Source organism: Varanus komodoensis, unplaced genomic scaffold, assembly GCF_004798865.1.
Source record: "Varanus komodoensis strain SLA01 unplaced genomic scaffold, ASM479886v1 scaffold78, whole genome shotgun sequence".
NCBI classification, from domain to species: domain Eukaryota; kingdom Metazoa; phylum Chordata; class Lepidosauria; order Squamata; family Varanidae; genus Varanus; species Varanus komodoensis.
In genome coordinates this window covers 706,192-767,139 of record NW_025336455.1, presented here as the reverse complement: position 1 = coordinate 767,139, position 60,948 = coordinate 706,192, and the positions used below count along the sequence as shown (strand labels likewise).

At 55.9% G+C, this 60,948-nt stretch overlaps 1 protein-coding gene across 2 annotated transcripts; it reads right to left on the bottom strand.

The window, feature by feature from the left end:
- Positions 1-588: 588 nt before the first annotated feature.
- Positions 589-37,843, bottom strand: RHPN1 (rhophilin Rho GTPase binding protein 1). 2 transcript variants are annotated; one of them, XM_044453270.1, is made up of 15 exons: positions 37,631-37,843; positions 24,751-24,869; positions 21,989-22,117; positions 18,158-18,233; positions 17,428-17,505; positions 16,314-16,438; positions 15,429-15,595; positions 15,020-15,207; positions 14,423-14,579; positions 10,911-11,030; positions 8,796-8,990; positions 7,845-7,921; positions 6,209-6,355; positions 5,273-5,431; positions 589-3,799 (listed from the first exon to the last, which is right to left on the bottom strand). In XM_044453270.1, the coding sequence occupies exons 1-15, from the start codon at positions 37,733-37,735 to the stop codon at positions 3,626-3,628; spliced, it is 2,016 nt and encodes a 671-aa protein (XP_044309205.1). In that variant the 5' UTR covers positions 37,736-37,843; the 3' UTR covers positions 589-3,625. The 2 variants fall into 2 exon arrangements, with proteins under 2 accessions (XP_044309205.1, XP_044309204.1); XM_044453269.1 differs by having other exon boundaries at positions 24,751-24,866; positions 37,631-37,840.
- Positions 37,844-60,948: the final 23,105 nt, after the last annotated feature.

Genomic DNA, 60,948 nt, shown 5'->3' with positions numbered 1-60,948 from the left:
TCCTCTCGATTCCTGACCTTGTGATGTCCAGCGCAGTATACGGGCTTTGTGCGGGATCAGACAGACCCCTGCCCCTTCTCACCCACACTGGTGCCCTCGAAGTGCGGGCTGGGGTTGATGGGAATTTTAGCCCAGCACTGGCCGCCTTCCAGCCAGGCGGCGCTCTCCCTTCCACTCCATGCGCCTTTGTAGCATGGCTTCCCAAGCACCAGGCCGAGCCCCGGAGTCTCTTTTCCTGGGGTGGTGGGAGAATCTCTCCCCTGGCCGCCCATGGCCAAATTGGCAACCCAAATATGGCCCCCTTTCCTTCCAGAAATGCCCCCAGCTCAGTTTTTCCTCTTCCGAACACTTTAATGCACAAACCCACTGAACCTGGGGCAATTCCACAGCAGCTGCACCGGGGCCCTAGACGAGTGATCCAGAGCCCCCGTCCTTCCTTTCGGGTCCTTCACCAGCTGCCTTTTGGTGGGAAGGTGCTGTTCTCTCGCCCTGCAAATGCTGAATGGCACCAGGGCCCCCGTCGTGACCGATGCCAGGCTGGCCCTGGCTGCCTGGCCTAGGAGGAAGGATGGAACACACGACACGTGCTCAGAGACACTCTTTATTGCTCTATCAGGCATTAAAAGCAGCTTCTACAGTTGAGTGCAGGTCCAAATCAACAGTCCACATTAAATAGATTAAAAAGAGAAGAAAAACACTCTTTTGCACATCTCGGGTTTCCAAGAAGGTCCTTTGAAGAATCCCTTCCTCATTTCAACCTGGGGGAAGAAACACTTTCCATCTGGGGAACCCACATAAAGCACGTGGGTTGCCAGAAGCCAAGCGAGGCTGTGTGCAAATCATCACACAGCCCCATGCAGGCCCCCTCAATTAAATCCGTGGTGCGGGGTCAGCAGCCCCAGCAATGACAAAACGAGGACATTAAACGGAAAACGGTGAAAGCCCCACTCTGGGGACCAGCAGGAGCAGCCTCGGCTCCAGCCAGCCCCGTGTTCTCAGTCCAGAGGGCAACACCAGCTTTCGAGGGTTTCGGGCAGAAATTTTTCCAGCTTCACCAGGAGAACCTGAGGTTGAGCTGGGAATTGTCTGCTGCCCCGAAATCCACTGGGAGCAGCTGCGGAGTGGGCCACTGGAGTCGAAGGGCCGCCATCTTCCCGGTGAGCTCCTGGAGCCGCCTCTGGAGGGGGCTGAGGACAGCCTGTCCCACACTGGGCCAGGCCACAGGGGCGAAGCTGGCAAGCAGCAGAGCCATGCGGGGAAACGCTCTCAGACAACTCTTTCTGAAGAGGCGCGGAAAAAACACACAACGGTTTGACACTCTCCCACGCTGCACAAACACAGGGGGGCGAGTACTGCCCATGTGGCACTTGCTCAGCTGAAAACAAATGTTTTTTTTAATTAAGTTGCATTAAACTATGTTGACGAGCGGAGCAGGGCTGCTGCGGACGGCCTTTGGGTGAGCGCTCGTTCAGGTCACTGAAAGTCACAGATGGCGGCATATAACATCCAAGTTTACGCTGTAAATTAACTTTCACATTTTAACAGCTAAGGCTCTTTTTAAAACAAACAAACAAATGAACAAGATTCCATGGCTACAGGGGCTGAAAGGACATGCAGCCGCAGACTGGATTACACCTGCTCTCGCAAAAGGCCAGTGATGTGACCAGCAGGACAGTGCGAGTCCTGCACCGACCCAGGCTCTGGTCTGCCGTCAGCACTTGGGTGATGGCCAGTGTCCATTCAGAGCCTGTCTGGTGGACGATGGAACCCCCCACACACTAATCTGGGAGCAAGCCCTGGGGCAGCCTAATGAGATGTTGGAATTGCCTTGTGAGCATCCAAACAGCCTTCTGCTGAGGCGTACAGCTTGGCTGGCTGACTCGAGCAGCCTGCCACCGCTGGCCTGGCTAGGGACGTGTTGCGGCTGGCCTGAGACTCTGGCTGCCTGCAGGCGCATCTGGATGGCGCTGCCTTGTGGCAAATCACTGGACCGGGCTGGCTGCCGGGGCCCGTCTTGCATCCCAGGGCTTCTGGGGGCCTGGCCAGATTTGGCAAGCGGCCAGCAAGCGCTCTGCGGATGCCCCGGGCAGCTCTGTGGCCCTGCTCCCGAGTCTGCCCGTGGTGGTCTGGAGCCCTGTGTGCCACAGAAGAAAAGCAGGATGCAGGGGGCTTCCTCAAAGCTTTGTGCCTGGACACAGCCACAAGGAGACGCCGAGCGGCCTGGAGCAGGGCTGCTCTTGCTCCGCGGAGGCTGCTCCCTCGCGTGGTCCTGGGAGCAGGCGCGGCCTCTGCCGGCCGCCTGGGCGCTCGGTGCCCTCAGCCGGGAAGGCCTGAGCGCCCTCGAAAAGGGGACAGGGCAGCCCTGGCACAGGCCGGGGCTCTTCCCGTCCCGTCCCGTCCTGCCCCGAGCGCTGCAGCAGTGCCACACAGACGAAGGACCCGCAGGCTCCGCTCGCGCGGTGATGGACAAGGCTGCCTGGCCAGCGCATCGGCAGCTGTCTCGGGGAAAGCGCTGCGTATCCGGGGAGAAAAGAGCGGGGCACAGCACGGCTCAGGCGGAGAGGCGACTCCAGGAATGGCGGTCCCTGCCCACCCCCACCCAAGAGCCACTACTCACACCTTTCCAAACTTTCCTGGAAAATAGGTAAGGGCTGAAACACCCCCCCGCCTGCTCCCCCCACCCAGCGCCACAGCTGGATTTGGAGCTGTGCAGGCAGGGCGACAGCCGGTCGTGAGGTCACACCTGGCGCTGGATTGCTGCCTTGCGGGTGTCCGGGACACTCCGATGCGCGTCCTCTTTCCTCTTGGCTCAGCCCCTACGCAAACCCTGAAAGGGCCGTGCGGCATTTCTCGCCCCAAATTGCGGAGGGGGGGGCAAGGGCAAAGCTTAAGGCAGCCTTGGGTGGGGGTCCTGGCTCTGGTCTGGATCCTCAGCTCAGCCACTTAGCTGTGTGGCAGCACGCCCCCCAACGAGGGAGTCAGCCCACTGCGCTCCCCAGAGTTTGCTTCCGAGTAAACCCACCAAGCGCCAGGCTGCTAGCGCTACCCGGCAGCGGCTCCCTGCTGACCCACGGCAGCCCTCTTCTGCGGAGAGCCTGGAACGGCGCTTGCACCCGTCAGCAGCTTCCGCAGAGATCCACGCCCTGGATCTGCTTATTGCCCCTCCAGCCATGTGCCAAAATCCACACGGCCTTCTCGAGCCGGGGGCTCAAAACGGGGGGCTCCAGAGAAGCCGCGATGCCGCAGCAAAGGCAGGCGCCAGCGCTCCCGTCCCCCAAGGCAGCCCCTGCTCGGGGGCGCTTGAAGCACGCTCGAGCGGACGCCCGGGACTCCCCGCACCCGCTGGGCTGCTTAGCCGGCTCCTTGTGGTTTTAGAAATGCCAGGGGGGATTGCTGGGTGCGAGCGACGGCCCAGCTCAGCTCAGCCCCAGCACCCAGCAGCCGCTGCTCAGATGCCCCCAGGAAAGCCACAAGCCCCCCGCACGGCTTCTCGTCTCCAGCATCTGGCACCCAGAGGTAGACTGCCCTGACCGCAGAGGCTCACGCGGGCTGCCAGGTTGGCCTGCCCGTCCTCGTGGCTGCTGGGCCAGCCCGGCGTGGTGCCCGGAGCCGCGGCTGCCTCCGCTCAGGGGGCGAAGGCCGGGCGGGGGGGCCGCTTGCTGCGCTGGCTCTTCCTGCCCCAGGCCAGGAGCGTGGCAGCGGCCCCCTTGCTGCGCAGCAGCGTCTTGCGGCCGTTCTCCCGGCCGCTCTTCAGCAGCCCACCGGGGCCCACAGCCGTGGCCGTGGCCTTCTTGTCGCCCTGCGGGAGAGACAAGGGCCGGTGAGCGAGGAGGGACACCCGGCAAAGATGCCCGCGTGGCGCACCGAACATGCGAAAGGCTGGAACTCGAAACGAGCGGCAGAGCTGTGGCAAACGACGTTGCGAAAGGCGGCCACGAGCGCTGGTCACCTCCACCGAAATAACGCAAGGAGGGAGGAGGCGAAAGGAAGCAGCGCCACTCCTGCGAAGGCCGGCCGGGGCCCCCACAGCCCCCCTCATTCTGTCCTCCCAGCAGCCCTGCGAGGGAGGCCAGGCTGCCCGTCTGCAACTGGCCTCGCATCCCCCAGGGAGCTGCACGGCTGAGCGGGAGTTCTAGTCCGGCGTCCTGACCACCACCGGCCACGGCCTCCTGAAGTGTCTTTTCCCTTCCACTCAGCCGTGAGAAAAGCCGGGCGGGCTCTTTTCATAAGCTGCCCGAGGAAAGTCCACACCCCACGACGTGCCACGGACTGAGCAGCGCCCACGCGTTTGCTCTCTGGCCCTTTTTCTCACCCTTAAAAAGCTGGCGCGTTTTGCTCAGGGGGGCCTCCTTCCAGGGAGGAATTCAAAAGCCCCCGCAGAGACCTCCAAGAAGTTTTCAGCGGTTACCAATTTTGAGTTTTAGAAAGAGAGGCTGGTCAAAAATTTCTGCAGGTCTTTTTGGACACATCCCCTGAAGTCAGTCCTCGTGGGCTGAAATACGGGCTTAAAGATACATTCAGGTTTTTGGGTATCTTGAGACAGTCTCTTTTCCAGTTGGAGTTTCTCCAGGAGCGCTTTTGCAAAAGCTTTAACAGCCCCTGACAAAGAGCACCTCACGGTTTGGCTGCATGAACCGGGGCACAAATAGCCAGCCCGGTAAATCGGCAAGTGCTTTCTGCAAAGAGGCTATCCTTTCCAAGAAGTCCGGCGTGGCCTCCCCGCTTCCCTGGGAAATGGTCTTGCCAGGAGGTGCGGTGGATTGTGCCACGCACGGCGATGGATGCAGCCCCGAGCCGAACAGCGGGGGACAGAGCACGGCTCACAAGCCGCAGCCACTTCCCTCTGCACAGAACCTGGAGGTGTTTCAGCCACAACTGATACAGGCCCAAAGGCACTGTGCGGGACCCAGTGGCCGTGACTGGGGCTGGCCCCAGATCCCACCCGCTAAGGGCCGGGGACTCAGGCCAGGGTGCCTCCCTCTGGATGGGGCCTCCAAGGTCCCAGCCAAGAGCGCACCCTCCACCCAGAGCCAAACGGAGGGGTCTCATGCCCTAAACCGGGGGCAGGAAGAAGCAAGGCTTCCGGGGGCTTCAGACTTCAGTTCCCAGCATCCTTGACCACTGGCCTTGCCGCCTTGGGCCGATGGTGGCTGAAGGCCAAAGCTCCTGGAGAGGGACTTTCTTCCCACTGCCTCTGCTTGACGCAAAGCCCCCTGCAAGGCCGAATGTCTCCCCCTGGCCACCGAGGGCCCTCTGTGCGCGGCCCCCTCACCGTGCTCGACCCTTCGGAGAACTGCAGGGTGACGACGCCGACCTCGGCTCCCTCGTCCCCGGACACCTTCAGCAGCTGCACCACCTGGGCGTGTTTGGACCACCGGCAGTCCTTGCCTCCGACGGAGACGATGTAGTCGCCCTCCTTCAGGCCGGCCTCCTGGAATGCACGAGCGGAGACGAGTTGGAGCCGAGCCGCCCGGCCGACCACCAGGAGGGCCGAGGCTGCAGCGAGCAAGCAGCACGGAGGCGAGGAGGACATGCGGGACGGAGGAAGCTGCCGAAAGGTGAGTCAGGGTAGAACCGACGTGCTTACGCCCGGCACGGCTCACTTGGGGGTCCGTCATCGGCCGCCTGTGGGTCCCACCCCCAGCAGCAGGCAACAGATCCTCCAGCCGTGGATGTCAGGCCATTTGAGCTGCCGGCCCTGAATCTGCCCTCAGGGCCGGCCTCCGTTGCTCTTTGCTTGCTCCGGGTTCTGCGTGCCGCTCTCCTCTGGCAGGCGGGAGCCCTCCGTGACTCAAGGGCCCATGGCCCCCCAGAAAAACTCTACTCCCTCTGCCCCCCCACCTTCATTCACTCACTCGCTCACAGGAGCTGTGCTGTGGGGAAGAAGCCGGCAGGCTGAGGAGAGACCTCGCCGGCTTTCTGCGGCCCGCGGTTCCCCACACTTGTCTGAGGGAAAGACAGAGCCCCCCACTTCATAATTACGTTGCTGCATACCCAAGTTAAGGTGGGCAAAAATCCAGCTGCCCACCCGAGCAAGAACGGCTGTGCGGGCCATGGAGCGAGGCCCAGGGTGGAGAAGAGGAAGCTGCAGAGACCCCCTTTTCCTCGAGTGTCCCTGTGCCACCCCTGGGCGAGGCCTGCTCTGTGTGGGCCCCTTCGCGCTGGCCCTCCACGCAGGCAGCACAGACGGACACGAGCGGGCACTCACCGCGGCGCAGCCTCCGGCGACGACTCCCGCAATGAGGACGGGCGAATCCCCTCGGAGGGTAAACCCGAAGCCGCTCTCTCCTCGGACCAGCTGGACCGTCCGCGGGGGGTGCCACTTGTTCTTGGCAGAGAAGACCGAGAGCGGGCCCTGGGGAGCAGAGGGTGCCTCACCGGAGGGGCTGGGACTGCCCTGTGCCCGGGCCGTCCGCACGGTGCGTGGGACCGTCCAGTCCAGGGGAGCTCGGGTCTTCGCGGGGGACCAGTCCTGGCCACGTACGGAAGCCTCCACGCCTTGCCCTGCCAGCCCCACGTCTGGAGAAGGGCCTGAGCGGGACACCCCCCCCCCCCCAGTGAATCTATCCCTCCAGCCTTATCCTCTTCCCCACCGTGGCTGCGACTGGCGTGCTCGCGGGAACGAGCGGCACAGCCCGTCCCCTGCGCCTCCGACTTGCCCGGGCCACGGGGGTGGGGGGTGAGCCAGATGGGGGGCAAAGAGGAGGGGGCTGTGAGCCAGCCCTGCTTCCTCCAAGGCCTTGGGGCCGGAGCTCGCCCACGAGGTCTCCGGGCTGTGTGAACCGGGCCGCGTGGGCCTCGCAGGCAGCTGGCTCTGGCTTGGCCCGCCACCCCCGTCCCCGGCTGCGCATCCTCCCTGCACGCCCACAGTGGCCGCCATGTGCTCGGGCCCGGCCTTGTCCAAGCCTCGCGGGCACGACGGGCCAGCAGCTCTGGAGGGCTTAGTGTGCGGCTCGTTTAAGAAATCCCGGCCTCCAGCCCCCCTTCGGCCTGGGGGTGCTTCGCGAGCAGGACCAAGGGGGCTTGGAGGCAGCCAGGGAAGGGGAACGGGAGAGGCGGACAGGCGAGACTGCAGGGGGGACACGTGAAGGCAGCCCCCCCACCCTCATCGAGAGAGGGGTGAGCGAGGCCGAAGGCAGGCGCGTTCCTGCCATGCAGATTAAAATAAGCGTCCGAAGGGGCCCGGCAGCGAGCGAGGCCGAAACACTGGTTTGCCAAGTACAGGCATGCTTAGCGAGGACCCCTGAAGATGAGCTGGTACTGCAACTCCCATTATCCCCAGTCATTTTTTTTGGGGGGGGATGCTGTGATCCTTTATGCTGCTACACCGGTTATCCATCACAGGCTCCCCACACTGACAGCCCTCCAGGGTTGTGGACTCCAACTCCCATCATCCGGTGCCATCCGTCCGCCTTTACTGAGGGTAATAGGAACTGCCGCCCGACACCTCTGCTGGGTGCCGGGTCGGGCAACACAGATTGCTGCTGTGCCCCCACTGCCCCCCCGGCCAAGGAAGGCGTTCATGAAACATGGCGGCCGCTGAGGCGACCCTCCCACGCCAGGAACGGGGCTCAGCACGGACCCCGCGGGACCCGTCCCAAGTCCGGCTCACAGGCCAGGCGCGTCGTTCTTTTCTGCTCTGACACCCCCAATTCTCTTGGGGGCCCTGGGGAAGGAGCGCCTTCCAGGCCCCTTCCCCCCCCTTGCGGGTGAGCCCATCCCAGCAAATGGGGAGCTGCAGCAGCCGGGGGAGAGGCAGGACCCGAGGGGTCTCCTCAGCTCTTCCGCCCCGTGGCCCTCCGGGCATGGACAAGCCAGACCTCATCCGGGCCCAGGGTACGTACCAGCCGGTGAAAGATGTCCATGACCTTCACCTTGGAGAAGTTGGGAGATTTGATTTCTGGTCTCTGTTGGGTTTTAGCTGAAAGAGATGAGAAAGGGGGGATTGGGGCCACCTCTGGAAGCCTCCGGGCGCCCGCGATGGCGGCTGAGCCTGCAGGCATGCGTGGCATCTGGGCCTGCCACCCTGGAAAGCTCGGGAGTGTGTGCATGACGCCAGCTGAAATCTGGGAGGCCAACGAGGACAGATGCACGGCGTTCCCGCGACCGCCGTGCATCCTGAAGCAAGCAGGGTAGGAAAGACACACCTGGCCGACCCTTCGTTGGACTGATCTGTGCAGGTTTGCTTGCTGCAAAACTGGATTCTTAAAAAATATGTCCAGAGCCCCAGCTCAGTTCTCTTACAGATCTGAAATGGTTCTGAAGCCTGACATGGGGAAGAAAGGAGCCAATTCCCTGAAAGTCTGGTCAGTAATTTTGCCGAGTGGCGGCGAGAACGTGGCACTTGGTGCAGGGAGAGCTGCCCCTTCCCCAAGCCAAGAGGCGCAAAGCAGACCCCTCATCCCGAGCCGGAAAGTACCACGTCTCCGGCTCTCGTCCTGCTCACCCGCGAGCGTCTGACCCCAAATTCTTCTCTGGAGTGGAAACGAAGACGTCCGTAGTCTGGCAAGCCGAATGGGCAAAAGTGAGGGGTGGGGGGGGCGAGGCCAACTTACGGGGGGCTGGCTAGGCGGGTGGGGGACCCATCAGGCTGGGTGCGGCAGAATTCAGGTGGGCCGGACATCAGTGAGCACGTGATGCGGAGGGAATGCAGATCGGCGTTCTTCCCGAGCCCTCCGGCGCAAGGTGCAGGGAGCGGCCCTTCGCCCCCCGAGATGCCCCATGGGGGAGCCCCTGTGATGCGTGAAGCGAGCGGCAGGGCCCATGGGCGTGCCCCGTCCCCCCCGTGCACTTACGGTGGATATCGGGCGCCTCCACCGCCTCGAAGAAGTCTTCCTCGTGGTCGATCTCCGAGTACTTGCGGAGCGAGCGCTTGTGGGCGAGGCAGAGGACCTCCTGCAGGATGTCCATCTTGCGCAGGATTTTGCACAGGCCGTGGATCCTCATGGCCTCCTCGTGCCGCATGATGGCCTTTTTCAGGTGCGCTTTGCCTGCACAGGCACATCAATACCACCAGCACCATCACCACCCCGTCATCCTCTGCAGAAAGGCCGGAGGACCACCGGGGGGGGTGAACTGCCACCCTCGTTCCCGTGCGAGATCGGCCACGTGGCATCAGCTCGGCCGTGGTCAGCAATGTCACTGCAGGGGCCCCAGGCTCTGCAAAGATGCCCAGCTTCCACCGACGCTGGCCGAGCACCATCGCCTGGCTGGAGCATCGGTTCCGCTGGCTGGGACCCTGGCTGCCCCCTTGGAGAAGCGACTTCGAGGAACTTCCAGCCTAAGCTGGAGGGGCTGCTGCTCGACTGCAGGCTGAACGTGAGTTGGTGTGGCGCGAAGGTCAGGAGGGCGAACGCCACCCTTGGCTGCATAGCCAGAAGTGTGGCTTCTAGATCAAGAGAGGTATTACTACCACTCTACAACTCTGGTGCACCCGCAACTGGAGTACTGTGCTCAGTTTTGGGCTCCTCATTACAGGAAGGATCTAGCCAGGTTAGAGTCATGCAGTGTAGGGCCACAAGGTTGGTGGCCGGTTTGCAGGGGATGAGGCGAGACTGAGGGAACTGGGTCTCTTCAGCCTGGAGAAGAGGAGACTCAGAGGGGATCTGTTGGCGACATGCAGGTATGTGAGGGGGTGTCACATGGAGGTGGAGACAGACCTGTTCTCCCCTGCAGAGGAAGGCAGGACGTACTCCAACGGAGCAAAGCTCAGGGAAGCAAGGTTCAATTTGGATGCCTGGAAGTCCTTCCTGAAAGTCAGGACCCCAAGGGTATGGAATGGGCTTCCTCGGGAGGTGGTTGAGGCCCCATCGGTGAAGGTGTTCAAAGACAGGCTGGACATGCACATGGCGGGCATGTCGTGAGCGGAGCCGGCTGGAGCCGGGGGTCAGACTAGGTGGCCCGGGAGACCCCTTCTGACTCGCTCTGTTTCTAAGTTCTGACGGTGGGCAAAGAAAATATTGACACTGGAAGCTAATAAAGCTGCGTCTGTCCCAGAGGGGCCCCCCCCACATGGAACGGTTTCAAAATGGGCACCAGGGCTGCGTACGGGACCATCGGTCTGACGAGCGCCGGCCATTGCAGTGTGTGATCGCTTGCACGTCACCCTCTGCCCAGGACTGGGAGCGAATGTTTGTACTTTGGGAACTGACTGGACACGGGTGCATTTCCTGAAACTCTTTATCTGCCTTATAAAATCCTGTTTCCAGCAACCCGACAGGCAGGAAACGGTGCCTGGATGCCCAGGGAAGAAGGCCCTCCCCAGCAGGCCTTCTCTCCCCTCTCCGTCCGCTTCAGCCAGCACTGCCGCATTCAAAGCCTCATTTAACGACGAGGGCATTTCGGACTACACTCTCCATCTGCCACCCTGCACCCCGCTACCCTTAATCCCAACAGCAGGGCTGCTGCCCAGACTAGCCGCTGGAGAGGCACCATGGGCATGTATGGAGCAATTATGCAAGCTATGGGGCAGAAAGCCGCCCGGCGGGGCGGGAACCCAGCCTGGACCGGCCGTGCAAAGCCCACTGCTGTCCGGTTCATGGGACGGGCGCCGGGCGCCGAGAACGGCCTCTGCGCTCCTCCAGAAAGGGAGGCTGGCCACCGCCGCACGGCCGATGTTGGCGCAGTGGCTCAGCCCCTTCTCCCCCCGGGGCCGCTTGGCGGAGCCTTTCCGTGGGCTTCCCAAGCCCCCGCAAGGCCTTTGGGGGATGCAGGATGGGGGCAGGACACACGCACAGCTCCTGGGGGGCTGCACTACCCCCAGCCCCGAAAGAGGGATTCTGTCCAGAGCAAAGCGACGGCGGGCCCATCCCACCCCCAGCCAAAGCCCTCCCTCCACCCCAGGCGGCTCCGTGCGGCGCCCCACAGCAGCTCTGGCCCGGGAAAGGCGAGGGTGCTCCACAGGCACCTACCCAGCCGTCTCCGCTCCTCCGGGTCCTGCAGGAGCAGGCGAAGGGCCGGCCCCTCCGGCGCGCTGATGTGCAACTGGAGAAAGGCCTTCTCGTGCTCGGGGGGGTCTGCGCCGGGGGCTGCTGCAGGGAAGAGAGCAGGCAAAGGGTGAGGCGGCAGGAAACGGGGCCGGGCGCCTTAGCGCAAGGCTGGGCCGCCTTCTGTACGAGGGACGGGTGATTCTGCACGTTTGCACAACATCTTGTACCGGATGCACAATTCCGAGGTGTTGCGTCCCTCCCCCTTCAGATCAAGCCCCGGTTCCCTACGATGGGTAAGGTGAGCTGGAGGCAGACCTTCCCCTGGGATGGTGCAGGATTTTCTCCTGCCCCGTTCCTTGGCCTGCATGTGGATCTCCTCCCCCTGGGGGTGCAGAGCCTGTGACTCGGGGCAAAGCTGAGGGTCCAGAAAGGGGGCCGAGGTGAACCTTCTACCAGGGCACGGGGTCCAAGATCAAAAGCTGTGCCAGACTTCTGTGCCAAGGGACTCCAAATTCTGCCCACCCTTCCCGATAGCCTGCCAGTTCCTGGACGGAGAAGGCTGCATGCTGGAAACGGACGGACACGCTCCACCCAGGGATGGACTCAGTCCCGTACGTATTTATCACCCTTTGCTGGATAAAGCCTTCCGTAGGATTAGGCTCCTAATCTTCCTAGGTTAGGATGAAGTTCAGGATTACGGCTGCCCTGAGCACTAGGCAGGGAGATCAAGCAATTACGAAAGGACTCCCAGTTTCCGGAGCACCGTCCAGGCTCGGCAGTTGAGCAGCCCAGCTTCTGCTCCGCTCCAAAAACAACACCTGGGCAGAAGCCGCTGCTGCGAGCCCATTCGGATCGAGAGAGGCCGGGAACTGGCACCCAGTGGCACCACGGGGCGGGATGTCTCCGTCCGTGCCAGTTCTGGGGTGTGCCAGAACGCACGTGCGTATCCACGACCGTCTGGCATGGGCCATTGCTTGGCAGACGGCCGAGCCGGCAAGCAGCCATCTGCCCGTGCAGAGGAAGTGACTCAAGTCCCCGGAGAAGCATCTCCAAGGGGTCTGGTTGGGGGCTGGGCTTGGCGCCCCAGGTCCCGGCCCGTCAACCCCCAGCTGCACCGCCTCGTTCCGAGGCAAGTCAAGCTGACACACGGTTTCCACTTGTGAACTGGGCTGTGATTTGCAGTCATCTTTTAAAAGCTGGGCCATCTGTGCCGGTGCAGACACAGCCTGTTCAGCGTCTGGCTGGACTTTGCACAAGCTGACCTGGCTTAAATATAAATGCACGTGTGAGCTCATCACGAGCGCCCGTAAAAGCGGAATCATAGAATCACAGAATAGTAGAGCTGGAAGGGGCCATGAAGGCCATCTAGTCCACCCCCTGCTGTTGCAGGACAAGTCACACCCTCCCACTCAGAGGGCTGCCCAGTCTCTTTCTGAATGTCTCTGGCATGGGAGAGCCCCCCACCTCTCCAGGCAGCTGGTTCCACTGCCCCATTGCTCTGACAGTGAGGAAGCTCTTCCTGATGTCCAGCCTGAATCTGGGTTGTCGCAACTTGGACTGATTATTCCCCGTCCTGCACTCTGGCGTCAGCAAGAGGAGATCCTGACCTTCCTCTTTGGGGCAGCCTTGGAGGTACTTCTAGAGGGATATCATGCCCCCCCTCAGTCTTCCCTTCTCAAGGCTGAACATGCCCAGTTCTCTCCATCCCTCCCCACAGGGCAGTGTCTCCAAACCCTGCATCATTTCTGTCGCCCTCCGCTGGACCCTTTCTAATTTAGCTGCATCTTCCTGAAATATTGGTGCCCAGAACTGGACACGGTATTCCAGGTGAGGTCTGACCAGTGAGGAGTAAGGGGAACGACTGCTTCTCGAGATTTGGAAGTAGTCCTTCTGTTAATGGAAGTGATGTTCTCCCGCAATTTGGTCTGCTTTCAGGCTGGGAGGGGTCCGGACGTCCGCCCAGTGCAAGTGTGAGGTACAGCTAGTAGGGGGGTGGGGGGGCAAGGCAGGAGCAGGGACTTCCCATCCCTCCTCGGGATCATTTTGCTGAAGACTTTGTTCTCAGCCGCTGTGCCGAGAACAAAGTCTTCCCCGCCCAGGACAGTGGACGCCACGGAGCGCAGTCTGGCCTCCCCCGTGGCTTGCGCTCACTGTGGCGTGGGCACGCTCGCTTCCACGCTTGCGGACTCTGGCCGCGGATCACCGTTTGGCCCTGCCCGGTCGCCGAGGGGCCACCCACGCCAGAACGCTGCTGCGGGGTGTCCCCTAGGCCTGGACGCAACTCTTGGGCGGAGAAGGCTCTGCGCCCTCCGTCCAGATCCTCAAACGGCACCGTGGCGTTTCCCGGCTGCAATGACTCGCCAAGTATCTGGTTAATTTATCCCCTGGATAAAAGCCAGGCAGCTAAATCGGCTTTGGGGGCAATCCGTTTAGACAGGAAGAGGTCCTACCGGAGAGTCAGCGTGGTGGAGAGATTAAGAGCACTGGACTGGGACCCAGGCCATCCGGGTTCAAGTCCCCGCTCAGCCATGGAGCAACTGGGCAACCGGGGGCCAGTCGCAGCCTCTCAGCCCAGCCTACCTCACAGGGTTGTTGTGGAGGGAGGACTGAGAGGGGCTGGAGGAGAAGGATGTGAGCTGCCTTGCCTCTCTTGCAAGGAAAGAGGCGGGATGTACATACAAAGGAGTAAACAGGACTGAGCTAGGCTGGCTGGGGAATCTATAGCTGCCCACTACAGATCAGTCTTTCCATCTAGAATCCAGGCCCGATAGCTGTCCTTCCTGCCCAAGCGGGCAGCGGTTTGCATGACGAACATGCGGCAGCTTGATGTATCCCAATTGCAAAAGGGGTCTCAAAAAAGAAGTGGACTGTGGAATATCCCGACATTCATCCACAGCGCGTCCTGTACTCTGTGGCGAGGACTTGCCACTTCCAGAACCCCCCTCTCTAGACTCAAACGAACATGAAGATGAGGAGCGGGATGCAGCTGATCGGGGCCGTCGACGTCAGTGGACCCAAGCTTTAGTCCACTGAATAATGCTCCTGAACCACATCTAATTTCACAGAGTGAACTAAATTTATAACGGTGGCACCATTCTCATTGCCGCATCTCATTTTGTGGAAAAGCGATTTTGCAAAGCCCCCCTCGTAATTTTGAATTATTCTGATGTGATTTTGTCCCAGAACTGTATCTTGGAAACGGGAGCCAATTCATTCTCAGGCCTTGATTTTCCTTCATTAGTGCCCCGATTCTGGTAAAAGGTAGCTACTTTCACTTCTGAGACTTTTCCCTTGCAGACGAGTGTGACACGCCCGCAAGCATCAGTGGCCAGCTGGGAGGGGAGCCATGCGAAGGTACGCACACCTGTCCAGGCGGCATCAGTCGGGCAGAAGCGCTGCGGGGGCCGTGGGGGGAGGTGCCCCCCTCGAGTGGGGCGGGGCGGGGCGGGGCGGTGGGGAGCCGCCAGGGTAGGCAGGAAGACCGGGCCGCTCACCGGGGTGGTCGCAAAGCGCGATGGCGGCGAAGTAGTGCGAGAGCGCCGTGAAGTGCTCGGCCTTGACGTGCACCATCGTGGTCCACGAGAAGGGGACGTAGTCCTTCACGTGGGGCTGCGTCATGGTCTGGTACACCAAGGAATAGACCTCTTCCACCTGGAGGGACACGCACACGCAGACGCGCTGGCGACGCGGCCACGGGGCTGCGGGAGGCCCTTTGCCGGGCCCTTCCCCAGGCCTCGACCGACCGCGGGGCGTGCAGCCTCTTCCAGCCGACCGCATGCCGGAGAAGCCCTCGGGGGCCCTGTTCCCGCAGAGGGAGGAACCCAAAGCAAAAGGGAGCGAGCCGAAGGTAAAAAGCACGAATAGCGAAACCCACAAACTTCTTTTAGCTTAAAGCTCTGGCTCTCGGTGATGCCGCCACAAGAGGATTTCGCTCCTTTAGAGCAGGGAAAAGGTCGCGCCAATGCCAAGAAACTGCGAAGCGGCCGGTGGGTGGGAGGAGAGGCGGCAGCCCTCTGGCATACCCTCAGGCGGGACTGGGGCCCGGTCCCCCCCGCGCCTCCCGCCTGCCCGCGCGTGCCCGGATGCCCTACCCTGGCTGCCTCCTGCGCGAGCTGCAGGCAGCTGAGGAAGCTGCTCTGGGCGCGGAGCAGGAGGACCTTCTCGAAGACGCACTCCTGGACCTGCGCGATCATCAGCCGCACCAGCATGTTGAGGGAGGCGGTGCTCATGTCCAGGCTGGGGGCGTTGGAGAAGTTCTCCTTCAGGTAGTTGAAGGCTCCTGCGAAGAAGAGCGGCCTCGCTGGCACGGGGAGGACTGAGCCAGGCTGGCTCCGCCGTGCTCCAGGTGGGCAGCGGGCCGGGCCCTGCTCTTCCGGAGGGCCTGCAGCTCTCGCACGAGGCTGTGTGAGCCCCCCACCGCTCCGCCGTGGGCCCACCCCTCAGGATGCTCAGGGGAGCATCGCCGGCTCCTCCCAAAGACACGCTCGACACGCCACGTACCAGCCGCCCTCTGGAAAGCTTCGATGGCACAGTCCAGCCCCTGCAAGGTGGTCCGGTCCTGGCGCGCCCCGATCTGGGTGTGCAGGGCCCCGATGTTGAACAGCACGCTCGCCTTCTCAAAGGCCAGGGCCTGCTGGTGCGAGGGGACCCCTGTGAGGGAGTCGTACCTGGAGGAGGAGGGGACAGAAGGAGCCACGGCCCCGCTCAGGGCCACAGGAGCGACCGGGAGACCCGGAGGCGCCGCGAACGCTTCCTCAGCTAGCCAACGCAGCGGGGAAGGGGCTGGCGTCTGCTCTGCAAGCTCAGGAACCCTTTGGCAAAACAGACCAGTGGCCTGGTGGAATTCGAACTGCTCTCGCCATCGGCCGCGACTGGGGCCGTGGCATCTGGCGTTGCTTTCCGGAGCCATGAGGGGAAAACCGGCTGGAAGGAACAGCGTTGCGTCTATCAGTGACTGCTGACAGGCACGACGTGGGGCGAGGTGTTCAGTGGGGACTGAGACAGAAAAAGAGGCCTAGAACATCTCCCTGTCTTTCCCCCTGCGGCTCCACAGAAAAAGCGGCAGGGAGCACGCCAGCCTGAGAGCGAGACGTGGCCACCTGGGCTCCGTTCAGCCGCCACAGGGCTCTGCAGCACCACCTCTGGGCCACCTGCTCCTGCATCCGATGCTTTAAAATAGCTTTCCGGAGGGGTGCTGCCTACACGGAGGAGAAAAGGCTCTCACGGGTCATCCGGAAGAGTCGAGGCAATCCAGAGCACCTGAGCCATGCCTGGCTTGGGAGCTCGTGCTTCTAGCCCCGTCTCCTCTGCCCGGGACAAACTTCCGAAGAGGTGAGTTTTGGGGGCTCGTCCCCTCCCCTCTGCAAGGTCACAAATGCCACTGACCAGTGAAAGAAGAGGCCGAGGGTCCGAGTGGGAGGGAAGAAACGGTTGTCTATGAAGTACAGCTGGGCGTAATACTCCATGAGCAGCTCCAGGCCGGCTTCATTCCGACTGGGAGTCCGCATGGCCTGTTGGGAAGAGAAGGGGAAGAAGGCAGCCAGCAGGGGCAGGAGGGGAAGCCAGGGCACGGCCGCGGTCCAGGCGCTGCTTTTTCCGCTGGTGTTCCAGCCACGGTGGCCGGAGCCGGAGCCCAGGGCCCCACTCCTGGATCAAACCTCTGCTCGGCCACGCAGCGCGCTGGGTCCTTCGGCCTGAGCTACCGGGCAGAGGGATCACGAGGACGAAACGGGAGAGCCACGTGCTCAAGAGTCAGACTCCCGGGAAGGGAAGAGCGCTACGTATTTCCCTCCTGCACCACTCAGCAGCCAAAGCTCAAATACAAAATATGAATGGGGGGGAGGGATTCTCATGGCTCAGTGGCATGCGGGTCTCCAGTCAACCCTCGGCACCCCCACTTCAAAGAGCAGGTGCTGAGAATGGCCTTTTGTACCCCAGGAAGCTGCTCCGCAGGTGGGGCAGATGAACTGGGCCAGACTAACCCACGCCTGAGCAGGTCCAGGGCTGCTTGCTAGGCAACGCTCTCCGTTCCCCCGATCCAAACGGATCTACTTTATTTATCCAGCTTATCATGGCTGTCGTTTAATCCTGATGGGATGCAGAAGGGTTCGGGGTGCTTCCCACATATAGTCCTGTCCTAATCGGACAGCAGCCCTTTCTGGCAGGACAGGCCTCACATTCCCGTACGGCAGCAAGGCTGAGCCTGAGAAAGCGGCTGGCCAAGGGCCGCTCTGCAGGGGTGGGGACAGAGCCAAGGGCGGCCCTTCCGTGTCATCCGAGGGACAGTCCCAAGCACCGGAGGGATGCTCCACTAGCCACAGGCACAGAGGCTGGTGCCCCCCGTCTCGTAGCCACTGCCCTTCACCGGCACTGCCAGACGAAACGCCGCTTGGATGCGCAGCCCGGCCGAGTCTGTCCAAGACGTGCATCCACAGGATACTGAGAAGGTGCTGGGAACACAGGAATGGTTCCTCAAGAGCACCTGCTTTCTTGCACACACCTGCCGCAGCTCCACCAGGTTGCTGATCTCCGTCTCAAACAAGGCACTGTCTTCGCCATAGTGGTGCCAGATCATCTCCTGGGAGGGAGGGAGGAAGAAAAAGACAGACAGACAGACAGACAGACAGACAGACAGACAGACAGAAGGCTCACTTTTTTCCTGGGTTAACTATGCAGAGCAGGCCCTTTGTGCATAAAAGCATAACGAAGAAACAAGCAAGCACAGAAGAAGCCGGTCTTCCGTTTGTGGGCCTTCTGCCTTCAACCCGTCCTTCCCCCAATTTCTAAGCCATGCAAGGCCCTGGGAAGACACCTGTTTCAAGAACATTTAACCTGCAGAGCAGGTGCAGGGGAACCTGGCCCGGCCTCCGGCTTCCCATGGGACAAGAAGTCCACCAGCAGGACAGGTCAGAGAGAGCACCCCCTGCCCCCCCCCCCCGCCTTGCCTGTTGCTCCCACATTCGAGCAAGAGGTCTGTAAAGCTGCCCCCTTTAACCGGGAGTCCCCGGAGGCATTGCACCACAATGCCCATTACCCAGCCAGTGGGAGCGGAGTCGCCGTCCAGCACAACCGGGGGCAGCTGGTTGGGGGAGGCCACCCCGGCTCCCCAGTCTCGCCAGGCTGCCCCCAAAGCAGGCGGGCCCGCACAGCAGCAAGCCCCCATCCTGAGTGCCTCCCCAGCCCCCTCGGTCCAGAGCTGCCTTGGGAAGGCTGCCCATGACGCGCTTTACCTTCAACGGCGCTGCCCAGTCCAGCTCCTTGGTCTCCTTGAGCCCCAGTGGGATCATGGGGACGCTGATGGAGTCGCTAAACGAGAGAGAGAGAGAGAGCAAGGCTGGGCTGCTTCCGCCTGCCGCCCGGGTCCCCGCTGGTGCTGCTGCGCCCGCAGAGGCCAGTCCGCTTCTCTCCTCTCCTTTCGCTCCTCCAGTGGGACACGCGCTCCGGCCGCCTCCCCATCCGGCGCCCGCATCGTTTCCATCCCGCTCCTGCCACGCTGCAGGGATCTTGGCACAACAAGCTTAAGCAGAGGGCGGGCAAAGCTGGGAGAGGCGAGAGTCGCGTGCGGGGAGAGCGAGCGAGTACTCGGAGGAAAAGTTCCTTCGCGCAACCTGTCCCTAAATCACGGCCGAGGCACTCTCGGGATTCCCCTGGTGCATCCCTCCCAAAGGGCGAGGGATCGGCCCCGATCCCTTCCGGCCATGCAGGCACTCGACCAGGCACACAAGCCCGCAGCCCCGACTTACTCCAGCGCAGTCCTCAGCGAGATCAGAGAGAAACGCTGTCCCACGATCTCCAGCGAGCCGGCAGGGCATGCTGGCAGTTGCGTGATTTTCTCCTGGCTAAAAAGGTGCGCCCTAAAACGCACCGGACAGCGGTGGTGACAAGGGGTGAGGATCCCACCGAAGGCTCACTGGCACGAACGAGCCTCCACGGGAGAAAGTCCCCCGGGTCCCGAGCTCCTTCGTGGCAGTGGCAGCGGCTCCGGCGGAGCGCTGGGTCAGGCCGTGCGTGACCGTGGGCCAGTCCCTGTGAGCAGCTGGGAGCACTGCGTCCCATGCTGAGTCTCTTGCGGAGCGGTGGAACAAAATGCCACAAATAATTGTTTAATGTGCACAACGGCGTCACCAGGGACTGAGCCCCCGTGGGCCGCACATTTCAGGGCATCCTTTCCCGGTTTGGTGCCTTAAGAGACGAGCTGGACGGCAGCTCCCAGCAGCCCCCGGTCAGCATGGCCCCTGGTCAGCAATCCTGGCAGATGCCGCTAAAAGGGCTGGGAGAGTCTCTGCTCACTGGACTGATTTAGCGTCGTTCTGGCTGTACGGATGGGATGCAAAGACAATAAATAAATGCACGAAACTGTCACCAAATATTTGGGATGAGCAGCAAATGCAGGAAGAGTTTTGCACGAAGCACAGGAAACGTACAAGCATCGGTGTGGGGTGATTAATGAAGCGGCAGGGCCGCTGCGGAGCCAGCTCATGATCCGCTCAGAAGGGGAGTTATTTCAGGCTGAAAAGGCTGACGCGGCGTCGGAGGGTGTTCCACCTCTTTCCGCAAGGCTAAAAAGACGGACTTTGCCAAGACATCGCACCAGGCTGCTCGCTGGCAGGATCAGCCTCTTAACAAGATGAAGCTGGGGCAGTAATTCTTTCAAAGCAATTACGATGCTTAAAAAAACAACCCAGACCCGCCTTAAAAATACCACCAGCCGGCAATGAACCATCCAGGTCGCACTGGTGGCCTCGAAGGGACAGGGAGCTAAAGGAAGAGGCAAACCCACATCCCTAGGACTGTGCACAGAAACCATAAAGCCTGAGAAAGCTCACTGCCTATTCGCCTATGGCGAGTAAAAACGGCATCCCTGAGCCAGGAAGGTCCGTCTTATTAAGGAGGCATTTTGTTTAGATAAGAAGCTGGTCTTCAAACAAACAAACAATTCCATCCGTGCCCCGAATAATGAACATGAACGAGTAAAACATGTTGTGAGCCCCTAAACTGAGATATTCTTGTATTCCGGGAGGTCGGAGGCCAAGGGAATGACTCGCTAGAATGCTGCGCTCACATGCCACAAGCGGCATTTGCGCAAAACAAGGGGAAGCCATTTTCAAACGGCTCTGGTATGATCCAGGAAAGCCGGCCAGGCCTTCCTGACGGTTAGGACCCCCAGGGCATGGAAGGGGCTTCCAGGGAAGGTGGTTGCGGTCCCATTGATGAGGGTGTTCAAGGACAGGCTGGACATGCACATGGTGGGCATGTCGTGAGCGGAGCCGGCTGGAGCCGGGGGTCAGACTAGATGGCCCGGAGACCCCTTCTGACTCGCTCTCTTTCTATGTCTCTATGTTACTGCAGTGGGAGGAAGGAGCCTGTGGCCCCGAGAGCTGAATTGCAGTTTGGCCCGCTGAAGACTCGAGCACGGCTGTGCGACCCTCAACTTGCTTACTCAGCGCAACGCCTCGCTGTATGAACCGTGGCTTGTTCCCAGGTGAACGGTGCGAGGCACCGCGGCTGAGCTGCTGTGAGGACCCACAGTTTGTTCTGGGTTCCGGTTACCTTCGGGTCTGATTCCAAGGGCTGCCTTGGATTTCTTTGGGACTTCATGCACCTTCCTGTTCCCTGGACATGACCTAGTCTGTACGTTCCAGAATAAATCTGTGATGTGGACCCCGGCCAGGAAGTTATCTCCGATGGGCGGTGTGTTCCCTTTTCCTAGAGGGGAACACACTCACCAGGCAATGGACAGAGAGGGTCCAGCAGAAGGAAGCTGCTTCATCGGCCCGCGGTATCTCGTTTGGACAGGTGCCCGAGGATGCCGGGACCCTTCAGATACAGTTCAGAACACCTCACGCAGGAAATCAGTGCCGCAAGGATTGCTTGCGCATAATGGCAGGCTGTTGCTGAATCGCGGGTTGCCGTTCTACGTAAGCTTTGTACTATGCTTTAACCATAAACAGCCCAGAAAGAGAATTTATGGTCTGTGGTTGGGTTGTGAAGTCTGGGCTGTTTGTGGCTCACAACCCATATTTAAACCATTTGGCAGAGTCTGGATGTCACAGCAACCCATCCTAACAACTACCTGTCCTCTGAACGAGGTCCAGTTATTGCCATGACTGGTCAAAGCTTCCCGGAGGCCACTGAGGGAGCGTTCTAAGCCAAATCTTGCACCCCTGGCAGAGCTGATGCCCATTACCCCTTCAGGACACAGCGTATGGCGGCCACCCCCAACCTGGTGCTCTCTAGACATGGGAGTCCAACTTGCCTTGCTGGCTGGAGGGGATGGACATTGCGATACGGTCTTAGGGACCACCAAGGCTACAGCTTGGCAAAGGCCGGGCTCAGCCAGGACAGCTGACAGAAGCTGGCACTGCTACCCGCAAAGCGGTTTGTCCTGTAACTTCTGGAAATGCTTTGCAGCGGGGGGGGGGGCTCCGCGGGGAGGGATCAACTTGAAAAGGCCCCCAGATGCTTGGAAGTCATCGCCCCCTGGAGCCAGGGCCAGCTCCTGGTCCTCTCCTCATGCTCTGAGGGGAATATCAGAAGGAAATGTCTATCTGTCCCTTTCTCGACTTATTTTTCATCCAGTCTTTCCACCAGAAAATGGTGCCCATGTTGCCTTGCTACAGAACACGGATTAAAAGCCACGAAGAGGGAACGAGACAGACTGCCCAGTTAAATATATAGATAAAACACAACGGGCGAAGAAATAAGCAGCGCCTGCCGCTGCAAAGCCCCTTCAGGAGCAGAAGCACCGAAATGCCAAGGGCGCACCTGCATAAAGGGGGGATTGGCGGAGGAAAGACGGCCCACGAGGGCCAACCTCGCCTCTCTCAGCAGGGAGTTGTGGAGTCTGGGAGCAAGGCAGCTCCTGGGAGGGCCCTGCCTGGTGACCCCAACAGCGGTGATACCAAGCGAAAGCCCCCCTCCTCCAACCCCGGATTGCCTGAAAATCTCGAAAGGCTCACAAGGGAGAGGCTGGTTCAGGCTGAGGAAGGCAGGGCCTGTGGCCCGGGGCCCAGGGCTGCTCCCGTGTCCCCACCCCAGCTGCAAATAGCTGGCCGCCGTACCTGTCGTTCTGGTACACATCCATGCAGCTGTTCAGCTCCTCCAGTTCCTCCTTCAGCAGCTGCAGGTTGGAGTTGACGTAGCTGAGTTCCAAGACAACGGTCTCCTTCACTTTGTGGTTACTGGTGGCCCTGCAAGCAGAGGGAGGGGATGCCATGCACCGTATTTACTGCATGGGGATGGAGAGGCCCTTTCGTTTACCTTCACAACACCCCTGCTAGGTAGCCAATGGAAGAGGGAATTCCTTGTCCGGAGGAGGAATATGAAATTTTGCAGCCGCAGCCCCAGACTATCTCTTGCATCTGCCACGTCAGGACTAGTTCACACCCCTTGGTTCAAAAGGCCAAGAAGGAAACACATTTCTTCGGTAGCCTGTATGGCTGCAATTACGGGACACAAAGCCAAATGGGAAGCAAGTCCATGCACATGCCGAACCCTAACCCTCATGTAGTGAGTCTTTCGATAAAAATACACAAAACCCAAACCTAACCTTATGCATGTTGGGACAGAAAAGGGCCCCACATCTACCAGCGCATGGGTTAAATCTGAGAAATGTGCAGAGACCTACAGAGCTCTGGTCTCTTCTGAGAAAGAAAGCAAGAAGTAAGGGCTTTGTAAGGCAGCCAGGAGAAAAGGCTCTTCGGCTGGGACTGAGGGAGAGCTTTCGAAGGCCACGACCGGGCCACTTGGCCAGCAGAGTGGGCAAACTGGGAGCCAGAGACCTGTGAGGCGAGCGATCGCAAGAACGAGAACAGTCCAGTCGATCGCCAGTTGCTGCAGCCCACTCCAGGGTGAAACTCTGGGGCAGGGGGGCGGTTGTGGCGGACATGCCAAACGGGCAGCTGCCAGCCGGGCCTCTGGGTGGCCACGTGGCCAGAGCCAAGTGGCTCTGTTATGCTCAGGCTTTCCCCACAATGGGTTGAGCTGCTCACGTTCGGAGGACACAACAAGCAATCGTGGGAGGGAAACCCTGGAACGGCCTGCTGCCTCGCATCGTGGTTCTCAGCCACGGTGAGTCGCCACGGCTGGGTTCAGACGACACGGCAAGCCATCATTGACCACACTCAATCCTTGCTCGAAGTGGAACGCAACAACCCTGGTTATGGAGCTGGGGCTGGCAGGGATGCCTCTTCACCAGGTGGGCAATCGACTGCACCCCCAGCCTCAAATTCACCAGTCGTCCTTTTGGGGTGAGTGGGCCAAGAAGGGCTAGCTGCCTTCCAAAGACCTTCTGGCGGCAACAAGAATGACTAGGATCGGGTTGGTGCGACCGCCTGCTTTTCTGGCCCCCCGTTCGAAGGACCAGCAGGTCAGGATGCATCCCCGCGCCACGGAACGCCTCTCCGTTCAGACAGGTGGGCAATCCTTCGGGAAGGCTCCTGCCACGTGCTGGGCGAACCGGCGCTAGGAGGGAAACATCAGAGCCCGCGCTGTGTTGGGTCAGGCCTATTTTCCTTCCTTGCCAGGACTGCGACCCGATCCTCGGCCCTGGAGACCCCGGGGTGATGCTGGGGATCGTCAGCTCGCAGGTGGGATCACGCACAGTCCCCCCTTCGCCAACCCAAGGGGCCTCCCACCGGCTTGCAACGCCCACTGTGGCTGCCTGAGTTTCCACCTGCCTCCCCCAGCCTGATGCTCTCCGGATGTCTTGGACTACAACTCCCAGCATGCCCCAGCCAGCCCTGAGGTCAGTCCGATGGATCCAGGCACACCCTGCCCTGCCTGGGAGCTTTAGAGAGTTGTGGGCTAAACGCTCGCATGCGGCAGGGCATGTGGCAACCTTGTGCCCGGACGGGCTGCCGGTGGGGCCCCTCAAAGGACACTGTGCGCCCCCCTTCTTGCCGCCCTCCCAGTCAGCTCCACACACAAAACTAGCAGCTCGGCTGGAGCCCTTTCCCTTGACACACTAGCTTTCCACATGCAGGTCTTCAATCGGTGGTCCCCACGCCTGTTCCTGCAGCCTGGAGTCACAGCCCAGAGGCGGGCCTTGCTCCACAAGGACAGCTCCGAAGGGCCGACCCGGAGGCTCCGGTTCCTCACCCTGGAATGCGGGGGGTCGCCTCTGACGCAGACGAGGCCTCAGGAGGGCCCCCGCACCCGGAGGCGGCCAGCGCGGCCGCTGTTTCAGCGCCAGGTGTTTTGCTTCTGGGGCGCCGCTTAGTCACCTCCCGGGGCTGCACAGAATCGCCCCCACGCATTCTTCCGAACCCTGGCAGGACGGCAGGCTGACTGTCCACGCTCCGCCACCTCCGTTCACATCCTTTCAACGATCCTCCGGCTTTCAGCTGCTAATCTGAGGGCTGCAGCTGCCCTGCACCCGCTCTGCTGCCCCCATCGTGCTCACAGTTGCCCCTGCTGGAGTCTCCTGCCACGGGCAAGAGAGAAAGGAGACGCTCCTGGGGTTGTACTACAGGGTGCGTGTGCGCCCCCGCCGAAGCTGGGCGTTTGGTGGCTCCACACCTGCAGGGAACGAAAGCTGCGCCTCGACAAAGGAGCCAGTGCGTCGGCCTGCTCCGTCGCTCTGCCCCATCTCAGGAGAACACCTAGCAAAATTGAGACTGCTTGTGGAATACCCTTGTAACAGATCTCTGCAGCCCTCAATTCTTTTTTTAAAAGTCCTACCGAAGGGCACGGTAGGTATCAAAACTTCCTTTGCTCTCTTCCTCTTTAGGCGCAAAGAGCACCGTTCTAGCTTCCAACACCTTGCAGGTACAGGTGATAACGAACCGAAAATGCGACTGGCTGGCAATGGGTCACCACACACCTGAAGAGGTTTTCTGCTCCGGCTCGCATCCTCATCTCCTTGTTGATCTGCTGGTTAATCCGCGCTCGGCGGTGCTGCAGCCGGCTGCGCTGCGTCTGTGCCCAGGGGTCGCAGCCCTGCTGAAAAAGGTGAGGGGAAAGCGGTCGCTTAGCTTGGCGCTTTTCTCAAGCATGGCTGGCCCGCTTCCTCCGTTGATCTCGGCAGCCCAAAAGGGGCTGGGCAACGTGTGGCTCGGCCCTCCCCTGCAGAACCATCAGTGGGGGACGATGGATCTTGCAATGCAACAACATTCAGCAGGGTGTTTGCGGGAATGAGCGGCTGTTTTGTTTTAAGTACTGGAAAGGCCGGGGTCTAATCTCCCGACATTTGTGCTCTAAGCCTGCAAACGTGGACCTGAGTCAAGCAAAACCCACACGGCCTCGTTGTGATATGGTACTTCTGCAATGTTCAAAAGGTGTCACAGTCAGAATGGCAAGCCCCTCAGAGATCCTACAGTGGATTAGGAAATGCCCTAAATTGGAAACAAACCCACCTTCCTTAAATGAAAGAGTGAATGAAATTATTTTACAGAGCCGATTGCAGCTTTGCAAACAATAGAACAAAACATTGCACCAACATTTCTGTGTTGCAACGGCTGGTTGCAAAAGGAGATTACTGGTTGTGGTGTGGCCCTTGCAGGTAAATAGGTCCAGTAGGTTTTTTTATTCTATGTAATCCTGCAAAGTCTGTTGAACCAGAAGTAACCGTGGGACAACATTGCAAAGCTGTTCTCAAACAACTTGCAACCCTCTTTCAAAGGATTATTTGGAGCCTAATGCCAGACTCCAGAGTATTATTTGGGAGTCCCTCCTATTAGGCAGAATGGCCAGGGCTTCCAAGTTAAATATGCATGAAGAAAAAGCCTGGGCGGTGGGACTGGAAAAGGGAGGGAAGCGGACACTTATTTTTAAGCACCCCTACAGAGGGAGGAGGTTCAAGGTCTCAACGACTCGGGGGGGGGGGGGAGCAACAAAAGCTCTTATTGGTCTCATTGTGCGAAGGAACATTTCCAGTAAATGATGAAACATCTTTCTCAGGATTCCCAGGGAAGCAAAGAAAGGATCCTTTGAGAGTGGTGGGTGAGTCACGGATCAAGGGCGCCCCAGGATGGTGTCCAGATGAGCCCCCCTCCTCCCCCCAGCGAGCACAAAGGGGTAGCTGCAGCCTTAGCAACACAATCGAAGTATGCAGGTCAAAATTCCTTTGGCCAGGAAAGAATCCCACCCCCACGCCGTCCAAAAAACACACAGTTTTGTGATGGGCACGCATTCCTCAGCTACGTACGGCTTGGCTCACTTCTTTGGATTCAAGGCACCCATGAGCCACGGCTAGTCTGAACTGATCTTAGTAAAGGCAGGCTTCAGGCACAAAGGGGCGACCCCGTTTTCCGCCAGGAGCTGGCGTCCACCGCCCTTTGCCGGGTGCCAACACACAATCTGAAGTGGTGCACGCAGGCCCGGTGCAGGGAAGCGGATCGCTCCGTAGCAGGCCGGGACTCGCAGGCCTCCCGCATGGCAACGCGCTCCGGATTCCCCTGGCGCTCGCCTTCCTCGTTGCAGCAACTTAATCAAGGCAGGTGCTTTGCTGCGGAGGGCGAGAACCCCTTGCGGATTCCCACGGGCCTGCGCTTCACGCGAGACATGCCAGAGGCATGTGGGGCTTCGAGGAAGCTGGCCTCCCTTTCACCTCCCCACACCTTGGCCTAACTGAGGAGCAGGCAGGTGCGTGACGAGGCTGCCCAGACACATTAATAATCCAGGCAGAAGCAGGCACCAAACGGACCATTACCGGGAACCACGGCTCGGTTTGCGCAAGAGCCACCGTCTGTGTTAAGGTGGACCTTAACCTGGGAGGAAAACCTGGACGAAGGCAGGGCCTCAGCCCAGAACCCTGGGCCCCCCAGAGCTGGGTTTAAGCAGTCCTTGATGCAATAAGGCGTTTTAATGAAAGGTAGAGCTTTTGCCCATTTTTTGCTTGTGAAAAAAGGGAACCCGTACTTAAGGGAGATGAGGAGGCAGGTCATAGTTTTAGCGTTTTGTCACACTTAAATCCTGCCTGCCCTCCAAGGAGTGCAAGGTGGCACCGTGGTCCTTCTCCTCTCCGTCTTATGCTCACAACCACCCTGTGAGGTAGGCTCAACTGAGTGTCAGTCACTGGGTCAAAGTCACCCAGAGCGATTGTAGTCAAGTGGGGGCGAGCGCATCTCCCAAGTCCCGGTCCCACCATCTGACCACACGGGCTCTCATTGCGGCTCACCAAAACAACCAAAGAAGCGGGATTTTGGCCAAGCAGCAAGCAAGAAATTGCGTAAGAGGGAGGCAGGCCCAGTGGGGAGCTCAAGGGCCGCAGGGGGCCGGTGCGTGAAGGGGTGACCCCAAGATGTCCCAGGCTGGCTGGGCAGAAGACCCAGGTCAAAAGACGGGGAGATTTAGAAAAGCAGAGAGCGCTTAACAGCCTCGCTATTATTAGCTGTTCATACCCCCCACAGTCCACTGGGCTCTCTGGGCGGATTACAGATGCAAAAATACACACAAAACAGCCGTATAATCACACTTAACAAGCAAAGAGCAACAGATACAACAGCCCTCTGACGACCGCGGCCAAGAGTCTCTGCGCCGAAGGGGGCCAGCCCACGAGCGGCCAAACAGGTGATGCCTGCGGAGCCGAGCCGGAAGGAGGCCCCATGATGGGAGGCCCCGATGCTCCGGAGGCAGGCGAGGGGCAGGTGCAGCAGGTGTGGTGTGCGCTGCCCCTTCTCTCCACCTGCTCTCACCGGCGATGGCCAGCAGGGGTGGGGGCCGTGCCGTTCTCAGTGTTGATCAGTCAGTCTTTGGGAAGGCATGTCAACCTTCTGGAATGGGGCCAAGCACTGGGAAAGCACCACACGGCTGGCCCCTGGGAGAAAGGGGGTGCCGCCTGGGGGGGATCCCAGACAGAAGACACCCGTAGAGCAGAGGCTTCCCACCTGTGACCCTGGGGGTTCCTTCCGAGTTCGCTGTGGGTTATTCAAGGAGAGGTGCATCCGTCCTGCCCCGGCCCGAGCCCCGGCATGCGCTGCCAGGAAGTGTGGCAAACACGCCAAAGATCCGAAAAGCACGAGAAGGGATGCGTTTGATCAGAGCAACCATCCAGCTGGTCCAGCGTGCCATCTGGGGAATCCCACCAGCGGTACAGGGGAGCGACCCCTGCCCATGTTCCCCAGCAACTGGGGTGCACAGGCGTGCTGCCCCCGCTGCTGGAGGGCACGTGCAGCCCTCAGGAGCAGTGAGCGAGGATGCCCCTCCTGGAATTCGTCCTTTCAAAGCCCTCCCTGCTGCTGGCCAACACGCCATTCCGTGGAGCAAACCTCGCGGTTTAACCATGACCTGCGTGAAGACTCTGCCTGGAACCCCCACCCATCGGCTTCCTGGAATGCTCTGCAAGAGGAATTGACTGATTCAGCCGTCACGCAAGAAAATTGCAATGTCTGACTTTTCATGTTTTTATTTCATTGTCGACCTGTTAAAGCTCACCATGAAACATTGCCAAATCCACTCCCTACCGCTTGCTCCATACCAGGCAGAGTTCTGTACTCCCCGATGAAGCCTCCCCTTCTTTGCTCTCTCTCTAAGGAAGTTGCTGAGATTGCAGCGGTAAGTGCCCTGGAGGTCTAGCGATGCACACCAGCTGACTTCCCGCCTGTCACAGCCCACGTGCGTCTATCGTGCCACAGGGCTGCTCCGCGCCATGGCTGGGCCACATGTGCCCCCCCCCCACAGTGTACGTGGCCCCTGGTGCTCAGACGAATCAGCAAAATACTGGATGGCAAGAATTAGGAAGGCTCACTCGGGACAAAGGCACTTTGAAAACAAAGTAAAGGGAAGCCTCTGTAGAGTTTACTACTGAATGTTCATAGCAAGTTGGCCTTCCCCCCATTTCTGCTATGGCGTCAGCAGGAGTGTGGCCCGCCAGGGACTGGGGGAAGGGGCTGGCCCCTGGGTAGGCCAAGGTTGCTCATCTCCGATCTGCATGGTGCCCCCAAAGGACTGGGTCCCACAGGGTGTTCTTGGGGGATTTTCCTTCCTTTTCATGCTGGGCGTTCCAGACCACGACAACGGAACGTCGTGAATTGGGTGCCATCGCCGCCTTCGTTTTCCAGCCTTTATCTCTGGAGGCAGGAAAACTCAGGTGTTCTTACACCGTGTTCCCCACGGCAGGCTGTGGGAAGGGGAGCTGTGCTCCAGCACATGCGGACGCCTTTAGAAATTCAAACCACCAGCAGCGCCGGCTTATCGCCCTGCGGCCCCCGTAGACTTACTGAAACGGCTCCTCCGGCCGCGGCTAGAAAGCACCGGGCACTTTTACAGCTCTGCTGCATTTCTCACCCCAGTAATGTGTGCGAGGGGCTGGGAGTGGGGGGATGAGAGCCAGGGCAGGGCAGAGCACCAGGCTCGGGGGCCTCCTGCATCTTCCTGACCCATGTTGTCTTCTTCTGAAAGGGGCAGCTAAGATGATGGTCGATGCTGGGAAGCACAGCTTTTCTGCCAGACCAGGGAACTGGGACCCCCCCCCCCCCCGTCTGCTCCTCTAAGCCCTGAGCCCAAGAGAATTCGGCATCTACTTTCACACGGCTTTTGGCACAAAAAGACAAGGGGGGTCCTGGAAACAGGATGCAGTTGCTCGCCAAAATGTGACCAGGAGTAGTTTTTGAGAGTGTGGAAGGACCGCAAGTTCCATTCAGTTTTGGATCCTGGAACAGATTCCTGGGCTCGGAATTCTTGCATGAGAACTCTGTGTCTTTTGCACCAGATTCCTGCTGATGGATCTAGTATATTTAAAAAAAGGCAATTCCACAAGCTTAAAGTCTGGTCTAAACCAACCCAGTAATAAAGTCTTCCCAAAGGTAGGCAGAGCATTACTGCAAGTTAATGTCATACGGTCTTTTTCCACGCATGACTTCTCGGAAGCAAAGGAAGAGCACGGCACGCCTTTCTCAGGCAAGTCAAGTCACGTTCATTCCATGCGCAACTCCAAAAGCTGTCACAGAACCAAAAGCCTTAGACGGGTCATGGTATGTGAAATCGAAACCATGTCTAAAGCTCCTGCAGAGACTACCTTAACCATCAACCTGGACTCTCCAGATGTGTTGGACTGCAAGTCCCATCAGGGCCAGCTAGCATGGCACCACGGTCACCATGCTGGGGGTGAAGGTTGCAACAGGTTTAGCAAATAACAGAAAGATGAAAGAACATTTGAAAATAAAAATGCACAGTCAGGGCTACATTGCATCTTTACAACCAGTCTTTCAGCAACCATCACTCCGGGATTCCTCCACTTTGCAGCATAAATAAGTCTCATTTGCCTTTGATCATGCGAGTCCAGACATTTCAATTTAAAAAGTCTGTACAACGTCAGCCCTGCAAATTTATGAGGCATTTATGGGCCTTATTAAAGGTACTTGAAAGACACTGAGCACGGAAATGTATTTTTCCTGACATATATGGCTGAAGCGCAGGGCTCAGGTGTCCCTGCACCAAACAGGACATTGCCAAGCGATTTTAGTCTGTCCCCTGTTCTGGGTGGGGAAAATCCAAACTTGGCACAAAGAAACCAGCAAACCAGAGCTCAGGGTTCAGCTGAAAGGAAATTGAAGACTCTTGTGGAACAATGATGACAGAGAAGGGGAAAAGGAGTTTGCAACATAGAAAGCGGTGACAGCTGCTTTCCAGATGCCCCGTTAAGAATATTCTTTCCACTTACGGACCTTTGTACCTTGGATTCCTGAGCATTTCCTAGAAAAATTCTTGGCTGCATATCCTGGAAAAGGTTGCCCCTGGTCTGGATCTGTTCCATGGAAGAACCACACAAACGCACAATTGGTCATCCAGGTCATCTTGATTAAAAACAACCGCAGGAAGAAAAGCCCATGATTCTAGCCCCTAAGATTTAATTAAAACCTCAGCTTAAATTGTCAACCCAATTCGCAAGGGCTCCCAGACACAATGAAGATTCTGGAAGACCAACTCCGATCCCGCCCACCTCAATGCACAGAAAGAACTAACACCGCAACTGCCGCTTAGCCACAGGTACCACGACCCTAGCCCCGGCTTTGCCTAAAGGGTGAGGTCTCCAGGAACAAGCAGTAACGAAAGGCGAGCACTACTGCCATGGGGCCATCGCAGAAAAGACTCCGCTGCTCAGACAGCCATGGTGGCACACACAGCATGAAGAACCACTCGTTGGATTAAGTCAGTTCTCATGTTCGAAGGAAGGTAGGACGTCCAGCAAATTCTGAGGCGTGGCCAGCCGGCAGCCAGCCGAGAGACAACCGAGGCGGGCGTCACTGTGGCCGTGAGTGCCATTTGTGCCAGACGTTGTCGCTGGAGGCAGCTGGAGCCGGGGCGGGAGGCGGCGGCGGCGGCCAGAAGACCGTCACGCAGTGGATCCCCGCAGCCGTGCGCACCGGGCGAGGCCAGCGCAAGCCTCACCCAGTGATTAGAGAGTATCGGATGGGAACAGAGCAAAATGACAGCTACCTCATCATCAGCATCTGCCCCCCTCATTTTCAACATCTGTTGGGAATTAACCGTACCGAGAGCAAGGCGGTGTCCTGGCCAGAGTGTTGGGGGACCCGGATGCGCATTCCCGCTTGCCCACGTCCCATGTTGGGCCGTTGACCGAACGCGGGTGGCTGCGAGGGGAACGCAGAAAGGGTCTCCTCCTTGGCCAGCTGTGAGGACTCCCTCGCAAGAGGGGGAAAAGCGGGATTTAAATGTAATAGTGCACATTTTAAAAAATGCACGGTTGCGAAGGAGAAATCTATTTTCTGTATTTGTTTGGCTAACATGAAATTAACATATCGATGGGATATCGCTGCTATATAATTGATGGCAGGATTATGTCCCTAATAATTTAAACTTGACATCTCTTGATGAGATACTTACAACAGAAAAAAGTCAACAGATCCAGAAAATCGAAGTTTGTATTGACAAAGACATTAGAAAAATATTTTCAGATGAATTTAAATCTTTTAACCATCAGTGGATACATTTTAAAACATTTTTACAAAGCTGAAATCTGGGATTAAAGAGAAAGTGGTACCCTGACCCCTTATTTATTGCTGTTATTTATTTTTAACAAAGGGTTTGAGAGCAGAGCAAATGAATCACTCTGGCTAAATAAAGGGATAAGCGGAGGGCAAAACGGACTGAAAGTACTTTTTTGCTTTTTCCAAATGAGTCTATTTCATAATACAAGGATGCAACGTTTCCAATTACACAGTTATAATGAGAGAAAAAGGTAATAAGAGAGCCCGTGTGGCATAGTGGTTAAGAGCATGGGACTGGGACTCAGAGGATCTGGATTCGAATCCCCATTCAGCCATGGAGCCGACTGGGTGACTTTGGGCCAGTCACAGACTCTCAGCCCAACCTACCTCACAGGGGTGTTGTTCTGGGGATAAGGTGGAGGAGGAGAATGATGTAAGCTGCCTTGAGCCCTTTGTAGGAAAAAGGCAGGATATACATCCAAAAATAAATAAATAAATAAAAATAAACAAGGGGAAATAACTTTTAACTTCCTTTGAACTCTTGATATATGGTAAATATAACCAAGCACATTCAAAGGAATGCTCTCTTGGTCAATATTGTAAGTAGTTTTAACCTATCAGCATGTTGGCAAATGGTGCAATCCAGACTTTTTACACACTAAAAAGTCCTGAACTCCCAGAATGCCCCCCAGCCCATTTGGCTGGCTAAGGAATGCTGGGAACTGCAGGCCTGGCATGCCACCTAAAAATGCACAGGATCACATGCAAAGCAATGTGGATGCAGAGACCATCTGCAAACATATTCAGCGGGGTGGTTCTGGATGAACATCGTTCCGCTATGCAACATCCGCACTGATTTATCAGATCACACCTGAAGAGCCTCCCGCAGAATTTTCAGGATACTGCATAGCCCAAATAAAGTCATGAGACTTTGGAACATATTAAGAGCAGCTACCATGTTGATAACTCAGAAATGGGGGTATTTTTCTCCATCACAGCTTAAAGAACACCTCATAATGATTTACAGAACAGCGAATATAGCCCAAACTCACAGAATTCACATGGTTAAGACAAGAAAGTATTTGAATAATAGTTGGTTCCTATAAATTCTTTTCTGGAATTTCAGTACAATTTGGGTATGAAAAAAGTGTAGGATAACGAGGATCCGTTAAAGCTGTCATATTGATATATTTTATATTGTATGTTTTTATCTGTATGTATTTGGACATAGTCCTATTTAGTACAGACTCACTGGAATCAACGGGACAAGTTAATTGCAATTACCTTAGGTCTCACTGATGCAAATGGATCCATTTCTGATGATGCTTGAAATGAGAACACAATCCAATTATGCTTAAAATATGTAGTAACGTTGGGGTGTATCCAATTTTGGTCTAGCTGTTTGTTTCAATGGGTCTACTTTAAGTAGGGCTAACACCAGACAGAAGTGAAAAATATGCCTTTGCTCTGGTTTAGTAAATTTACTGCCTCTCTCTCTTAGACACACATATTCAAAGAAAGAAATGGAGACAGGTGGGAGAAGGCGGCATGAACTGAACAGACAGAGAAGTGGGCAGGAAACACTGGCCTTGGGATGGTTTATTTCCAAGGTTCATCACTGCAAAGTTCCCTTCACTGGAAAAGCACAAGTGGAGCTACACTGGGCACTGTTCTGCGCTCGACTAGACAGTGGCCTATTCTCCCCGAAGCGGTAAACTTGTGGCTGAACTGCATCGTTTCAGGCAGGAGCTGTGATACCTTGCCCAGCAAAGGGGGCAGACAGCCCCTTTGCATGGAGGCCGACAGAGTGGCACACCCCAGGTGCAGGCGGGCCACCTCGGGGAGATCTTTGCTTGTGGTTGTGGGTGGATGCCACGGCCAAGAGCAGCTCTGAAGCCGACGGGGCAGCTACACCACCCCTGGATCGGGTGATCCTGGCTCATGGTCACTTCATGTCTGCATCGCACTGCGACTGGACTACCTGGAGGATTCTGTGCCGAGCGGCCCTTGATGGTTATGCAGAAACGACGACTGGCACAAATGCAGCCACCAGACTCTTGAGTGCTGGTGTGTTTAAGGAGAATGTCAGGGGATCTGTTGGCGACACACAGGTATGTGAGACTGCGGGTAGAGACGGTTCTCCCCTGCAGAGGAAGGCAGGACGCGCTCCAACGGAGCCAAGCTCAGGCACCAAGGCTCAGTTTGGTGCCAGGAAGCACTTCTTGACAGTCAGGACCCCGAGGGCATGGAAGGGGCTTCCACGGGAGGTGGTTGAGGCCCCACCAGTGCGGGTGTTCAAGGATAGGTTGGATGTGCACATGGTGGGCATGTCGTGAGTGGAGCCGGATGGAGCCCTGGATGGCCTGGGAGGCCCCTTCTGACTCGCGCTGTTTCTGTGTTTCTATGTCACCTCAATATCATGCCAACTTGGCTGGATGCTGGCCTGTAACTTACGGAATAATCTCCCCAGGGAGGCACCAACTCCCAGGGGTTTGGCTGCAGATTTCTAGTATGATTGATTTTTATCATTTTGCACATAAATGCCTTTTATGGTAACTTTTATACAGTATATTTAAAGTTTTACTATTTTGCAAATTGCCCAGAGAACTTTAGCTATTGGGCAGTATAAAAATCAGTATTCCTAATGGTATCAACAGGGAATGTCTCTGCCAGCTTCAAAGATCAAGCAGCTGGCCTCCAAACTGTCAAAGGGACAGAGAAGGGACCTGCATGCGCCTTTCCACCCTGAAACAGAAGGTCTGGCTGGCGACAGGCAAGGGGGTTCCATGCGCAGTGATGGGGCCGCGAGCCAAGCTGAGCCCCACACAGAGGAAACGGATGCAGAAAGGCCTCTGTGGCAAAACAGCCGTCATCAAGCCACAGAGATAACATTAATGGCTCTATCTGGTATTCCCCACTCCATTTGCTGGGATCTCTATGGCAACCTGCTGCCCATGACAGGGCGTGCGACTGGCAGGGTGAGCTGACGGAGGGACAAATGCAAAACTCCATCTCTCTCTCTCTCAAACATCTTGATGTCCCTTCACACTTAAGCACAACCCCGCATGCAAATTCCCGGATCTGTCAGTGCCGCACCGGTGGCAGTCTTCACCCCTTCCAGAACCGGGGCCCACTTCTGACCCTGATCTGCAAGAGGGGGGCCCAGCTTTGTGCTTGTCTCTCTCCACTGGGGGTTTTCTTTTACCCCTTATAAAGCACGCAAAATTACTTCACAAGGAACAAGCACACAAAATAATCTCTCCTGTGCTGGATGCAGCCGACTTAGCTGGAGATGCCCCCACCCTTCCTGTCTCGAATAGGACCCCAGGGGGTGGACCACCAAAGCCTTGCTCATTTCTGCATCTTTTGGCATAATAAAGGTGTTACGAATGAACGTGGCTGGCTTTGCTTTTTGTGGGTCACAGCAGTGCAGGCACAGCATCCGAACCCAACAGTCGAATGGAAACAGATCACTGCAAAAGGAAGAAATTCTCTTTGCAACTGGACACGGCTTTGTAAAACAGAAAGGGCGAAGGGCCGGACCTCATACTGCGACCCCCACAACCCAGAGCTCCGAGTTGTGATGGGCCACCGTGGTCAGTTGGACTTGATGGCCTCAGAGAGCCCTTCCAACTCTACTCGAGTATCATGTAGCAATCTTAGCAGTTTATGTTTTTAAATATTTTTAAAAAATAACTATTTATTTATTGTATAATTTATATGATACTGCTCTGTTCAATGTACACCACCCAAAGGGTCATCCTTGGGACTACTGGATGCAGTTTTATAAATCAAATCAAATCAAATCAAAGCTATTCTATGATACCCAGCACCCCCCGCCAGTTGATAGGAATGGTAGTTAAACACATTGAGAGCACAAGCGTGGAAAGGGCTGATCTCCCAAGTGCAGACAGGTTGTGAATTCAGCAGCACCTTCCCTTGCGAGGGCAGGAAGAATTCGGCCCTGCAACCAGTCCAGGGCTGTGCCATCAGGCAGGCTGTTTTCATCTTTGTTTCAGCCCACAGGTTAAGGCCTTCAGGAAATGCTAGCCGTCAAAACCATCTCACATTACACACTGTTCCATAATTTATTCTTTCTCATTTATTTCATGTTTGTACCACCCAATAGCCAAAGCTCTCTGGGCGGTTAACAAAAGTTAAAAACACAGAAACTACAACAACAAAACCACAGCAACTGCATCCGATCAAACACTGAATAAATAACATAAACATCTCCCAACATATATTGAAAAGTTATACCAAATGGAAGTCTTTCTCTTGGGTTTTCTAGTTTGGAAATCTAGTTTGGAAATTACAGTGGTAACATAAACAGGGAGCAGCTGTATCATCAAGTCCTTATCAAAAGAACAACAAAGACAACTAGCAAACACCCAGCAACTGTTCTCACCAGCCCTGAATTATACTAAGCTTGCTATGCGGAGAGGCATTGCCAGGGGCCAGGGTTCAAGAGAACACCGAGCTTGCGATCCTATGCACATAAGACAGGAAAAAAGGTCCTGATTGGGAACCACTGGACTTCTTCCTGTTTAGACATGTTGCAGATCACATCCTTAGGTGTTTTAAGTCTTTTGTTCCCCCATTCTGAAAGGCTGAACCCCCCCCCCCAAAAAAACAGCTACTGACAGGATGAGCCATGAGCGTTTTTATCATTCGGAGCCATCTGTTTGCCCTTGGCGCGCCCGCCTTGGCCTCCAGCGCCGCTCATACCTACCGGGTGCAGTGCCCAGTAACTCTGAAAAGGGATCCAAGCCTCAGGCTGCACCCCTGCTGCATAAAATAGGAAGGGTGGGTGCAGCCTGCAGGCAGGAGCGGACGGCCCGCAGCTCCCCGCCCGCCCGGTGCCCATGGAATGGTCAAGGCAGGCTGGCCTCGGGGCCGAGCCTGACGTGACGGCAAGTTTTCGGACTGGCAGAACAGGCATGGCCGGCAGGTGGGGAGAGTCAAGCCCTGCACTGGGGTGCAAGCGAAAAAGACTGCACAGCTCAGAATGACTCTGTGGCAGCTTTGTCCGCATCCACGAAAAGTCTGCACCCAACACGCGTGGTGGGAAACGCGCCAGAGAAAGCAGACCTGACCCCGAGCTGAGAAGCCAGGCTCCGCCAGGCTGCGAGAACGTGGCGGGGGGGGGGCGCCCATGCCCAGCTGCATCACCCACCGCGGGTCCCGGAGGCGGCTCGGCTGCCGATGCCAGAGGTCTGTTTGCCAGCCCGGAGCACTTCCTCTTGGAAAGCCCAGCCAGGCGCAGCCCTGCCATCCGCGTCTCGCTTTATCGGTTAGAAGCAGACACAAAGAGCTGCCAAAAGCAGCCGTCACAGCCAGCCGTGGGCAAAAAGCTCCAGCAGAAAGCATGGGACTAAGCCGGCTGGAGAGAGATCAAAGGCGGGAGGCTGAAAGCGACGGGGAAGACTGGGAGTTTAATGCGGGCCGGGGCGGGCTGGACGAGGCTTGCTCGGGGGCCACACGCCCGTTTCTAAGGGGGCATTGCCGGGACTGCTCTGTCCTGCCAGGCGTCCCCGCGCATCCCTCGGCTGAGTGGCACCCGTGCCCCTTCCACACCCGACGCAGGATAGTGCTCCTTCCTCCTGCAAAGGTGCACCCACCGGATGCATTCCAGAGCATTCGGCTCCGCAGCACAGCTTTCTGCCCGGGATGGGGAGGATGGGACACAAGCGGAGCGCAACAGTTTGCAGAGAGCTGCTGCTGCTGCACCCGCCGGGGTAACACCCGACTCTGTCTCCTTCGCCGCCACCTCCTCATCCCACCCCGGCGCCCCGAGCCTTCCCTTGGCCTCACCTTCCGCAAGCTGCCGCTCTCGGAGGGCTGCAGCAGGAGCGGGAAACCGCCGCCCGCATCCCCATCGGCCTCTTCTCCCGGGGGGGTCTCCTCTTCTGGGATCATAATGGCCGGCAACAGCGGTGTAACATCTCCCGGGCAGCCGCAGGGCCGCCACGGCTCTAGCGCGTGGCCGGGGTGGCCCTGGGGGGGGGGGGCAGGCCGGATCGGAGGGGGTCTCCTGCGCGCCCCTTGGAGCACCACTCGGGCAGCCCGGCGCGCGCCTCCCCTTCTGCGCGGGTCCGGGCCCTGCGCGCGCCCGCCCGCGGGATCCTCGGCGCCCCTCCCCGAATCCGGGGTGCCTCGGGATCGCGTCGATGCAGCTACGTGCCACGCGCCCCCCTGCGCAGCCCGGCCCCCGCCCCGCAGGATCGTGGCCCCGCTTTCCCGGCGGTCCGAGCCCGCCAGCGGCTGCCCCCTCCCCGGGCGCTGCTCGAGGGCCGGCAGGGCTGGGAGGGCCTCGGCCGGAACCTTCCTCCTGGCCCGCAAGCCTGTGGCACGGGCGCCCGAACCGCAGCCGCCCCGGGAGAGCCGCCCCGCCCGCTCCGCCCGCCCCGCCGGAGACGAGCGCGGCTCCCGCTCCGGGTTTTGCTGCGAGAGCCGCGCGGGGGGTGCGGGCGCGAGTCCCGGCCAATGGCGAAGCGGCGCGCCCCAGAAGGGCAGCGCGCCTGTCCAACCGGGGCAGGGAAGGCGAGGAAGTGGGCGGAGACACTCGAGACGCCGCCGCCCCTCCGAGCAGGGTGGTCGGAGGGAGGGGGAGGAGCCAAGCCCGCGGGTCTCCGGGGCAACGGTGGGAATTAGAACGCGGGTGACGTCACGCGGAGGGGGCGCGCGGCGCCCCGGCTCTTTCCCCTCGGAGGCGGGCGGCTGGCTGGGTGCGCGCGCAGGCGGAGAAGCCCCCCTAAAAAGGGGGCACCCTCCCATCGCCCCCGGTGCATTCGTGGCCGCCACGCGCCCCTCGTTCGTGCCCCCAGGTGAACTTTGCACGACTGAAGTGGAAGTTCTGCTTCTGATCAGTTCGGAAGGAAATTGGGAGGAACGCAGGACCCCCCCCCCCCGGGAGAATGCGACAGTCCCTCTCGCCCCACAACAATAGGAAGGGGGAGGGGAGAATGCACCCATCTCCGTCCCCTCTAATGGAGGGGAGGGAAATGCCAGCAGCCCCCCTCATGCCCGCAGCAAACACGCTGGAGACTCCCGCAAGATCCCCCAGTTCAGACGCAGGCGAGGGGGGCGAGCCGAGTCTGCGGAGACGGGGCAAAGGACTCCAGTTCTCAGCCCGCTTCAGGACTGGGGCATGCTGGGAATTGTAGGACTTACCCCCTCACACACACACTCTGCACATGCACGGGGTTTGTGCCCAGAAAGCATCGTGGGAGGGTCCTCCACCCTGCAGCCCAGGGCGCCGCTCCCGCCGCCCGCAGCACGCCCGCGGGGCACGGGAGACCGGCCCCAGGACTGGGGCTGCCCTGGAGGAAGGGGCTGGGCTGCACGGTGGCGGGTCAAGGCGGAGCTCGCCTCGCAGAAGTTCTTCGCCGTGCCAAAGGCGGGGGGACAGGCACTCAACAGGTGGGGCCCAGCAGGTGCTTCTCCTCCCTCGCGCACGACCCGTTGGTTGCACCTGTTGAATCTCGACCCATTTCAAAGGCGGGAGCGGCCGGGAGGGGGCGAGAGCGCCGCGCTGACTGCTTGCTGGCTAGTTGGCGAGATCGCGCCCCGAGGCGAACGCCTTAGCAGCCACTGGCCGCAATTCCAGATCAAATCCTCCGTCAAAGGGACTTGCTCAGGGCGCGCTCCTGGGCACGGCTGACCGAGACCTCCAGCGACGTTGTCCTCTCCAAATTTGCACAGGATCGGGCCCCGAAAGTGCTTTCCAAACACACTTCCTGTGCAATTCCACAGGCTTCTCCTGAGAAGCCCTATTGAACTGATTGGGGTTTGCTTCTAAGTAACTGGAGCGAAGGTTTTCCGCCTGTTAAGCGAGGGAAACCGCCTAGCAGCTCCCGGCATTCTCTGGATAGCGATGCTTGTCGGGGGTTGCTGGGAATTGTAGGACTTTCTTCTGTCTTAATACGTGCAGGACGGAGCCTTTAACTCCCGTGGGAGCTGGTTTCCCAGACTTCCCAGGAGCAGGGGCTCCAAAAAAGGTTCCGTGTTAAACAAGTGCAGCAAAGAGCCAACTTTTACTATAGTTATAAAATGCCTCATGGAGTAATTCCTTTAGACCCTGTACAACGCCATGTATAATAACCCGTTAATAATGGCAACACGGCGGCGCAATTCAGCACCAGATCCCAGCCCCACGTAGCCCCACGGAACCTCCAAAGTAGTTAGAAAACGCTTTCAGAATCCAGGGATTTTCCGGCGTAATCCCAAGTATGTTTTTTCGGAAGTACATCCCGTTGAGCTCAGGGAAACTGCGATGGGATTGGGTGTGGGGTTGTAGCGCTTTCGTGGGGGAGCCTTTCGGGTCAAGCGTCCTAAAAAAAAGGTGGACACGACCCAGGAGGCAACAAACATGGAAAACCAAACCGCGGCTTTGCGCGCACGTGCGTGCTTGCTTTGGAAACAATTTTGGAAAACTTCGGGAGACACTGACTGAATGAAGGCCTCTTTCCTTCATTCAGGAAGGAACCTCGTGGACACCTCTTTCACAACAACCTTGTGAGGCTGGCAGCGAGGGTGACCCTGAGCGTATTGTAGGAGCGGTGGAGGAATGGAAACCGATTAAACTCAGCGCCGGTGACTTCAGAGCAGGTCACACGTCTCTGTCCTAGCTATTTCTTTACGAAATCAGCAAGATTCCTCCTGTGTAAAAACAAGCTCCAGGATTTCACACGCACAGAGCAGAGAACAGAATTTTAAAGAACACACACACAGAGAAGAATAAAGGCAAAACATTCCCAGCGTCAGAAAAAAAGGTCGGACTCGCGTGCGCACTAATCCCAGTGTATTTTGCGCAGAAGAGAGCTCCGCTCTTCGGCTGTGACTCGCTGCTAGGCCAAGTGGCAGGGTATTTGCTTTTGGGGAAAGGCAAACGCGGGAGAGCTTGCGACACCGGGAGACGTCGGAATGCCACGAGCACGGCCAGGGAAGAGCCGGAAGGGGAGCCGGGCTCTGTGGACGCGCGCACGGGAGCGCACGCCCTTGCCGCGCTAGCCACGCGGTCTTAAGGGCAGCGTCTCCCGCCCGAGCCCGAGCGCTGCCCGCAATCAGAGGGGAGCGGCGCCTTGAAAAGGGCTTCCTCGGAGGGGGCGCTTCCCTTACGCACGAGCGGAGGGAGGGGCGGCGGCTGGGAGGGGCGCTCGGGCGCCTTGCGCGGCACCCGCCGAGTCTGGACCGAGTGCAACGCCGAGCAGGTGGGTGCGGGGAAGTTTCTGGAAAGCTCCGAAGGGCATGTCCCAGAAAGATGCGTGCAAGAAAGAGGACGGCGAGAGAGAGGAGAGTTCTCACGCATCTCTTGCCCTGCCTTCCCCGTGTGGGCACTGCCGAAGGATGCCCGCTCGCGCAAGGGGAGACGCTTCCAAGAAGGCAGTTTGGAAAAAAAGAGAGCTTTTTGCAGATCCGAAGCCCGGTTGCGTTAAACATAGTAGGATGAGCTTAACGGGAGGAAGACGAGAGGGGCAGTTTTGGTTGGTGAGGAATGGTTGGTGCCAGGCAAGGCCACCTGACCCAGTGATGCCCTCCAGGGAGGACCCTGGAGAAGGAGGCTAGTGCTGCTTAAGCAGAATGAGTCAGCCCTTCCTCCCGCCCCAAATGCACCAGCCCGGTCTTCCCACATTTTGAAGAAAGCAAAATTGCCCCCGGACAAGTGTGCTGTTGCATTTAGAAGGATAAGAAGAGGCGGGTTCACTCGGGTCTCTTGAGATTTTGCGTGTGCGAATCCACTGCAGAGACAATGTCTGAAAGTTTCTGTGTGTGGTCTAGCTATCCATGCAGTTCATTTTTAAGTTGCTCAGCTCTGCCCTCCTGTCTTGCAGAGTTGAACCCTAAGCCTTGCTTTACTCATAACGAGGTCTTTTAAACCGTTCCCTTGTATGTTGTTCCCCGAGTCCACTTCCTGAGTGAGGAACAAAGAGGAGAGATCAGAAATACAAAAATTGAGGAAGGTCCCATGGAAACATGTCCGAGACACACGGAGCTCTTCTTCGCTGGAGCCTGTTCACGTGTTCAGGACTGGTGGAAGAAGCGACTTAGGACGGCCTCCTGCGTCACCTCAGACGGCCCTTGGGATGCGTTTTGCCAGTTTGGGATGGTTTGGTTAAAAAAAGCATAGCTCCTTGCAAGTAAGGAACTAGCTCATCAGGAAGAAGCTTATCAGTAGCTTATCTCCACTTCAGGAAACTCCCAGCTCTGCTGGTTTTCTAGTGCGGGGAGTCATTATTTTAGGCACTTTAGAGTGGGACCCCTTAGATGTGGGCGGACAAGGCAGAAAACGTTTATCAGACTCCTTCTGCTCTACAAGGGCCGGCCCAGCCTATCCCTGAAGGGCAAATCCAGCTGCCCAGGGATGCCATTGGCGGCATATAAATGTTTTAAATAAATAAATAAATAAAAGCCACTCCTCGCATGCCCCAGCCCGCCCTCGCTGACCGTAAGGTTGCATTCTGGGGCGCACGTACCTGGCAGCAAGTCCTGTTGCAGCCGGCGGGTGACGAGGGAAAGTGACGGTGGCTTGCAGCTGGCGGTCGCTGCTATTACAGGAAAGGCTCTCCTGTGGGCCCCGGACATGCAGGGCAAGCGAGAGTCTCTGGAGAGAGAATGGGCTGCTTATTCAGAACAGCAAAGCGCGAATTCTCTGGTGCCCCAAAGGTAGCGTGTCATGTTGACGTGGAATGTGGGCGCGCACGTGGCCGTGTGCATAGATTCGTGAGCACACCAGGGAGCACCAGAGATGCAGAGTGATGGGAGATCGGAGATCTCTGCTGGATGGGGCCGAGGAGGGCTGGGTGACCTGAGCCTGGGGGACGCAATCCCCTCCTGTGTGCTTGCTCTCTGGGCATTCCCTATCCAGTCACAGCCCCTTTCCTCCAAGCACTGCCATGTATGAGCTTTTCCTCATTCCAAAGGCTTAAAATGCCCTTTTTTACTGGCAATACGATAGCTTCAATATATTGGTGCTATTAGTACTTGAGAACAGTCCTTTTCTCCTTTCACCGCATCCCCTTGGCCTTCAGCCCCTCCCACCCCAGAATCCCACGCCTAGGAGCTTCTCTGAAATTGCGCCTGGCCCTTTCACCAGAAGAGTTTCCATCCTGGAGCGGGGAGTGCTGCCTAGGGGGAATCCCGCAGTGGTAGGAGGGCTATGCCACGGCCCCCCTGCAGGCCATAGGCTGGGTGCCCCTGCTGCAGAGAATCTGTGCTGCACAGAATCCGAGTGGTCCTCAGAACAACCCTGCTGTGCAGGTCAAAGCTTTCTGCCTTGATCAGTGCGTCCCGCCACCGCTGCTTCTCCAGTGGAAGCGATCTTTGCAGGGCTGCCATGCGAGCAAACCACACGCCTCGTGTTCTGCTGCTTGTTTGCTACGATGGAGCATTTGTAGCCAAAAGGAAGAACCTACTTTCTGAAAGCTTTGGCAGCTGGTCGCCTTGAGGTGATCTTGAAGTGACGTAGGTGACCAGCCAACCATGGAAGGCATCTAAATACATGAGCAGGTGGAGAAATCCTAGAGATAATCAGCCCCATTGTGTTGCCGTAGGCTCACAGTGACTTAGCTAAAACTCCATAACATCTCACACATGGGAGTCGAGAAAATCAGGTTTTGCAGGTTTTGTTACTTCAGAACACAGCCAGCAAAATTATTTAGTGAATTGGCAATGTGTCTGTGTACTGCTCCACATCTGAACAGATACTGGAGTGGTACAATATGAAGAATTAATACACAATATAAAAACAGAAGATCAGCAAAATGGTAGGTGATCATCCAAGGTTTCCAGAGGCAGGGAGTTCCACAGGAAGGGAGCCAACACCTTGAAGGCCCTTCTCTTGGGGGAGTCCAGGTGGGCCATAGATCCATGCAGAACCATCGAGAGCATCCCATTGGATGATGTCACTGACAGGGCAGGTTCCCCAGGAAGAAGGTTCTCTCTCAAATTTCCTGATCCCAGGTTGTTTAGGACTTGATGTGTTTGCATATGAATTTATCGCATGAGTAAAGCAATTCCAAAATCCAGATCGATGTCATACCTTTATCAGTCCAATCAGATCTGAAGATCAGCAAAACATGCCAGCTTCTGAGATCTGCAGATCGCTTCATCAGGCAGGAGGGATTAGAGCTTGGAAATAAATTAGCCAGCTGTGTTGAAGAGCGCAGCATTTTAGCCCGTGTAGAATTCAGGATGTCATGTTGGGGGAAGGGTCTTCGGACATTTAGAATGGGGCCTGTGGGTCATGTTACAAGGTTGCAAGGTCAGCCTGCAGGTAGCCCCCCGCGGTGGAGATGGGGCTGTGTTAGGTAAGGCATCGCTTTGGATCCTTTTGGCTAAGGCTTCAGATCGCTTTGTCTCATGCATTCATCGTCTTGGTTTCTTGCAGCCCTAACTTGCCAAATGGCTGATGTGGAAGAGTCGGCTGTGGCGACCATGGGGAATGCTGAAGAACTGAAGTCAAAGGAGCAGCTGCGCATGAAAATGCCAAAGGTGGAGGGCGCCATCAGGTAATGTGCTCACCTGATGGCACTGCCGGTCTGTGCTGTGGTGGCGCTACTTGTGCCCATTTAAGGGAGTGACCGGAGGCGGCATGTGGGTCCCAGTAGCAACCTGGGCTCAGCTCCAGAAAGGGCCCTGGGCTTCTAGAGGCCCTCTCCAGAGCCTGCCCTGCTTCTTCGATCTTGTTTGGGTTTGAAATGATGGTGCTGAGCCAGGGAGATGGGATTTGGGGCAGAGGGAACTTTCCTCCTCCTCCTAAATGAGTCCAAACCTCACTTTCGTTGCTGCTTCACCAGTTAATGGGCTGAACATCAGGAGTTCCTCTGCTGGGTGGGGACCATGGTCCTCCCCCATTTGCAGCGACTTGGACAGAGATGGGAGCCTGGCCTTGTCTTGATGTCCTGTCAGACGACTCGTGCACCTAGAGAAGGGGGCAGTCTTGGGCTGGTGGTCCAGCTTTGGCCCCTGTGGGGTCGCAGTCTGACTGTGTCCCTTACCAGGCTAAGCCTCTTTCTCCCACTTCCTGATCCTTGGGGATTTCGCTGCTTTTACTCATTCCCCCATTCCAAGAATGCCTCTCCTAAGGCTTTGAGACTGGCAGAGGGAGCTTGAAGATGCGCTCGACGGCTCAGACGCAGCATCTGGCCCACCCGTGGGCCGTCACTCCACCCACCCCTAGAACGCGGCCCCCGAGTGCTGCCACAGAACAGAATCGGGCCCTTGGACTGCCAGAGGTTCCCCACCCCGGCAGAACCCTCTAGGTCACCCTTCCCCAACCATGTGCCCCCCAGATGCGCGGGCTACAGCGCCTGACATTCCCAGCCAGCATGAAAGTCTCCATCCAGCAATTCTGGGGGGCTGCTCGGGGTTCTCAGGGGAAGGTCTTCCATAGCACCAGTGGTTTGGTCTTTTAAATGGGATAGACGAAGGTCTGTATCTTTAAAGCTTGTGTTCTCCCCCTGAGCTGTACTTCCCCTACCTAAGGTGATGTGTACAAAGTGCTTTGAATGCTCAAAAAGTACTACATAGGCAACGTATTGCATTTCTACTCCACCTTTTTTCCTCCTGCAGTTTATAATGTTCTCTTCCTCTCTGTTGTGTCCTCAAAACAGCTCTGCGAGGTAGGCTAGGCTGAGCATGAGGGTCTGGTCCAAAGTCGCCTACTGAGCTTCACAGAAACGGAGCGAGTCGGAAGGGTCCACCCGGGCCATCTAGTCTGACCCCGGCTCCATCCAGCTGCACGCGTGACATACCTCCCATGTGCCTGTCCAATCTGACTGAGTGGGGACTTGAACCCAGCGCTCCTCAGCCCTGCGCCAAGGCTGCAGCTATTACCCCAGAGTGGCTGCGTGCTGAACACGCTTGGGCAGGCTGGCTGTATTTTGGAGAAAAGGCAGCTGCGGGGTCCCGTGTTCAGGATCCAGCTGGGGACCCTGCGTGGTTTCTTCTGCAGAAAACTGTTGCTTGCTAGCTCAGACCAAAGGCAGAAACCAACTTGGCCAGACGGACCCCCGGGAAGGCCAGATGCCCTCCCACCCATGCTCCCCAGCAAGTGGTGCCCAGTCCACACGGCCGTTGGCCATGCCAGTTTAGAATGATGGGGGTTGTGGTCCAGCCCGTTTGGGGGCACAGGCTGGGCTGGGATTACCCAAGCAAATGACATCGCGACTGCCCCTTTTCGACCTTCTCCCTCCAATGCCTGTTTTTGAGGCTGCCTATTCTTAACAATATTTCCTGTCCTTTTTTCAAGAAATAGGAAGCAGTGTCTGCTCCCGAGAGCACCCGGAAAACCAAAGAAACGAAGGGAAAAGGCTCTTGCTGGTGGGCAGGAGGAAACCCAGGGGAATGAAAAGGTGTGTTAGAGATGGATGCATTTTTCCTGACCGTTTTTCTTCTACGGAATATTCTGGAGGCTGAAACACCACTGCTGTTCATACATAACAGTTCCCTGGTTTGAAAAACATGGCTTTTGCTCAGCAACCCCACGCTCCGTAAAACCATCCAGCAGTTAACCCTGTAACAAACCATTCTTGCTCTCTTCCAGCAACCACGCTAGGCCTATGCAAAGCACTGAATGGTTTTGATTCTTTTTCTGTTGATTTAATTTTTATCCAGAATGATATAGTGAAGGCATTTCCCCTAGTTTCTTAGCCAAAAAGGCTCTTGGAGCAATTGGAGGTGGTGTCATGACACATGAGGAAAATCATGGGTAGGGAAGTGGAAAGATTGATGATCTATTTGCCTGTTTTCTTTTTAAATCAACCGTTTATAACCTGCCTTATCCATATGAAGGGTAGAAACCATTTCAAGTACAGATGCTGTAATATAAAAATGAGAAGATTTCACATAGATTTAAAAAGCAAGCATTTATAGGAAAAATGCATTAATCAATGCAATAAATAGTTTTGCAAGCTTTATTGAGCTTAATTGCTACTTTAATTATGTAATTCTTTGGTTTTTGGGAGCTAAACTTTATTTTTCAACTCTGATTTCATTCTGGACATTCACTGTTGAGCTGGGTGGGTGTAAAAGCACCCTGAAGTATTGGCCTTACTGTGCATACAAATTAATTTCTGCAGGAAGGCTGTGGGAAAATGACTCCAGGCTTAACAAAGTCTTTGCAGAAAGCTTCTGAACTGCAGGCAGAAGTGGAACAAAGCTTCACTCTTCTAAGCCGAGTGTGTGTTTTTAGGGAACAGCCAAAGATAAATACGCAGAGTGGCAGGCTAACCATGGAATGAAAGTTTCCTTTTAGGACAGTTTACTGTCCTGGAATGCACTGGTTCCTTTGCTTGCTGCTGAAGGAGCTTGCACCGCCGTGGTTGTGATTCTGCAGCAAGTCTTTTCAGCCATTCCCAAGCAAAATGCCATCCTGCCCCAAATCCCCTGCCCCGCAACAAACTGAAAAATGCCAGAAGCATAAACAGTGGCTTGCTCAGCTGCACGTCCAGTTTGCTTCAAGACAAAAGCAGGTGTGACCGGAGCACTGTGGGAGGGCGAGCACAAAAGCCACGCTGAGTTAGAGCAGAGGCTTGTGCAAGTTCGCATCCCTTCCCACAGGGGCCAACTGGATGTCCTTGGAAATCCCCCAGGTATTTCCTCTGGCTTGTGTTTCCAGCACTTGGGCATCAGAAGGCTCTGCCTCTGGTCCGGGAAGCAATCGACAGCCAACATGACCAGTAGCCAGGACTTGGTCTTACGCTGCAACGTTCATGCTGGATTTTGAGACGGGGGCACGTTGTTTGAAGGTTGCAAGTAGGTGGAAGCCAAGCTCGGCCATTGAGGCAAAGCCAGGGTCAGACCCTGGCCACATTCAGAAGTCCTTTGTGGGTTGCTTAGCCCGCCATGAACGGTGGCACAACAGTGTGTGAACTCTTCCTCCAAAATAAGTTATTTAATGAAGTGCCACAGGGCTCTTTCCTGGTTCTGCTGTGAAGACCAACCCATCCCCACTCTGGGAAGTGGAGGCAAATCTCTCTGCACCAGAGTAATTGATCTGCTCCCCTCTTGCAGCCTCCCATCTGGAAGGATTCAAACAAGAAACTTGTTTCCAAGGAGAAGCCGTTACAGGAAAATGCCATTTCCAGGTAAAGGTTGTTTACGTCTTAAGTGGTGCACCTTGAGCCGTTCTGCATGGAGCTTTTAACATGCTCTGGGCCAGATTGTGGGGGTCTCCTCTTGGTGGCAGACTCCCTGCCAGCTGGAAATCCAGATGTGCCTGAAAGCAGCCCATCACAGCCACTGTAGCAATGCAGCGCCACACATCTGGCAGGCGTCAGTCGCCGTTGACCTGATGGAACCGTGGAATTGTGTCTCTCTGGTGGTAGTCTGGTGTAGAAGCTGCTTCTAACTGTTTTCTCTCGTAGGCCCAAAAAAGCAGTGTTCTTTCCCCGCACAATGCGTTCCAGTCATTCCTGGAAACGGTTACTCAGTGGGAGAGCGTGCACAAGGTCCCACAAATAAAAGGGACAACTCATGGCCTGGAAATAAACTCTTTCTGTGGGAATTCATGCGGTGCCACTCCTTGTCAGAATGCTGTGGCCAGTTCAGTTCAGTTCAGTTCAGAAGCGCTCCGTTTGTTTTGGTCTGTCTTTTTCCACCTCTCCGTTTTCCTCTTGGGTTACGGTTCACCCTTTGCAGCTTTTCACAGTCCTGCAGTTACAAAATATACACTGGATTTCACAGAACTCTGACCCAGAGCATAATATTCTTATCCCTGTGCTGCCTTCTAATAGCAGACTTGGGCAAAAGGTTCCAACAGGCAGACTTGTAGTTGAAACAGAGGAGAGGTTTTGGGAGCACCAAGAAGGGCAAAAGAAGTAAAAAATCAGAAGCACGAGCGGGGGAAAAGCCAAACTACTGAGCATCCTGCACTTTCAGGAGTTGGAGAACGTGGTGAGGCCTGCTGCAAAAGAAAAATGGAATTGATGTGGGGGGGTGTATAGATTGCCCACCCTGCTTGGATGGCGTGGGTGGCTGAAACCCTGAAGGGTAGCACTTTTTTAGAATAGGTGTTACGCTGCAACATTGTGTTACAGCTGCCATTGTATATGTAAGATTTGTATCCAAGCCTAACAGTAAATATTGCAGAAAGCTTTGAAAGATAACAACATTCTTTTTCCCTCTTTTGATTCATGTCATTGGGCATAAGTAGAGACCACCTGTCATTGCCTCTTGCTGTCTCCTCCCCTGTAAAACGATATGGGGACAACCCTGTGTATGTTTGGAATAGAGAGAGAAAAGACCCGCCTGCTGCAGGGGCATGCTGGGAGTTGTAGGCCTTTTCTCTGCCTGAACACACGGAGATTGCACCTTAGTGTTCGTGGCCTGTTCAGCAAGCACAAAATGCGCACAGATGCCCTGAAACTTTGTCTCTCTCCAAGCCTGCAAGAGTATTCCTTTGCCAGCTGCAGAGGGAGATGGTCCGTATCATCAGCAGCAGTTGCTTGCTTGTATAGGGCAGGGGGGCTTCAGGTGTTCCTCCTTCCTAAATGATGACAGACGCTTTGGCAGCATCCAAGCCATGGCCGTAAATTTCCAGCTTTGCTCGGTAAACAGGAAACAACCCTTCGTGCCTCTTTGACCCCCGTTCATGGGAAAATGCAAGTGCGACAGCCTTTGGTGTGTTGTGGGGCCAAAGCTTCCCCCCTAACCCCACCCCACAGAAAACCAGCGATGTGGTGAGGGTAGATCCACACTGTGGGAAGCTGAAAAGTTGCGATGCTGTGCCATGCTCTCGTAGCGAAAAGCTGCGAGTGACGGAACTATTTTCTTTCTAAACTTGCATGGAATTGCATCCTTAGCAAGCTCATAGTGAGCATGATTCTGGATCAGAGCAATGGTTTTGGCCTGTTTTGCCAAAGCGTCTTAGAAATTGTGGTGGGAAGTGGCCGTGCCGGAACAGCAGCTGGGTCGAAGCTGCTGGTCTTTCCTTGCGCTGCAGCAGCCCAGTGGGCATGTGGGCGCCTGGCTGTGAAATGTAGAACGCTGCTTTGCACCAGTTCGGAGCGGACGCTTCTAGCCCCGTGTTCTGCTTTCACCAGAACGGCTCTCCAGGGTCCAGGGAACAGAGCAGTGTTTTCTGATCCTTTGACCTGGAAACAGGCTGAACCTGGGAATCTCTCCGTGCAAAGCACAGCTGCATTTTCCAGGGGACTAGCCCTGTTCGGCTGTTGTAGGTGTCATAAGCATCTCGTGACACCGCAGGACCAAAAACAACAGAAAGTCTTCTGGCACCTTAAAGGCTCACACATTTATTTTGGCCTGAGCTTTTGTGGATGCCGCCCACTGAAAATTGAGCTCAGTGTTGCTTTTGCTGCAGCAGGCTGAGATGGCCACCCCTGGAAATCATTAGGGAACTGTTTGCTTTATCCTTCCGTGTTCCAGTTTCATGACTACAGCATAAGAAATGCTTATAAGCATAAGAAATGCTACAGGCAAACAGCACACCCAACTGTGCTGTTTGCCTGTGGGCTTTTGCAGGGCTCTGGCAGGGTTTTTATCAGGGGCCCATCACCAGGCTTTGGTTTTGACAGCTGTCAAAAGGTGAACCGTCAAGCGAGGCTGAGAGCAGGAGCCATCGGTACTCATGGAAAGGGCATGAGAGATTTGCAGCCCTTTGCAGCAAGATGCTCTTTTCAATTTTTGTTGTATTTGGGTGGGGAACTCTGCTGTCCCGGAGATGCTCTCATCTTTGCACTGTGAGTCACAGTCCTTTAAAAGGGCTGTCTTTTTTTTCCCTTTCAGCCACACAGCTTCTTGGTTTTCTTTCTCTGGGACTAATGTATTTATGCCTGCAAAGGGCCCTTTGAAAAACCAATGTTAGGTCCCCGTCAAAAAACCTCCCCTTTTAAAGCAGCTTTGTTATTTTGGTTCTTGTAGCTGTTTGGCCACTGGATGAATAGGGTGCTGTCCTTGGGGATTTGGATTGATTCAGCATGCCTATTACATTTTCTCTGTTATTATGAGCCTATTATTTATCAATTTTTATTTATTTCTACACTGCCCAATAGCTGAAGCACGTAGGGTGGTGTGGTGTAGTGGTTAGAGTGTTGGGCTAGGGACCTGGGAGATCAAGGTTCTAGTCCTCACTTGGCCATGTGACTCACTGGGTGACTTTGGGCCAGTCACTCTCAGCCTAACCGACCTCGCAAGGCTGTTGTTGGAAGGATAGAAAGGGTTGGAGGAGAACTATGTAAGCTGCTGGGGGTTCCTCAGGAGAGGAAAAAAGGCAGCTTATAAAAGCAATGCAAGGATAACAATAAACTGCAATATAAAATACAGAAAAATTGCTGCGGAATTGAAATCTCAGGTTTAAAAAATGAATTTGAACAGCTAAGTAGCTAAGCATGTTAAAAGGACAGGACTTGTTAAACAACTCACGTAATTCTCCCACATAAAATTCCAATTATTTTACGTGGGATTGCATGTAAATTACATGCTTGGCCTAGAGGGCCGTCTCTGTTATCTGACCGGTCGGTAGAGTTAGCCTCAGGTGGAGTGATGGTTTCAAATGAGGGGGCCACCACGGAGAAGACCGTTCCTGTTGTCATCCACCAAGCCACCCTTGGATTGCCCGGATGCTGATTGTAGTTCCAGGTGAATGCTGCTGGGGAGGAGGGTCCAAACAACCTCCCCAGCTGGGCTTTGTGGTCTCTCCTGTTGTGCTGATTATTCAGGGTTTGCTTCCGATCCAATTTAGCCTCTTTTAAGGTAGCTGCAAAAGGTGGGTTGAGGCAAAGAAGGAAACGGGCCAGTGCTTGGTGTCCAGCTGACTCTTTGCTCCTCTGCTCCTTGTTCCACTGGGAAGCTCTCTAAAGCCTGAGGAGACGAGGGGGAAGAAAGTGCCAAATGCGGACGCAGGAGATGGAGGTGCTGCTGCGAAGAGAGAGAAGCCCAAACGGCTCCAGGTACAGCATCCAGGATGAGCTGTGGTGTTGGGGGATGAAGCCGAACGTCGAAGACGAAGGGGGGCCGGCTGCTGGAAAGTGGGGTCTTTCCCGAGAACCTTCCGCGTGCTCCTGGGATGCTGACACGGCCCTGTTTCTTGCAGGAGGAGGCTGGGACGCCCCTGGAAGAGGAAGGGAGTGCGTCCAGGTGAGCAGCCAGTTCCCTCTTGGAGGCGCTTAGAGGCCCGAAAGCTTGGCTGGAGAATCCTGCTGCCTGGGGGCAGCTTGCTTGTGTGTCTTCGGCAGCTCACAACCCCAAAACCTGGTGCTTAGAGGGGGCTCCCAGAAGACAGTGGGCAGAGAGTCCTGGGGCTGCTCTTGCCTGCCAGTCACAGGGGCTGATGCTACCCGTGTCTGTCCCTAAGCATAAAGGGGAGGATTGCTGGTTCAAGCCCTGGAGGATTTCTCCAAGAAAATGTCCCAAATCGGCGCAGTGCGGCGGTGGAAATCGGGGTGAGGCAGGCTTGCTGTGAGCTGGTGCTGAGGTTAACTTGCTGTTAACTTGCAGCTGGATGGATAAGATGCGTGATAAAGGACCCCGGGATGAACTTTCTTGGATGTAATCTGTTGTAAAAACAATATTAAGCCAACCACTTAAGTGCTCAGCAGTTCAACAGTGGGGGTCATGGATACGGAGCGTTCTGCTTTGAATTTAATCAGATTATATAAATTCAGTTTTTAGTTTTCCAGTGCAGATGGCTTACTTCCTTAAGACGCTTAGCTGAGACTGGGCAACACTTACTACTGCAATTACGTGGTAAAGCTCTGCCTTTATTTTCAGTGGGATTTGGGATACCTCCCCAGAGGATGGTCCTGGGAGATGGTTTTAAAACGGGGTGACTGGAAGTATTGACTTTAAATCTTTAAGGTCCAATTTAAGTCACTGGCCCAGTTGAAACCTCACATCAAAGGATAATGTTGCGCTAGCCAAAGTCAAGCGGTTCCCCAACTCAGGAACTCCAGATGTTTTGGCCTACAGGTCCCATCACCTCCAGGCAGCATAGCCATTGGCTGTGTCCACAGGGGATGATAGGAGTTGTAGTCCAGCCCATCAGGGGGTTGCCAGGTTGGAGGAGGCTGACACAGACCCTAATCTGAGCTTCCAGACCCCTCAACCAGCAAAGCCCTTGAGAGCCAGCCCTTTGCCTGCCCCACTTCAGCCCCCAGCCTCCATTGTTCAAGCTATTGTGGAATTGCCTCTTGGGGTCATCACGGCTGAAAGCGGGTTTCCAGATTCAGGGATCCATTAACCCTAAAGCAGAAGCTGCCTCTCCTGCCTGGGTTCGCAGAACACAGCAAGCCACGGCACAATGTACACAAGCCCCAATGGTGTGTTGAGTCATACGAACCAGTGTCTCAAACAGCCTTCCCACCTGGGTGTCCTCCGGGTGCTTTGAACAGGGGCCTCCGTGGGGAGAGCGTTCCATGACTGGGGCCAGCAGTGAAGGTCAGTTGCTCCCCTTTGATATGGAGAAACTGCGTTGCCCACGCGAGGATAAAATATATATTTGAACCATTTAAAAGGGATCTTTTCAAACTTATACTGGCTTGTTTTGATGTCTGGTTCTTTCTTAAAACTTCAGTCCGTGCATCCTTCCCCCCTCTTTTAATGACTTGTTCAACGAGAAGCCAGGATGCGAACAAGCACTCATACGCTCTGAGAACTGAGTCGTGGTCTTCCAGGAAGATTCTGTATCACATTTCTGTGCTGTATACAAGATGCAAGAATTGCTCAGTGAAAATGATGGGCAAGATTAAAAAAAGGACTTAGGGTCACACAATGTAGATTTAAGATACAGAATTTACTTTTAAGTCAAGCTAACCCTGGATCTGTGTCAGTGAATTCTGCAGGTTAACTTTGGATGGCGTGAAACGAGGTACATTTTCTCTGGTCAATGGTTTTTTCTAATGCTTATTGTTGTTGTTCTGTTGGTTTGCAAAGATGCCTGTGGATTTACCACTGAAGAGGCAAGATGCAAAAGGGGGGAAAAGAGATGGGAGGGGAGCAAGACATCAGGAAAATTCAGGAGCAGCGTCTTCCCAAGCTTCTCCTCATGCACAATAGCATCCTGTTTCCTTTGATGCTCAGAGAGCGGCGTTTAGATGCACACGGTCCCAGTCCTGGAGGGCAAAGCCTCATCCAACTTTTCAGACAGACTCCCTCCTCCTGTCAGCCACTAAGAGCTCAGCACCCCATCCAGTCCCGTTTTCCATGTCTCTTTTCCAAATGACACTAAACAGCCACATTAGCCCATTGCATGTCATTTCTGTCCCTTCGTTTATAGCAGCCATCTCCAAACTGGTGCCTTCCAGACACATTTGGACTGCAACACCCAGAATTCTGGAATTCCCTGCTGGATGGGAATTCTGGGAGTTGTGGTCCAAATGGCTCTGAAGGCCACCATGTTGGGGAAGGCTGCTTTATAGTATATAGAACAGTGATGGCAAACCTTTTAGAGACCAAGTGCCCAAACTGCAACCCAAAACCCACTTATTTATCACGAAGTGCCAACACTGCAGTAAAACCTGAAAACTGAGGTTTTAGTTTAGAAAAAACAACTCACACCAGTCCAAGCAGATATATATATATATCCTTGGCAGCGCACTGACCGGCCATGCGAAAGCTCAGATTAGTCATGACTAATGAGTCGTGGCTCATGACATCATTGCCTGGCACCGCTGCTCCTTTCTGAGCATGCGCATGGCCCCTATGTGCACTGTTACCGGATGCTTGGCTGCTGGGGCGATGGTGGGGCGACTTGGCTCATGTGCCGACACAGAGGGTTCTGCGTGCCACAGGTTCGCCACCACTGGCCTAACCCTACCCTGCTGCACTCCCATAACCCTACTATAGGGCTAAAGTTCCGTTGAATATAATGCAATTTTGAAAAGGCCTTCCTGGAGTAGCTTTTTCTGCACAGCTCATTGTTTCTGCCCACTCTCAATACATTCCAACCATCAAAATCAGGCCAGGACACCTCGTTTTCCTAACCCTAACCCTACCCTGGTGCACACCCCTAACCCTAATATAGGGCTAAAATACCACTGAAAAGAATGCGATTTTGAAAAAGCCTTCCTTGAGTGGGTTTTTCTGTGCTGCTCATCCTTTCTGCCCATTCTAAACACATTGCAACCATTAAAATCATGCCAGGACACCTCGTTTTCCTAACCCTAACCCTACCCTGGTGCACACCCCTAACCCTAATATAAGGGTAAAGTTCCATTGAAAATAATGCAATTTTGAAAAAGCCTTCCTTGACTGGGTTTTTCTGCACAGCTCATCCTTTCTGCCCATTCTAAGCACATTCCAAGCATCAAAATTATGCCAGGACACCCCATTTTTGTAATGATTGATGGTGAACATTTTAGAGACCGAGTGCCCAAACTGCAACCCAAAACCCACTTATTTATGGCAAAGTGCCAACACTGCAATAAAGCCTGAAAACAAGTTTTAGTTTACAAAAAACAACTCACAGCCAATCCAAGCAAATATATATATCTCCTTGGCAGTGCACTGACCGGCCATGCGAAAGCTCGGATGAGTTGCGACTAATGAGTCGCCACTCGTGACATCATTGCCTGGCGCCGTTACTCCTTTCTGAGCATGCGCGTGGCCCCTGTGTGCGCTGTTACCCGATGCTTGGCCGCTGGGGCGATGCTGGGGCGACTTGGCTCATGTGCCGACAGAGAGGGCTTTGTGTGCCCACTGGGGCACACGTGCCACGGGTTCACCACCACTGCTCTAGAACTTCTGCAGAACTCACGGTTCCCCAGATGTGTTGGTCTTGTCCTGCTCTATTTGTGTTGGCGTTTGCTCTGGGAGAGCCCCAAGCAGACCGTAGGGAACAACTGGTCCCCCTTCTTTTTCCACATGCCACTGGAAACCAGGACTGGGCAGAATCCGATGGTTTGTCCGTGAGCAAGTGCCCCTACACCCTCGTGTTTCTAGGTGGCTCACGGGATGGACTGGGGGTACCGTTCGTTTGCTCGCTGTTTTCAGCTCTATGAAGAGAAGAATTCAGGAAAGATCTGAATGATCATATGTGAGCTTTTAGGTGCTCGCATCAGAAACCAGTTGCCCATGCTCGGGACTGAATCCTGGATGGATTGAACCCTGTCCGCTTGGTGAAGCACAGATCGTGGCACTGCGTGGACTCAGCCTTGCTTAAATGCCATGGTTCCCCAGCCACAAGCAAGCCACGAAGAGAGCCCCTGGTTTGCTGCTGGGTTGTGAACCATGGCTTGTTATCACGGCAGGGTTCACACATGGCGTCCGCAATGGTCCACAGTTCCATGTCAGCCCACACCCAGCCCTAAAGTCTGGGTTGGCAGGTTAGGTGGACTGAGCCAGTGGGTTTCTTTTGGCCAATTTGGCCAGCTTCAGTTTCCTGCTGGTCTGGCCTGAGAAAGCCAGAGGGAGCTGTTGCTACCTGGCATCGCTGGGTTGTATGGGCTGCGGGGAGATCTGTTGTAGGCAGATGCACATGAATGTAGGACGAATGTGCTGTAAAACATGCTTTAACTGTCTTTCTGTTGACATGGTCAGCATGGCTGAAATCCTGGTAGCAAGGCTGACCTTCGAGGCACTTAGCAGAATCCATAACTGTAAAACCCTCTGAATAAAGTGTACTCTTGAACAAGAGCATAAAGAAAGGAAGGTTAAGACAGACTTGTGGAAGCTGGGCCCTGAAGCGGCAGATTCTCTGCAGGTTTACTTGCGCGTAGGTCTAGCTGTGCTCCTGGGGCTCCTTCCCAAATACCTCTTCTAAGGTTGCATCTGCAGGCCCCCGAGGGTGAATCCAAAAGAGAACGCTCGACACTGAATGGACACTGGGATCAGGCTGTGTAACGTAGGGGGCCGTGCATCTAATCCACACTGGCAGCTGCGAGAGCAGACGCAAGCCAGGCTTTCTTCCAGATTAATCCTTTTGTTTTTAATTAAATAGGTTAATCAGTTCCAAAAGCCTCTTTTCTGGTTTCCAGAGCTGGACCTTTATGAATTGACCCACTTTTCAGGAGAGAGTGCAGAGCAATCCGTGTGTGTGTGTTGTACTAGTAAATTGTCCGTGGGACCTCAAGCGGCGGGCGCAAGGCACCCTGCTTAAGCAGTCAAGGTTACAAGCTGCGTGGGAGGGAGATCTTGGTGTTCTCCTGACCTGTTCTTCCCCTGTTCTTGAATGTGGACTGTATGCCGGGCATGTGCTACAAAGTTAAGCATAGATGCGCAGAGCTCTCGTAAGTACTTCCTGTGTTGGGGCAGCCCGAGATGAAGCGTCACAAGCAGGATTCCAGAACCGTGAAGGCCCTGATCCTTCCAGTAACTTCGGGGGGAAGGGGAACATGGAGCAGAGCAGAAGACCTGAGCATGGGCGAGCCGATGATGAGCAAGTTCTGGGTATGGGAAGCTGCCCCCAGAAGCTCTTGAAGGCCCCCAGTTGTGGCCAGCCAGCTGGAATGGAGCTGGGGCTGGTGGTCCTGCCTGGCTACATTGGGCAGGGCATAGCAGGACTGAAAACTCTGGTCTGACCGGGTGGTGGCCTTCCGGATGCGGCTCTTTACAAGGTGGTGGTGCTTCTGGGCAAGAGGCCAAAGCTCCTGAGTGGATCCCGCGGAAGATGCAACGGACGTGGCTGGCGGGACCAAGAAAGGAGGTGGCGTTTGTGATGGGGTTGCCTAGCAACCGCCATTGTGTGCTTCCTTTCTCCACCCTCACGGAGACCACTAGCTTGGCCGCTGTGTGAGCTCCTCGTGAAAATGGCGTCAGTCCAGCCACAGGGGCGGGCTTTGTGGTGAGTGTGGCCGTGGGGAGATCTGCTGGGGCTCCCTTCTTTTCAGCCCCGGAAACCTGCTGTCGGGATGCTCCGTGGCTGAACACGGTGCAACTTATTGTCTCCAAATCGTCCTGTTTCCGGTGGTCTCCTGGTGCCCCCCGGATCCAACCACCACCATGGCTTGACCAGGGCACCTTGGCTTTTTCTCTCTTGCAGAGGCCTCGAAAGCAGCATGGACTTCACAGCGTGGGTGCCCCATTCGAGGTACGCTTGGAATAACGGGTTTCCTGATTCATTGTAAACTGTGGCAGGATGTTTGAAATGGGAAGCAGCATACAAATATTAGGAATGAATGAATGAATGAACGAACGAATGAATGAATGAGACCTCTAAGTTAATGAGAGTTTTAGGGTTAGTTCAGCTGCCTAGCCCTGAGTTGGGAACCTGGCGAGGAACTGCAGCTGGCATTTTGTGCCAAGGGCCCATGTGATGTGTTTGCATTTTAGGGCAGAGCCTGCGGCAAAGAAAATCAGAGCAGAAGGGCAGCGTGCGGCTAGGAATGCACATAAGGCCGTAAGTACAGTGGGTTTTCTACAGCAGCCCTTCTCCTGTACGGACCGTTCAAGAAGATGCTGCGTGGGCCTTTTGTGAACACAAAATGCATTTTGTGTCAAGGTAGCCCAGATCTTGTTTTGGGAAAAGCAGGAGAAATTCTGTGAGTTCAGCTGATGGAGTGTGAGAACGGTTGTTTTGCACAATTTAATTTTGTTTCTGCAGAGCTATGCAGGGCTCCAAAGGCCGAACTCTGCCCACAAGGAATCCTTTCTGGATTCTTCCCTAGCTTTTGTGGGGGGAATAAGGGGGAATCTTTTAGTGCAGTGGCCTGTTTCCCTCTGTGGTCAAGCAGAATCTGAAGTGAGGCTTAAAGCTGGTAGCCCGTGCTTGCTTGCCTCTCCACAACGGGCCCTCAGAGATAGGCTGCTCATGGCCCTGGAGGCGGCTACCATGGCTCCTAAAGACGTCTTAGCCCAGGCCATTGCCGCACATGGTGTGAGAGAGGCATTTTTTGCTTGCCCATCAGCTCGCGTTATCAGAGCAGGTGAAAAATGTCTTGGTTTCCACTTTTCCCAAACAGTACACAATTCTAAAAACCCGTCCCCATGTTTTCATGCCTTGACGACTAGGAACTTGTGCTTTTGTTTTTGAAGCAGTGACTTTTTCTTCTCTCACTGAACACTTGCATGGTGCAATTGCAAGAGAACGGCATCACTTGGCTGAGCGCAAGCATCTTTGCCTACTCTTTTGACAGTGTGCCAGACAGCAGGCCAAGGAGATGCCGCTCTTTCCCAAAAGAAACAGGGAAGCCATGGAGGAGATTCCGGAGAGAGTGAAAAAGGAGAGGGTTTCAGGTGCGGAAGTGGAGAGAGGGGACCCCCAGGAGGATTGCTGGGGAAGCCCTTGCAATGTGCTGGCTGTGGAGCACAGAGACTTAAAGGGAGCTAGAGAGCAGAAGCGGCGGATGAAATGTCTGAGGGGGGTCAAGGAGGCCCCGGGAGAAGAGGATCCGGAAGGAAGGGGATGCCGGAAGAGGGAACTGAAGGCCAGGCAAGACTCGGATGGGGAGAGCTGGGGGTCAGGAGAGAGCAGTGGTGAGGAAACACAAGAAGAGGGGGCCGAAGCGGGCCGTGGGCTGGGGAAGCCGTTTGGGATCCGGCTGGAGGAGCGAAGGTCTCTGAGGAAGAAGAGAAGCGAAGGGGAGGAGGCCGAGGACGGCGGCGCTGGAGGGAAGGCCAAGAGAAGCAGGAGCAAGAGAGCCACGCTGAGCACGGGGCCTGAGAGGGGCTCCCAGAAGAGGAAGGCCGAGGAAGAGGAGAGAGAGGAGACGGCGAAGAAGAAGAAGGAGGAGGGGCACAGGAACGAAAAAGAAAAGACCGAGCAGGACAAGTGGAAGTGGTAAGTTCAGTATTTGGACTGGGGCCGTGTACAGTGTTGAGTCGTGAGTCTTTTTCAGCATATAGCACAGAATCTCCGTCATGTTAAAGCTTCATCTGTATAATCAGTGAGGACTAGAAGCTTGTTTCAGACACATTGTCATAAAGCAGGAAAGGATGCTCTTGCACCAAACCTGGACCTCACTGAAGGAATCCAGTGTGAACTTGAGTCAGTGTGAGGCCCCATCGGTGCGGGTGTTCAAGGATAGGCATGTCGTGAGTGGAGCCGGCTGGTGCCGGGGGTCAGACTAGATGGCCCGGGAGGCCCCTTCTGGCTCGCTCTGTTTTCTATGTTTCTAACTTTTCCTAGCCAGACTCTGCTTAAACATTTCCAGCAGGGGCAAGTCAAGCCGGGACTCTCAGGGGATGGGCGGCCTGGCTGGCCGTGCATCTCTCTTTCACAGCAAGAGACCTACTAAAAGGTCCACGTTCTCAGAACTTTCGGAAGCCTTTGAAAGCCCCTTCCTCCTCTCCGACCTGTCATAAGGCTGTTAGTACCGATATGGAAGGGTTGCTTGGATGAATTCATCGACTGGGGTTGAAGTCCTGGGCACACTTACCTCGGACTAAACCCCATGGGCCCCAGTGGAACATAATTTTCAGTAGGCGCCATTAGAAAAACGATCAAAAAATTATCAAAAATTAGAAAAACTCCCAGCTGTTGGCTGAACAGACCCACTTCTCAGAAACAAGTCTGCCTCTGAAGTTTTGGTGTCTCATATGTTACTGAAGCAGGGCTCTAAAGTCCTTTATACATCCTTTATTCAAATATTTAATATTTTAGTATTTTAAGAAGCAGACTAGACTTATCATATAATAAAGGTAGTCAGCTATGGGCTTTTAGAAGCATTAAATTAAAATAAAACTAAATATAGTTGTGCATCAAAGATCCCAGGTTAGCATCTTCCAGGGTGTGTTCCGAGCCCACATCATGCAAAATGGATCAGTCCCTGGGCAGGGGACTAATTTGGCGTCCTTTAGATTCAGTGATGATTGAGAGGTGGGATATAAATGGGGACGATGTACTTCTGACAATTGTCATGATGACGGGAATAATGGGTCAGAAGAGCTTCCTGTAGAATATAGATAATAAATATAAATTAGCAGTCTTTCCCCCCGCAGCTGCTAAATTGCCATTGCAGAACCAAGAGTGGGCTTTGCTCTTTGCTTTGCCTGCTTTTGAGCTTTGCATTTCTCCGCCTCCTGGGCCCCACTGCTCCGTCCCACCCACTCCTGTCCTGGAATCCCTTCTCAGCTGGGGAAAGCCCGGCATGGCCAGACTCGCCTGCAGAGCTTCCTGCCACAGTAATTGGCTCGAGGTGCCAGGCTCGAGGTGCCGGTCTCCTTTCGGAAAGTCGCCGCATTCTGTAGGGACTGCCAGCCACTGGAAGGTTTCGTGAGCGGGGTGTTGCATGCGTAAC

Excerpts from the sequence above, each read along its gene's own strand:
- RHPN1 (XM_044453270.1), bottom strand. The coding sequence starts at position 37,735 with ATGATCCCAGAAGAGGAGACCCCCCCGGGAGAAGAGGCCGATGGGGAT. Across the intron at positions 18,234-21,988 it reads GATGTGTACCAGAACGACAG|CGACTCCATCAGCGTCCCCA; the intron begins GTACGGCGGCCA and ends TCTCTCGTTTAG. Across the intron at positions 6,356-7,844 it reads TGGACATCTTTCACCGGCTG|GGCCCGCTCTCGGTCTTCTC; the intron begins GTACGTACCCTG and ends TCTGCTCCCCAG.